At 51.7% G+C, this 69139-nt stretch overlaps 3 protein-coding genes across 9 annotated transcripts; 1 reads left to right on the top strand and 2 right to left on the bottom strand.

Annotated features, from left to right (window-relative positions):
- The first annotated feature begins 11510 nt into the window (after window positions 1-11510).
- Window positions 11511-31655, top strand: COPZ1 (COPI coat complex subunit zeta 1). Its single transcript, XM_060165991.1, has 9 exons — window positions 11511-11565; window positions 22702-22770; window positions 24061-24142; window positions 24770-24861; window positions 26077-26132; window positions 27635-27712; window positions 27869-27920; window positions 29384-29422; window positions 30239-31655. The coding sequence occupies exons 1-9, from the start codon at window positions 11548-11550 to the stop codon at window positions 30284-30286; spliced, it is 534 nt and encodes a 177-aa protein (XP_060021974.1). The 5' UTR covers window positions 11511-11547; the 3' UTR covers window positions 30287-31655.
- A 10432-nt stretch (window positions 31656-42087) lies between these two features.
- GPR84 (G protein-coupled receptor 84) lies at window positions 42088-43421 on the bottom strand. The gene has a single exon (XM_060165552.1). The coding sequence runs from the start codon at window positions 43419-43421 to the stop codon at window positions 42231-42233; it is 1191 nt and encodes a 396-aa protein (XP_060021535.1). The 3' UTR covers window positions 42088-42230.
- A 4481-nt stretch (window positions 43422-47902) lies between these two features.
- ZNF385A (zinc finger protein 385A) lies at window positions 47903-68267 on the bottom strand. Of its 7 annotated transcripts, none has more exons than XM_060165985.1 (8): window positions 68146-68267; window positions 61619-61755; window positions 54203-54313; window positions 52377-52539; window positions 50223-50471; window positions 49687-49856; window positions 49383-49502; window positions 47903-49238 (listed from the first exon to the last, which is right to left on the bottom strand). In XM_060165985.1, the coding sequence occupies exons 1-8, from the start codon at window positions 68153-68155 to the stop codon at window positions 49008-49010; spliced, it is 1191 nt and encodes a 396-aa protein (XP_060021968.1). In that variant the 5' UTR covers window positions 68156-68267; the 3' UTR covers window positions 47903-49007. The 7 variants fall into 7 exon arrangements, with proteins under 7 accessions (XP_060021968.1, XP_060021971.1, XP_060021970.1 ...); XM_060165988.1 differs by lacking the exon at window positions 68146-68267 and adding an exon at window positions 66276-66538; XM_060165987.1 differs by lacking the exon at window positions 68146-68267 and adding an exon at window positions 62811-62902.
- Between the last annotated feature and the right edge of the window lie 872 nt (window positions 68268-69139).

Below are 69139 nucleotides of genomic sequence, written 5' to 3'. Positions count from 1 at the left end.
CGAGGCTCAGGGCCCACTCCCTGCCAGGAGTCTAGTTGCCTATCAAAGTTCTCAGATAGTCCTTTCCTTCCAAGGACCCTGGGGCAGGTTGGTCTGGCCCTCCCTGGGAAGACTCAGAGGGCTTTCCTGAGGTGCTTCCAGTCTCTTGGAGTGACCGTCTGGGCCAAACCAACAAGAAGGGAGCATCCTGGGATTGTCTTCACTGTGTGAGCCCGGGTCCCTTTGATTCCCCAAGTCTCATGTATGGTGATGGAGAGCCAGGATGAGGGTTGTCTAATTTGCTCAGTGTCTCTGGGCCACTTCCCAGATTCTCTGGTGTTGAAAGTTCTTCCCCTGAAGGCTGTCTCCACACCAGGGCCTCCCACTCTCCCTGGTTCTTGTCTGTGCTCTTTCTGGTTGCAGCTGAAACCACATTCCTAGCCTGGTTGCTGCTAACTCTGGCCTTGTTTTCCCCAAAGAGATCATTTGCCAGAGAATGAGATACCCATGGGGAGGAAGGTCAAGGGCTCCTGGGCCACATCATCCCCCAAATATCAGCTTCCCTTTTCCAGAATGGAGAGAGAGAAAAAGAGAGATCCATCTGAGGATTGGTGGAGAGCCAGCCTCTCAGTCGTCCAGACCGGAAATGAAAAGCAGACTTCATTGCCTCTCTCTCTCTGGTGGGAGGAGAGATGGAAAGAAGGAAGAAGGGAAAACCAAGGGTTGGAAAAGAAGAGTGAGCTGGAGCAATTCAATCCAGATAAAATCCTCTGAAACTGAAAGTACGTATTCCCTTGTGGTCCAGTGTTTAGGACTTGGCACTTTCACTGCCAGGGCCTGGGTTTGAACTAAGATCCTGCAAGCTGTGAGGCATGGCCAGAAAAACCCATTCTCTGTTTACCATCTGCCTTTCCTTCTCATACCCTAACACCCCTCCTCCCATCCTAATACCTTCCTGCCTCAAGGACCTCTAAACCATTTGTACTACTTTTAATTTTATTTTTAAAATAATCCATCCACTCCCCTTCATAGCCAGAACTACAAACTTGTAGACACTGTAAATTTCCTTGCCCCTCTCCGTCTCCACTGAACTTTCCTGGAAAGCAAAACAAAACCAAACAAAACATTTCTGGTTAAGTCTAACAATTCAGCTTCTCCACATCTATACCTGGGCAGCTAAATATTGATGGAGGAAATCTCAGAATCTTGCTGACTAGTATACTTCAAATTTATGCCCCCCAAACCCAACATTGCCAACTAATTCTATAGTTCCCTAGTAAACTCTTTTTTCTACTCTACTCAATAACTATTTCATACTTTCTCTCTTCTAAAATCTCCAGCACCCCCTCCACTTCCCTCTCAGCAGATGACCTTGCCCATATTTCATTGATAAAATAGATGCAATTAGATGAGACTGCCCTATCTTTCCAATACCAAATCTACCAGCTTACTTGCATCTACATGCTTGACCTTCTACCTTATTAAGATGAAAGAAGTATCCCTGTTCCTAGCCATACCCTCTCAGCTCTGTGAAGAGCTGAGAAAATTAGATTCCTCTGAGTGCACAGCTAACGTTCAATTCTGCACCACACCAAAGTGATGCCGACTGCATGGATTCGGTCATGAGGAAGAAGGATAAAATAATTCAGAGGTACGACTGAATCACAAGGTGGCAGTCTTAAGAGTTCATCCAGGTAGAACTCCCCACCCATTCCCTTGGATGAAAACAGCAGCTATATAATCCCAGGAAGCTTCCTCTTTACGTCTTAAGTTCCATCATAGCTGTATGTTGGGGAGACACTTCCTACACCTCTGAGACAAAGCCAGACTGTTATTAGGTCAGAAAGAAGCTACCTTCTTCTGTTTCCTTAAGACCTGCTTCACTGTCAGGGAGTGCCCCTCTGAGCACCCAACACTTGAGGGAGGTGTCCTCACCAGTCATCCTGTAGAGGGCATGTGCCCACACCTCCAGGCCATAAGCTGTAGCTGCCAACACTGCTGTCTGTGATTACCGCTGTTTGTGCTGTTTCCCATTCTGCAGTGGCTGGAGTAGGAGCAATCTATGATTGCTTTAGCAAGAGGCAGAGCAAGCCCTGGGCTAGGAGTTAGAGTGCTCAGCTAATAGAAATGCATTCATCTCCTTTGGCTTTTTGTTTTTGGCTGCAGGAGGCTTGAGAGATCTTAGTTCCCCAACCAGGGATTGACCCCGGGCCATGGCAGTGAAAGCGCCGAGTCCTAACCACTGGACCACCAGGGAATTCGCTTATTTATTTATTTAAAAAAATTTTAAATTTATTTATTTTTATTGAGTACAGTTCCCTGTGCTATACAGCAGGTCCTTGTTGGTTATCTATTTTATATAGAGTAGTGTGTATATGCTAATCCCAAGCTCCTAATTTATCCCTTCCCCCACTCCTTTCTGCTTTGGTAACCATAAGTTTGTTTTCTGTGTCTCTGAGTCCATTTCTGTTTTGTACATAAGTTCATTTGTATCATTTTCTTTTTTTAGATTCCACATATAAGCGATACCACATATTTGTCTTTCTTGGTCTGATTTACTCCACTTAGTATGATAATCTCTAGGTCCATCCATGTCGCTGAAATGGCATTATTTCATCCTTTTTTATGGCTGAGTAATATTGCATTGTATTTATATACCACATCTTTTATTATTATCATTATTGGCTGTGTTGGGTCGTTGTTGCTGCACGTGGGCTTTCTCTAGTTGCAGTGAGCGGGGTCTACTCTGTTGCGGTGCGTGGGCTTCTCATTGCAGTGGCTTCTCTTGTTGCGGAGCACGGGCTCTAGGCACACGGGCTTCAGTAGTTGTGGTGCACGGGCTTAATTGCTCCGCAGCATGTGGGATCTTCCCGGACCAGGGAACAAAGCCGTGTCCCCTGCATTGGCAGGCGTAGTCTTATCCACTGCGCCACCAGGGAAGCCCTATACCACATCTTTTTTATCCATTTATCTGTCGATGGACATTTAGGTTGCTTCCATGTCTTGGCTTTTACAAATAGTGCTTCAATGAACATTGGGGTGCATGTATCTTTTTTATTATTATATATTTATTAATTTTTGGCTGCGTTGGGTCTTAGTTGCAGCACTCGGGCTCTTCGTTGTGGTGCGTGGACTCCTCTCTAGTTGTGGCGCGTGGGCTCCAGAGCGTGTGGGTTCTGTAGTTGCGGTGCGCGGGCTTAGTTAACCTGTGGCATGTGGGATCTTAGTTCCTTGACCAGGGATTGAACCAGCATCCCCTTCATTGCAAGACGGATTCTTAACCACTGGACCACCAGGAAGTCCCTGTCTTTTTAATTAATTTATTTATTTTTTGCGGTACGCAGGCCTCTCACTGTTGTGGCCTCTCCTGTTGCGGAGCACAGGCTCTGGATGCGCTTGCTCAGCGGCCATGGCTCACGGGCCCAGCCGCTCCACGGCACGTGGGATATTCCCGGACTGGGGCATGAACCTGTGTCCCCTGCATCGGCAGGCGGACTCTCAACCACTGCACCACCAGGGAAGCCCCCATATCTTTTCGAATTATAGTTTTCTTTGGATATTTGCCCAGGAATAGGATTACAGGATTATATGGTAACTCAAGTTTTTAATTTTTTAAGTAACCTCCATACTGTTCTCCATAGTGGATGTACCAATTTACATTCCCACCAACAATGTAGGAGGGTTCCCTTTTCTCCACACCCTCTGCAGCATTTATTATTTGTAGACTTTTTGATGATAGCCACTCTGACTGGTGTGAGGTGATACCTCATTATAGTTTTGATTTGCGTTTCTCTAATAATTAGTGATTATTATTAGTTGAACATCTTTTCATGTGCCAAACAGAGAATCTTCTTTCCTAAACATCACTGGAGAAATATTGACAACTTTTTGTTGTTGTTGTTGAGGAGGGGAATTCTTTTTTTTTTTTAATTTATTTAATTTATTTATTTTTGGCTGCATTGGGGCTTCGTTGCTGCGCGCGGGCTTTCTCTAGTTGCAGCGAGTGGGAGCTACTCTTCGTTGGGGTGTGCAGGCTTCTCATTGCGGTGGCTTCTTTTGTTGTGGAGCACAGGCTCTAGGCGCACAGGCTTCAGTAGCTGTGACTCGCAGACTCAGTAGTTGTGGCTCGCGGGTTCTAGAGCGCAGGCACAGTAGTTGTGGCGCACGGGCTTAGTTGCTCCGCGGCATGTGGGATCTTCCCAGACCAGGGATCGAACCCGTGTCCCCTGCACTGGCAGGCGGATTCTTAATCACTGCACCACCAGGAAAGCCGAGGAGGGGAATTCTATGCAGACTATCTCCTTCTGTGAAGACAAAGTACAATTCAAATGATTAGGTTTCAGCTTCAGTCAATCTTGTGAACTGTGTATGGCCCTAGGCAATTTGAGTCACTTTTCTGAGTCTCTGGTTCCATTCTAGAACGGAAAAACAGAACAAAACTCCTCCCACTATCTCTCTCTGAGGACATGAAATGTGGTTCCTTCCACACTTAGGTTTATGTTAGAGTGGCAAGAGATAGAAACATAGTTGTTTTTTGTTTTTGTTTTTTTCTTTAAGAGGATCCGAACCTCAGCGTGAATTCCCAGAAGCTGATTTTGGTCAATTAATTCATCTTGGGAGAGCCCACTTATGATGACTAAACTTAAAAGAGCATGATATATAAGCCATACAGTTCATTTATATAGTTCGACATAAAACTTACAGTAGCCTAGGCAATTCTATTGACTGATCGAAATAGTTGGCAATTTTGGAAGTCAAATATTATAATCAGAAGGTTGTTTAGTGAACAAGTGATTCAAATTAGCTGGATAATTTTAATGTCTAATAGAACTGCATCCCTCACCTTTGTAAATATATAAGATATTCACTTGGCCAAACGGAATGCTCTTCCCTAAACATCGCAGGAGACATAGTGACAAAAAAAAATTTTTTTTTTTTTGGTTGGAGAGGGAGAATTCTATGCAGATTATCTCTCCCTTCCATGAAGACAAGGTACAATTCAATTGATTGGGTTTCAGCTCCAGCCAAGTTAATATAACTGATTCTGTTTATGTTCACTTCAGCCATTTTATTATAATTGATCAGGTTAGAGTCTGATTGTGTTAGGGCTTCAGTCATTTTACTTTAAGTGATTAGGCTTCTAGAGCTTTAGATATGTTGATAGAATTATGTTTTCCTGGGCTTCCCTAGTGGTGCAGTGGTTAAGAATCCACCTGCCAATGCAGGCAACACGGGTTCGAGCCCCGGTCCGGGAAGATCCCACATGCCGCGGAGCAGCTGGGCCCATGTGCCACAATTACTGAGGCCCAGGCACCTAGAGCCCATGCTCCGCAACAAGAGAAGCCACCACAATGAGAAGCTTGCGCACCACAACGAAGAGTAGCCCCTGCTCGCTGCAGCTAGAGAAAGCCTGATGCAGCAACGAAGACCCAAAGCAGCCAAAAATAAATAAATAAAATAAATTAAAAAAAAAAAAAAAAGGGCTTCCCTGGTGGCGCAGTGATTGAGAGTCCACCTGCCGATGCAGGGGACACGGGTTCGTGCCCCAGTCCGGGAAGATCCCACATGCCGTGGAGCGGCTGGGCCCGTGAGCCATGGCCGCTGAGCCTGCGTATCCGGAGCCTGTGCTCCGCAACGGGAGAGACCACAACAGTGAGAGGCCCGCGTACCGCAAAAAAAAAAAAAAAAAAAAAAAAAGAATTATGCTTTCCTGAAACTACACCAGGTTATTTGCTCCTTCTAAATATGGCTCTCATCCATTACACTTTGACTTTTCCTAATTTCACTTGTGGTACACAATCTTTTGGGGGCATTTTCCTACTGTTACTATTTTGCGTTCACTGCAAACTGAAGAAGTGCAATGACTTCCTAGTCGGTCTTACTGCCTTTCATTTCTCCTCCAATCTTTCCTGCACACAGAGTTGTCAAATTAATCATCTTGAAATCTGTTCCATACAACCTACAAAATAGGAGAAAATACTTGCAACTCATATATCTGATAAGGGTCTAGTGTCCAGTATATAAAGAACTCTTAGAGCTCACCAACAAAAAGAAAAACAATCCAATTAAAAAATGGGTAAAAGTCTTGAATAGATATTTCTCTAAAGGTTATCCAAATGGCCAACAAGCACATGAAAATATGCTCAAATCATTAGTCATTAGGAAAATGCAAATCAAAACCACAATGAAACACCACTTCATGGACTTCCCTGGCAGTCCAGAGGTTAAGATTTCCAGCTTCCATTTCAGGGAGCGTGGGTTAGATCCCTGGTGGGGGGAACTAAGATCCTTCAAGCCTCGCGGTGCTGGCTTCCCCTGCCCCCCAATAAATGGCCATAAAAAAAAGTGAGGGCGGGCTTCCCTGGTGGCGCAGTGGTTGAGAGTCCGCCTGCCGATGCAGGGGACACGGGTTCGTGCCCCGGTCCGGGAAGATCCCACATGCCGCAGAGCGGCTGGGCCTGTGAGCCATGGCCGCTGAGCCTGCGCGTCCGGAGCCTGTGCTCCGCAAGGGGAGAGGCCACAACAGTGAGAGGCCCGCATACCCCCCCCAAAAAAAGGGAGGGCACTTCTCCACAATGTGAGTGGTAGCACTCCAAATTGTGCAACATAGTGGAATTGCCCCCAGCCTCCTTTTCAGTTTTCATTTTCTCCATGACACTTATCACTACCTAACCTCCTATAGAGTTTACTTATTTCTTTGGTTATTTCCTGCTTCTGCTTCCCAACTAGAATGCAAGTTTCACGATACTTGTTTGTTTTGTATCCCAGAATGAAAGGCTGGCCCCCTGATGGCATTCAATAAATATTTGTTGAATGAGTGAATGAATAGAAAGAAATATTTACTCATGATTAGAGTCTTACTTTTTTAATGAATAAAATGGAATCATACCACATAAATTCCTCTGCAACTTTTCTTTTTCTTTTTTTTTTTTGACTCACTGCTAGGCATGTGGGATCCCCCAACCAGGGATTGAATCCGCGCCCCCCTGTAGTGGAAGGGCAGGGTCTTAACCACTGGACCACCAGGGAAGTTCCCCTCTGCAACTTATTTTTGTCATTTAACATGCCATTGCCATTTCTCCAGGTAAACGCAACAGCTCTAACATACAGTTTTTATAAACTGCATATTATTCTACAGTCCAGGTGTACAATAATTTATTCAGCTCTTCCCCTATTGATAGACAATAATTTTTTTTTACCATTATAAACAATGTTGCAATATGTGTTCTTATGTATGTGTCATTATGTGCGGGCTGTGTTTTTAATTCTCTAGGAGAGGATGTGTCCACGTTTAATTTTACAGGATATTGCCATAATACTTCCCAAGAGAGCGTAAAAGTTCCAACTCCCACAATCATCTGGTCCCACTACAGTAGCTACCTAAGTTTGCATTCAAGGTGTTTCACAATCTGGCTACCTTTCCAGTTTCCTCTCCGGCTTCTTTCCCATTTCTTTATTTGAATCCTCTGTCCCATGAAATCAACCCCTCAAAGATTTACACAACTGTGAAGACATTATATTAAGTGAAATAAGACGGACACACAAGGACAAATATTATATGATTTCACTTACGCAAGGTATTAGAATAGTCAAATTCGTAGAGACAGAAGTAGAATAGTGGTCACCAAAGGCTGGGGAGGGGGAGGGAGAATGAAGAGTCATTGCTTATGGGTTCAGAGCTTCAGTTTGTGATAATAAAAAGTTCTGGAGATGGAGAGTGGTGATGGTTGTGTAACAGTATGAATATACTTAATGCCACTGAACTTTACACTTAAAAATGGTTAAAATGGCAAATTTTATGTTATTAATACAAATAAATGAAAATATTTTAATTAATTTTACAATTTAAAAAGTGAAAAAAAAATTCTTACACATCCCAGCCTCTATCCCTTTGTTCATACCAAACCCTACCTATCATTCCATCAATGCATGAATGAATCAAGTCCTAACTCAATGCCTCCTTTTCTCCTGAACTTTGACATCTCCACCCCCAAATCCCCAGGGATCACTTCCTTCTCAATATCTGTGCCCCTTATCGGGCATTTAGTCCTAAACTCCCCTTTGATATTGCTCATTCTTCTTTATATTTTGCATTTTCACAAATATTCATTCCATTCAGTAAACACTGTTTGAGTATTTACAATTTGAGGGCTAGGTGCTAAGGAAATAAAATGAATGGGACAAAGCACTGCCCCAGATGGCAAGTCTGATGACTTAGATTGATGTATTACAACATGACTATGACCAGCGCCATGGATGGCAGCAAGGAAGAAGTATTCAACTCCACCTGGGGATATCATGGAAGGCCTCATGAGAGAGGATATTGATTGATTTTATCCTTTAAAAAAATAGCTTATTTTTCTCCTTTTCAAATAGCACCCACACATTTTTTTTTTTTTTTTTTTTTTGCGGTACGCGGGCCTCTCACTGTTGTGACCTCTCCCGTTGCAGGGCACAGGCTCCGGACGCACAGGCTCAGCGGCCATGGCTCACGGGCCCAGCCGCTCCGCGGCATGTGGGATTTTCCCAGACCGGGGCACGAACCCATGTCCCCTGCATCGGCAGGCAGACTCTCAACCACTGCGCCACCAGGGAAGCCCTACCCACACATTAAAAAAAATTTATTTATTTATGTATTTATTTTTGGCTGCATTGGATCTTCATTGCTGCGCGCGGGCTTTCTCTAGTTGCGCCGAGCGGGGGCTGCTCTTCATTGTGGTGGGAGGGCTTCCAGGGAATTCCCCAGCACCCACACATTTTAGGACACCTGTAAAACATGGAAACAGGCTTTCCTGGTGGCGCAGTGGTTAAGAATCTGCCTGCCAATGCAAGGGAGATGGGTTCGAGTCCTGGTCCGGGAAGATCTCACATGCCGCAGAGCGGCTAAGCCCGTGCACCACAACTACTGAGGCTGCGCTCTAGAGCCTGTGAGCCACAACTACTGAGCCCACGCGCCACAACTACTGAAGCCCGTGAGCCTAGACCCAGTGCTCCGCAACAAGAGAAGCCACCGAAATGAGAAGCCCGCGCACCGCAACGAAGAGTAGCCCTGCTTGTCGCAACTAGAGAAAGCCGCGCATGGCAATGAAGAAATAAATTAATTAATTAAAAAAAAGAAAATATGGAAGCATTGAAAAAAGTCCTAGCACTTCAAAACAGCCACTGGTTACATTTTGGTGTATTTACTTCCAGTCTTCTCCTCCACATATTTTTAATAAACTGCTTGTAGCCATATATACATGATTTTATCCTATGTGGGTATATAGAGAGAGTAGGGGGAGGGCAACACGCATTTTCCATTTGATTGGTTCTTAAAAGATTTTCCAGGTGAAGAAGAGAGGGAACCAGGAACAGCAATGACTGTAGAGCTTTAACACTAGTTAGGACCCGAGAGTTTGTTAGGACCCGAAAAAACTCTCGTCTGGGGCTTCCCTGGTGGCGCAGCGGTTGAGAGTCCGCCTGCCGATGCAGGGGACACAGCTTTGTGTCCCGGTCTGGGAAGATCCCACATGCCGCGGAGCGGCTGGGCCCGTGAGCCATGGCCACTGAGCACGCGCGTCCAGAGCCTGTGCTCCACAACGGGAGAGGCCACAACAGTGAGAGGCCCGCGTACCGCAAAAAAAAAAAACACACACACAAAAAACAACTCTGGTCTGAGCCTCCCCATTTTCCAAAAGTGGCAGCTGTAGTCCAGAGAGGGTACAAGGACTTTATTAAGGCGAAGTCACAACAAGAACTAATGTCTCCTATCCAGCCAGTTGTCTTCCCTCCACAGCACATTTACTCAAGAGGCTCGAGAGCTAAGAATCAGCCATCTTCTGGAACAATGTCTGACTGTTAAAATTTCTCAGTTACTCCACAAAGAAAGAGGAGCCAACCCCCTCCCCCAAACCAACCACATCACATATTTTTCCTCCTCGTGGTCCCTATAGAACATCTGGCACTGGTATAGGGTACTTCAGGTAGGACTGGGATACAGGGAGCCTGTATCACAGGTCAGAGGAGTGGATTGTGGGTTAGAGCATGGTTTTAGAACCAGACCTCCTATGCCCAAATGTATAGCTGTCAATTAATAGTTGTATGGCCTAAGTAAATTATTTAACTGCTCTGAGCTCCACTTTTCTCATTTGTAAAATGGGAGTAATAACCATCTACCTCATAAGTTTTTAAAAGAATATATTAAATAATGTATTCAAAGATTTAGCATGTGCCTGGTACATAGTAAGTGGTCAATAAATGTTAGTATTATCATTAAACTGCCAAGCCAAGGACTATCTTGTGATTCCAGGCACAATGCTAAGTGTTTGAAGGACTCCTCATGGGAATAGATAAAGGATATACCCTTGCTGTTTCCAGATTTGGGGCTTGTCACCTGGGACTTTACCAGAAAATCATATATCTTCCTTCATAGCATATGTTAGCTCTGTAGTTTGTTTTGTATTGTTCTATACTTTTCTCTTAGGCACTCTGACTCTGCTCTGAAATTATTAGAAAGACTCCTGGGTTTGGATGCTCTTCTTGGAGAGTTCCTAAAGACATAATTTTTAGAGATGGAAGAAAAAAAACCCCACAAAAACCTTTGGGGGACAATATAACGCAATAGAAGGTGTCACTGACCTAAGGGGGGGGGTCAGGGGCCAAGGAACTGAGGGGTGGGGAAAGCTAAACTTCATCAAAATTCTTCCCTATTGTGAAATCTCTGCATTCAGTAAACTTCTCTTTTCTCATTTTGCAACGGTTTGTCCCTACTGGAAAACCGCAGGCCTTGTTCCCTATACCCTTCCTTATCCTGGACTCTTTATCCCTTTGTCCTTCCTACTCTCCCCTCTCTAGTCTCCAAAGCTCAAACATCCCGTTTCACGTCCGGCCAAAGAAAATCTGCTTTTAGAAACTCCCTGGGTCAAGCAAAGTCTAGGACTCCACCTCAGGAAGATTGTTACTGTTAGCAATCAACCTCTAGAGGCCTTGGTTTATCTAAATAACACGCTGGACATCTTGTGCCTTTACTCTATGGCCGTGCAGACTTTCTGCGAGTATGCTGAAGGGATCTGAGCGAGTCTGAAGGAAGAGCTAGCAGTGTTTCCCAAAGCAACCGTGGACATCAGGGACCTAATGGAGGCTCTGGAATGCGGATTAGGGTAGGATTCCGTCGAGAGCTGCCTGTGTTAAGGGCTAAAGAGACACAGCGCTCCCTAGAGGGAGTGCGAATTAAAGTTGCTAAATCCGGCCGACGATATCATGTGCCCTCAGCCCGGCCAATTGAAAATTAATAATCGCTTCCTCTGTTCCCCATGGAAACAACCCCGCCCCACTGACCCTCCCGCCCCATTTATTAGTGAGGTTTTGTTATTTTATTGAGTGTTTAAACTGACAATCAAATATCTGCGCCTTCTGGCTGGACACCTTGCTTCCGCTAAGTAAGCTAGTACACTGATTGGTTAATACAGTAATAGCTGACACCTGGGAGCCCAATAACCCTCATTGTGGGCGGGATCTAATGAGGACTTAGGGCCAATCAGCGGCGGCGTTGTCTCTGCGGCTCCACGTCGGCACCAGCTGCGGGGCAAGATGGAGGCGCTGATTTTGGTAGGAGCTGGAGGGGCGGCCGAGATGCTGCGATGTCCAGAGGGGCCGGGAGTCGGGGTTCAGCCTGAGTGGGAGGGGGTAGAAAGAGGAGTTCCGGGTAATCCTCGGGGTCCGACCGTTCTGCCGGTCCCTGGAATAAGCGTGTGGCCTAGTGCAGGAGCTAAAGCCTCGGTTTAGAGTAGGAAGCTCTGCCGTGGAGAGGGCAGAGTCAGTGGAAAGTTGAAGGGAGCACATGGAGTCCTTAGGACACATAGGATCATGAGCGTACTGGATTGGGGTCCTTCAGATTCCCTCTGATTATGATCATTGTGGATGATATCCTGATTTGAGTTTCCCCAAAACTCCAAACTCGCCTCAGATTGTCAGAATAGAGTGCAGGTGTTTGTCATCACAGGCTCCTCCTGGTAGTTGTCACAGTGTGACTCTCCGTTGATAATTCCCTGTTATATTCCTTCAAAAAACACGATTTTCTTCTTCGGCTTCCTACTATGTAGATTTGGCATCATGAGGAATCAGTATTCCATCAGAGTTCTGGAATACCTGATAGAGTCAGCGTGGATTGTGGAATATTTTTCCTTATTCTCGACTCCTTATTCTGTTCTCCTTTCTCTCTTCATTTAAACTTTGGGAATTCTTATTGTAGGATCTGGGATGCCCCTTATTCCTCTAGTTATATAAGAATTTTGGTGGCTAAAGGGCGCCTTTTTGCTCCCCTGTCCATGTGATCCTTTTCTCTTGTTCAAAAAAATAAAATACTATTACCCTTTCTTTAGAACTGAACCAGAGCGTTTCTCTCAAAAATGCGCCCCCCCACTTTTTCAATTTGGGGATCTTAACATATATATATGTGGGTGTAGGAGTTTTGCTCCCAGCTCCTTCCTTAATTGAGTTGAACTCTAGGCCTTTTTTTTTTCCTTCAGCTCTTCACATGTACACACCCAGATCCTCATCAGGTAAAAGAGAATATAACAGGTTTCAATTCCCCTCTTTCAAAATGGCAAAGATAGGGATAATTCCTTCCCATCATATGGGTTGGTTAAGTCTAGGTAGAAAGCTTTAAAATCTTATTAAAGACATTTTCTGTACCAAGCGGTTAACCAGTATTCTTTTTTTTTTTTGCACATGAATATTTATAGCAGCTTTATCACAATAGCTAAACAGTGGAAACAACTCAAATGTCCATCTCCTTCTGAATGGATAAACAAAATGTGGCATATCCATACAATGGAATACAATTTGGCAATAAAAAGAAATAAAGCTCTGATACACGCTGCGACATGGATAACCTTGAAAACATATGCTAAGTGAAAGAAACCAGTTACAAAAGACCACATAGTATATGATTTCATTTATATCAAATGTCTAGAATAGGCAAATGTGTAGAGATAGAAAACAGATTAGTAATTGCCTAGTGCTAATGGGAGGAGAAGAGTGATGGGGAGTGATTGCTAGTGGGTATGGGGTTTCCTTGGGGTGATAAAAATGTTCTAAACTTAGATTATGGTGAGAGTTGCATAACTTTATGAATATACTAAATACAGTTGAATTGTACATTTTAAATGAGTAAATGGTATGTGAATTATATCTTTTTTTATATCTTTTTTTAATTTTTGAATTTAATTTGATTTACTTTTTTATACAGCAGGTGCTTATTAGTTATCTATTTCATACATATTAGTGTATATATGTCAATCCCAGTCTCCCAATTCATCCCACCACCCCCCACACCCCCCTCCCCCGCCATTAACCAGTATTCTTAACCAGTTAACAGACTGGGATAAATTCTAGGGAATTAGTTTCTTTGGAAGTTTAAGAAATTTTTAGACTGCCCCCTAGATCTGTTTAGAAGGGAGCCTGCCTAGAGGTAAAGGAGTGAGGGCGATATTACTTGAGGAGCCCTTTTAACAAGGGATTTGTGTGTAGTGCTGAACTGAGGGAGTTACATGTGAAAGTCTCTCTCACATTTTCTCTTACCTCAATTCTTGTCTCTGCTTCCTCAGCGAAGTCTGTTTCAACCTGCTTCTTCCTTATATCCATTTTAATCTATACCTAAGATGCTGCATTTACAGATCCTTGCTGACCTGGTCAGGTACCTCTGAAGTTTGCTCTAGAAACCTTACTGATTCTTTGTCATGAGGAACCTGTTCGATGGGGTAAGGGGAAACGAAGGTTTAGGGCAAAGGGCTTCCTCAAGGAAGCACAATCAAGACTAGGATTAGTTTTCGACTCCTAAGCCTCCCAGACCAAGTGTCTTTCTGATGTTATCTCATCATGGGCTTTCCACGTCTTCAATATGCCAAATTGTACTTTCAACTATCAGTTTTATAAAGCTTTTGTTGGGGACAAAGTACCAATAGGTGTCATTTCTTGTGCTGGTCACCAGAGTTCTTAGGATATTAAATTAGTATTTTCCTTCCTCTGTGTCAGCCCTTCCCAACATGTGTGTGTGTGTGTGTGTGTGTGTATGTATGTGTGTGTGTGTGTGTATGTATGTGTGTGTGTGTGTGTGTGTGTGTGTGCTGTTTACTATTTTCAATATATTTTGGGCCCCCAATTAAGAATTTATGTACCTTTCTCACCATTCCAGCCCTTCTCAACTGGAGTTCCTGGGGAGAATTAAGCCCTAATGCCCTAAGGCATCATTGTATGTAATGGATCAGCTTCTCTGTTTACACAGTGACACTAGTTTTGTACTATCCTTGGGAGAAGTGACAAAATAGTATTTGAATAATTTTCAGTATTCAGTGGTTCAGATGAGGAACCGTGGTTGAGAATCAGGTGGTATTTCCTAAATTTTTATTTCTCTTCTCACTACCCTCACCTACTGGCCCACGAAATTTATCTCCATCTGGTTCACCATCACCCTTCCTTACTGTTCCTTTTTATCTCATCTGCTCTGTGTACTCAGCGGCATCCCCTAATTCCTAGGTCACCATCTTTGTTATGAAAAGTATAACGAATTCCCTGGATTTTACCTTAGCTCTCCGCTGAGCTAAAGAGTTTACTGTGCCTGGATAGTATTTAACAAAACACTCCTTAGAGTGGGCAGATACCTTCTAAAGTTCCTTTAGGCTTCCTCCTCTCACATTTCTGTTTCCTGGTTTGGCTGGCCCTCTGGGGAAACCTGATCAAAGCATATTCTTGTCTCCTCACCTCTACAAGACCCATAGCCACAGGATGTTTAGAAGAAGGGAAGAGTAAGCTAGAGGGGGGCAAGAAGAACCATCATTTGAAATTTGATCTGATTATGGGAATTTCTAAATGCCAATAGGTTCCCTTCATTTAGGTACTTCACAGTGGGTGGCGTTTCTTTCTTGAATTAGGTAATCCAGCCCTACCTTTCAAGCAGATTTGTCTGATCTTTCTCGGGTCTCTTTTCATCTCCTTCCATTCCCAGTGCTTGATAATGATGCCCCCAGCCCGCATCTTTGGACTCAGCTTCCTCCTTTCCTGCTGTCTTCTGCTGGTACTCTCTTAGTTGTGAATAGAGAGGGATCTCTGCAGGTCACCATTCGCCATTAATAACCTATGGAATCTTAAAGATAATGACTTATCCCCTTCCTCCTTCCCCTCTTTACCCTTTTTTTCCTCAAAACTGAATTACTCTAGCAGTCTAGATCCTTACATCTTTCCTCATAGGTTTCATTTTTCCTAATCCTCTCTGGATTCACTTTCTGAGTGCTTTTCCAGTGCTTTTTGAACTAGACTTCTTAATTTTATTCTTACTCTCCCCTTAATAAATTTCTATCCTAAAACAATGACCAGATCCTGAATTCTAAGCCTCATTCAAAAATCAGGGCATCCAGAGTGCACGAGAGCATGTGTATGTGTGGAGGAAGAAACTGCAGAATACATCAGTGACTCTTAAAGGTTCATATTGCTCCGTGGCCTTTGCTTCCTGAATCATCTTAATGGGGCTTTTGTTAAATTCTTTTGGCACTAACAGTAGAGGTACTTGGCCTAAATGCCCCCTCCCCCTGCTCTGGGCAAAGGTATCAATTACATTAAGCCCCCAAAGCACTCCCATCTCGTTCCTGGCAGTCCCCTGTGCCCCTCTCCCAGCTGCGTCCTTGCCGGTGCCTGGCCCGTCCATTTCGTTAGGAGAAGCAATCTCCTCGTTCCTGCACTGTGGAGATATATTTCTCAGCTAGGGCGCGAGCAGTGCCTGCACTGCCCCCGGTGAGGTCCCTGGCAACCATAAAAATTTTTATTGTGATTATGTTGGTGTCGGGGTGTCCATCTGGGTTATTGCACACCTAGTTTAATTGATTGAAGTTTAATTTATTGACACTTCAAATTAAATGATCAGAATAAACTGTGCTGTTACTCTGGCCGGCTTGTTTTAATGGTTGATTGCTGGAAGCAGACCTCGGCTTGAACTAAAACCCCTAAAGAGCAATTGACGCTGTTTCTAACTCTCCCCATGTCCTGCCCTCCAAGAAGACCTCGTTATAGATTTCCGACGTATTTATATGTATTTTTTCCCTCTCCTTCACAGTGGTGGGAAAGAGTTGGTCCCCGGCAAGGTATAAATTATATCAGAGGTCTGGGGGAGCTGTCACACAGTCAAAAGAGGAGGAGGGGGCCTCCATGTGAAGAAAGCCAGACCCTTGAGAAGCCAGGTCTTCCCTGGGAGGCAGAGGATGAATGCAATTATCCAGATATTTGAGGGAGCCTAGTGGCAGATTTAGGGTCTTTTTCAGCTAGATACTTGCTACTGTTTTGTTTTTTTTTTTTTGCATTACGCGGGCCTCTCACCGCTGTGGCCTCTCCCGTTGCGGAGCACAGGCTCTGGACACGCAGGCTCAGCGGCCATGGCTCACGGGCCCAGCCGCTCCGCGGCATGTGGGATCCTCCCGGACCGAGGCATGAAGCCGTGTCCCCTGCATTGGCAGGCGGACTCTCAACCACTGCGCCACCAGGGAAGCCCTACTGTTTTTTACTTTAGTCCATCACTGTGACTTGGTTAGAGTCAGGTTACTGACAAGAAAACCGGTTATGGAAAGGGGAGCTAGAGAAGCAAATAAAGGATGGAATGGGTAAAGAATTAGTGCCTACCTACCCACTTCTGCTAGAGTAATTAGGAACATAGAAGGCAGAGTGCCCATGGGCATCTGATGAAGCTGGATGAGGAGGTTGGGGCCATGCACATTATAAGAGATCCGTACTGGCAAGGGCCCTCTCACATTCTGCCTCAGCTGATTCTGCACAGAATAGGCTTTTCCTCAGATCAGATTATTAGAGGAGTTCTCCTGTCCTTAGATTCCCTGGCCTGTGTCACCTCTTCCGGTGTTTGACTACCCTCACCTCTTCAGGAAGTCTTTCCTGTTGTGTAACCTAAGTTTTACATGCTGCAGATGAAGCCTACATCTCCTGTTTTGGCTTTTTAATATTCCCACTATTAAGGCAGATATCCCCATCCACAGCCAGTTGGCCTGGACAGCCCTGTCCACCAATTTTCTCCAACTCCTTTTCTACTATTTGTGTAGTTTTTAGAGGGAGGCTGAAACTAGGGGAGAGGAGGGCAGTTCTGTCTCGGGGGTTGGTTTGGGGGAGCAAGTAGACTGAAAGATGAACACAGAGGCTGTCAATTCAGTCTTTCAGAGACTACCTTTTTGTTTTCAGAAGCAGATGGAGGGTGGGGTGGGGAGTAAATTATGATACCGATCATGAGCAAGGACTCATCAGAAATAGATCTAGCCCCATTTGATTTTTCCCTTTGCTGCATGATATTTAAATGAGAGCTCTTGGATTATCAAACTGGGCAGGCAGGAAGTTCTAATGTTGCTCTCAGGCCTCAGGTGTGGAGTACTGTGATTTCTGCTTGTTCAGTTCATGTCTTCCCAGCAGTGCTCCTCGCTTTGTCCCCTCATTTCTGTAATTCTCTCATTTCCAGAATAGTTGAAGAATTAGGGACTGTGTGACCCCCTGGGCAAAAAATTCTCTAGCAGACAAGCTTTTGGAATTTTAAGAAAGGACCTGAGACTTTGCATTCCTGAAGAGCTTGGGGCCTGGTTATCTTTGTCCTGCCTGTCCCACGGCTGCGAAATTTAATACTGAAAGCTGGAGGGGTGTGGTGCTGACCTTAGCTCCCCCTGCTGGCTGTGTTAGTTTTCTCAATCATTTATTAATTTATGAAGGCCACACACATACTTCTTGAAGTCATTATTTGGTGCCTGGCAGAGGACAGGGGGTGATTTACAAAAGTATCACGCATTTCCCCCTTTTTTCCTCCCCTCCCTGCACTGTGTTTTTGTCTTCAGAGAGAATCTCATTTAATTCTAAACCTAGGTCTATGAACTCCTTGAAATCATAAAAATTTGTGAATGTGTATTTTTTCTGGTAACAAGGTCCATAGATTTCGTCAGCTTATCAAAGGGGGTCTGCTGTAACTCAGAAAAGTTATTAACTGATCTAGCTCAGGCCTCTCATTTCACTGATGAGAAAGCTGAGTCCCAGAGAAAGGTGGAACTTGAGTTAATGGCTGATGCAGACTATAACAAAGGAGTTTAGAGACATTTTTTCCTGTAGTGGCAGACTTCTGGTGACCGTGCTTTCATGGTTTGTATCTGTGTCAGATAGGAAGATTCTTTCTAGGTGGCTCTTCCTGCCAACAGTTCTTCCTTCCTAAGACTTGTGTTCAGTTTCCTCTTAACCAATATTTGGTCTCAGGTCAGATGGGTAATGTTCTGTGGTACCTGTGGCTTCTATTCTTTCCTGAGCTGTGCTGCCTGAATCTCAGCAAACCCCTGGGTAGTATGTGAAAACTGTCCTTCTCTGGCAAAACCTTTGCCTAATTCTTCTTTTCTTTTCATCTGAAGTCCCCAGGCTTGTGGCTGGCAAATTGGAGCCCTCAATCCCAGAGGAGCTTTTCATTTTAAAGAAATTGGCACGGAATCAGGGAGCAAAATACCTGCTTAGCCATGTGGGGCTGGGAGTGGTGTCTAGAAATTTCTCTTGGTTTTGGTTTTGTCTTGGTTTTACTTTATAAATCGGGTTGAGGGAAGAGCATCTTGTTTCTAGTTGATGGAGACCCATTGCCAAGCCAGGGTACTACTTTTTGGCATGGCCATAAAGATTTCTTTACAAGTGGGGAATGAACTTTCTAGGAATCTCAACCAGATTCTTACTTGTGTCCTTTCAGCTTTGTGGATAGCATCCTCTAACTCCACAAAGACTTCTTGGCTCCCTCCCTCCTCCTCCTCCATCCCCCACAAAGGATCAAATAAAATAATTAATCATAGGCCTCAAATATCCTGTCTACCTGCTCCAAACACTACCCTAGTCCTCTTCTGGTGGCGTATCATGATCTTACCCCAGAGTGTCCTCTTACTATATACATTGTGGATAGACTTAATTCAGTGCTTCTTCAGGGCCCATCTCTCCTAGACTGACTTACAAGACACACAAATAGAGAGCTTTTCTCCAGAGTTGCCTTTTTAATGTTTTTGCTAATGACTATAATCCTGAGGAAGCTGCAGGTCATCCGAAGGCCCACAGGGGGCAGCACGAGGAATGACTCTTCCCTTCTAGTCCTCTGTGTGCTGGGGTAGGGGATGCTGGGAGATGTTGATGTTTTTCACCAGGCTTCAGAAGCCCGTGATTGAGATAAGACTTGTTTGCAGCAGGCTCGTTGCTCATTCGGTGTTGTTTCAGCTCTCCTGAGGAGTCCAGTCTAGTTTTCTTGATAATAAAAATGGACATGAAAATCTATCCGAGCCACCCACCGTCCCAAACACCAGTCTGCCTGCACATCATTTCCAGGCACCATTAGCATTTGAGGTGAAGTTCTGTTATACACTCAGGCTGTGGCTCTCTGAAAGTCAGTGCATCACAGAACTTTGTCTCGAAAGCTTTCTAGCAGCTACCCATTTGGGAATGGGAGGGAAGAATAGACCTTTTAAATCCTTTGAACATGGTCCTAAGCTTGTAGTGTCTTTCTCAATTATCAGCGTTTAATGTGTTACAAGGTCAAGCCTAGTCCATTGTCCAGGAAGCCCATTTCTCAAGAGCTGGGAGTTATTTATAAACTTGCCCTTTGTGAAAAACTTAAAATGAAATTACATTATCAGTAATGGCTTCTGGGCCCTTTAAACTGGCTGGTTATGATATGAGAGGAACTCCAGGCCCTCCCCACTCCTGAGAGGTAAAGGTCCCAGGCTGAAGTGGAACCAGCTGCAGTCAGGAGGTGGCAGGAGAAGTAAAGGAGAAGCTGCCAGTTCTGGCTGTAGCAGAGTGGAGAATTAAAGCAGCATTTAAGCTCTTGCCTAAGTTCTCAGCTGTATTTAGTGTGGTCATTTCTTTGGAAGTTTGAAATGACCAGTCTTTTCTCTAGTGCCATCTTACCCTTTTCATACTTACGGTCCCTTCTGGTCTTCTCGTTGCCTGCCTTTGCCTGTATTTTATCCTTCCCAGGAAGATCCAGGTTTCTATTTTGGGGGTTTCCTTGATTGCGTCTTCTAGGAAGCCAGTGAAAAGAGCCAGGAGCAGGACCTAGGAATCTGTCTCTCTCTTTGCTGGCTGTTTTAGGCACTCTCTCACCCTGTTGGCCACAGAGGGCTGTCTGACTGTCCTAGTTGGCTGGTGGCCATAAGGTTTTTTTTTTTTTTTTAATTTTTTGGCTGTGTTGGGTCTTCATTGCTGTGCGCGGGCTTTCTCTAGTTGCAGTGAGCAGGGGCTACTCTTCGTTGCAGTATGCGTGCTTCTCATTGCGGTGGCTTCTCTTGTTGCAGAGCATGGGCTCTGGGCGCACGGGCTTCAGCAGTTGTGGCACACGGGCTCAGTAGTTGTGGCTCGCGGGCTCTGGAGCACAGGCTCAGTAGTTGTGGCGCACAGGCTTAGTTGCTCCGTGGCATGTGGGATCTTCCTGGACCAGGGCTCGAACCCATGTCCCCTGCATTGGCAGGTGGATTCTTAACCACTGCACCACCAGGGAAGTCCTGCCGTAAGGGTTTTTCTTTGCTTTGGGATCCCATCCTTTCTAGAGATGCCAGACTTTGTGGCTGCAGGCACGAGTTACCTGCGCCAGATCAATGCCCGGCTTCAACCATTGGGAAGCTCTCTAAGGTTGCTGTGAATGCGGATAGCGAAACAGAGCCAAAGATTTCCAGGGAAAATGTTGTGGGAAAAATGATTTCTTATAAATTTCCTTCCTTATGGACTGCTTTTCCTCTGTTAAGAAAATTCATTCCCATGACTGTCTCCCTGTTGGTGAATTGAGGATCCAAGTTGCTATAGGACTGAGCTTGCTTTATGGGAAGATCTTTCTGTGGGGAATTAGGAGTTAGGAAAGCTGCTTTATCTGTGACTTTTTAGATGAGACTCTAGAGGACGTCCTTCTGCTAGACAGAGTCCCTTAGTTTGAGAGAGTGTTCCATAGAGTAATATGTGTAGCGTGGGCAGCTTTAAGGAATGTCTGTCAGAGGAGGATGACTTGGTAGTAATATCACCCAAAATGGCCACACCAAAAGATCTACCTGTACGTGGATGTCTAATTATAAGAGAATCCCCTAGATGCTTACTGCATCAATAAATTTCTACTTTACTCTCAAACTTCATTTATTCTCATAATCATTCAATAAATATTGAGAGTTTAGTATATGTCAGGCATTGTTCTGGACACTTGTAATAAATCAGTGAAAGAAACAAAAATTTCTGTCCTCAAGAATCCAAGTGGGGAAAGCTTACCTTCTTTATCACCCTGTTCTCAAAAGACTGGGTTCCCTTTACTCTCATTCTTAACTCCTTGAGCTAAGGTTGGTTCTTTGCATGGAACCATAAACCTCCTGGAGCCTTATGGGATAGTTTACCTTTGTAGAGGCTGCAGATCCTTGGCAGTGAATCTTTCCTGATCACCTTTGGGTCTTCGTTAAACATACGCTTGGAGAATATGTTTGGCCCTGTGAAGGCTGTGGGTTTCCTAAGTAGGGCCAGGAAACGGAGGTAGCAAAGCAACACTCTTGTCTCAAAGCACGGGAGAAGGATATCCACGGTAAGTAACGCTGATGAGAAAGTCAAGGAATGTGAGCCTGCAGACACCTTCCGTACACATCCCACGGGCTCCCTTCCCTTCCTCTTCTTCCTTTCCTGTTAGCTGGTTCCCTGGAAGTTGCCGGAGTGAAGGAGCTTTTGCAAAGTGATATGCTTTGAGTTTTAGTGTAACTGTTAAGGCTGAGACTCTGATTTCTTTTTCTTTTCTTTTTCTTTTTTTTGTGGCTATGCCACACAGCATGCAGAGTCTTAGTTCCCCGACCAAGGATCAAACCCGTGCCCCCTGCAGTGGAGGCACGGAGTCTTAACCACTGGACCACCAGGGAAGCCCCTGATTTCTTTATGGAGCCAGTTTCCTCAAAGGTTGCTTTTTGGTTGTGAAAGAACACTCCACCCCTGCTCCTTGTCTCCAGGCTCCAGAGTGTTTCTTAGACGGAGCCTCTTCTTACTGCTTCTTAACTACCACAAATTCAGATTGCTTTTTGTCTTGGCAAGTTACGTGGTGGTCGTCAGGGTATAGTAGAGGAGTTGAGCTCCTAGGGGAAGTCTTGGAAGATGGATGTCTCTCTGGGCTGCATTCAGAACTGGTGTGTCTGTGTGTGAGTGTGTGCGTGCACGCGTGCTTGTTTCCATCTGCTCAGTGTGTGGGTGGTTTAGGTAGGGAAGGCTTTCTTTATACCTCTGCATTGCTACTGCATCGGGACTGCAGGAACTTCCAAGTACACTAGGGCAGTCAATGCTATTTTCAAAAAGCCTCGTGCAGTGCCTATTAATTAATCTGGTTACATTCCACATTCCATACCCACCTGTGCCTGGGAGACCAGGGAGGGAGAGTAATTTGGAAAATAACTGTAGCATAATATTTGGAAATAACAAATATTAAGCCCTCTGTGAGTCTGGCTCATAGAAATTGTTTCTCTGGTGCTGCTTTGGGTCCTTTGTTGAAATGTCTCGTCCCTCAATTCAGTTCATTTACCACTTGGTCATTCTCAGTGGGAAATGTCAAACTCTAACCAGGTTGGGATAGGGGACCTACAGAGGCACCTCTGTATCCCCTTGCAGCCCCAGTGGGGCCAGGGGAAGGTATCTGGTTTGCTAATGGTGGCAAGAGCCTTCAGGACTGAAGGTATGTTCATATCTCTTCAGGAACCCTCCCTGTATACTGTCAAAGCCATCCTGATTCTGGACAATGACGGAGATCGACTTTTTGCCAAGGTGAGATTCCCTTTCAGATTAGTTTAGGAGCAAAGACAGACTTTTTCTGAGCTTTGGATCTTGGGACTGGCCCTATTAACTCATATTCACCCACACATAATTTTGAGAATTCTTCCATCTACCTCTGACTACTCCAGATAAAACCTAAACTGCTCCTGTCTCTTAGTTGCCCTGCTTCCCTACTTGCCATCCTTAGACTTTGTCATCAACATCAGAACAGAAAAAAACTTTGGAACCTTGGTTTCTGAACAAAGCAGTGTCTAGATGTGAGAAGCAGCCTGCCCATGCCCATCACTCCTGTCTCTTTCTCTTCTACCTCATCATCCTGCCTGGGTTTTTCCAGGGAATTCTCTTGCAGCTCCAGGGTTCCAGTCCTAGGTCTCCAGTCACCACCAAGCTTGTTACCTGCTGAGTTCCCCAGTGGGATGTTCCTAACTTTGGATCTATTGAAAGAGAGGAGAAAGGACACCCGTCTCCTCTCCCTCCGTATTCTCCCCCTCCTGGAGAAATTTTTTCTGTCCCTGGTGGATTAACTCCGGGCGAGCATAGCATAAATCAATCAGCAGGTAGAGATTAGTTCAGAATTCACCAGCTGTTCCTCCCTGTAATTGGATGTAACTATGCAGGACACCTTTTGAAACAGTTATCCAGTTACTAAATGCCAGGCCTGTTATAGGTCTTCAGCTGACTGCAGCGGATTAGCCCCTAAAGAGCAGAGCGATTTAGCAGCCTGCATCTCCACCCCCTTGCCAGGGAGAGCTTGCGAGTGGGCTCCACAGTGTGTTAGCTTGCCTCCCACTTCTTCCAGTTTACTGGAAAGGAAGCTAAGATACAGGAGATCAGAGAGCACAGGCAGGGCTTGCCCTTCTTTAGAGGAGGTTTTTGCAGCCCTTCCCCATTCCTCAGCTCCGCACAGTGAGGGCCTGGTGCCTTTTGTGTTCTCTAGCAGTGCTCCCTGACCTGGGGTGGCGCCTGGGAATGGCCTCAGGGTTGCTGCCCTAGAATGTAGATGGGGCAGAGCCTCATCACAGGGCTTCCAGGCCTCTTGCCCTTACGGTCTGAGAACCATGAGGCGGGGTGGCTTGTAGCATGGTCCTTAAAAACCTTGTTTTGTATCCGATTACTCGCGGCCCATTCCCTGCCTCTGTAGTTCTCCCTTCTTCGTGTCAGTATTTCTCCCTCACCCCACGCCTTGAAGGAGAGAAATCCAAGATCCAGGGCAAAACAGTTGCTAGTCATTCTGGGCTCCCAGCTCTAATGACCCAACCCATCTCCTTTCCCTCTGACCAGTACTATGACGACACCTACCCCAGTGTCAAGGAGCAAAAGGCCTTTGAGAAGAACATTTTCAACAAGACCCACCGGACTGACAGTAGGTCGTCTTCCTTTCACTACTCCCTGCAGTGGGAGAGCCACAGCGGGAAGGGGGCGGCGGCGGGCGGCGGAGGAAGGGCGAAATGACTCTGCCTCTTCCTTCTCTTTCTTCCTCCTCCCCTCATGTAATAAACTCTTCAGCAATGTAATGGGGAGGTGAGCGTACCCCACGCGGGAATACCGCGCTAGAAGGCTGGCTGTTAGCTCCCTGTCTAGCCCCCGGATTTATGGGCCTCACTTGACAAGTTTAACTGCAGCTCTGCTTGTTGTACCGCGTCCATTAGGGCAGGGAAATGGAAGTCTGTAAAGGTGACCGCTCTGCATTTCCACCTCCGAAGGATTGACTAGTATCCTGTCTCGTACACAACGAGGGAAATAAGGCTACTGGTGGCTGGGGGGCAGGAGCAGTTAGAGGAGAAGATACTTAGACTCCCCCAAGTGTACACTTGCCGCCCTCTGCTGCCACCCAAAAAGAAAAAGCAGGTCCGCTTCAGTCTTTGGGGGTCATTAAGACCTGCCTCACCTCAGCCCCACACAGCTGGATACCTGGAGTTCATGGTAACTCCCTCTTTCCTACTTCTTTGCCTCAGGCCACCCACCGTTTCCACCTTTGTCCCCCCCACAGGTGAAATTGCCCTCTTGGAAGGCCTGACAGTGGTATACAAAAGCAGCATCGATCTCTATTTCTATGTGATCGGCAGCTCCTATGAAAATGAGGTGAGAATCCCCACCCCTCTTTGCTGTCTCTGCTCTCCCTTCCTGAACCTCCGGCAGGACCTCCTGACTGGTTCTGGGCCCTAGGACTGCCGCGTCCCTGTGTCCCTCTGGCGTCGACTGGCTAACGCAGTTGTCGGAGATCCCTGTCAGCCTCACAGACACGGCTGAGCACCTGAATCAACCTAGAGTGGAAGCTTTCCCAGATTCCTGTGTCCATGTAGGACACACCGTCTGTGTTTTGATCCATACTATCTATGTTTTGATCCGTACTAACGTATAATGTCAATGGCCTTCCCCGGATGGTGTTTTTGAGATGGATTTCTGAGGTGTGGTCAGGGTTCAGGGGATGCTTGCTCCTGCTGTGAAGGGTCCACACCTGACTGAGTTTGGGTCAGTTAGGCAACATTGTGGGTCACGTCAAAGCCATACGTTCTGAGTGGCTCTCTGAAGACTGTGGGTGTAGTCCTAACCTGCTTCCTAAACTCAGGAAAAGCTATTTACCTCAGGTCACAACTTCTAGGAGAGCAGATAGGTAAAAATAAGCCCCTCCTTAATTTGAGGCAAAAGTCAAAGTTGGAGAGAACCAACTTTTCCTGAGTTCTTCTTGCTGTAAGTGCTTTGTAGAATACATTGTTATTTAACCTTACAGCACTTCTATGAGTTTTGGGTATTAGTGCCCCTGTTTTATAGGTGAGGAAACTAAACCTTGAGGAACCATATGAAATTACTTACATTTGACCACTGTTGGACCACAAAAGTGGCAGTTTCATGTGGTTCAAACTGACAACTTTCCCAGGGTCACACATCTAGAAATGGCTCGGCTGGGATTTAAGCCCAGATCTGCCTGACTCCAAAGTCCATTCTCTTTTGACAGCAGTCTGACCTCAGCTATTGCTTGGTTAATGATTTTTCTACCGAAGACATAGGGTAACACACATACGGTTGGTAAAGACATGAAGAAGACTGTGACAGGAAAGTTCTGTTTGAACAGTCTGGTCAAAGAGAGACCTAAAATTATGGAGTCATGAAGCAGAATTTATTTCTGTGGGAAGCCACGGGTCGTCTTCCTGTTTTACTCTCACTTCCACCTTATGCTGTTGGTCGTTTGTGAAGGCCTGTGTCTTTTGATGCTTAATGAGTTAGAGGGCTTTGTTTTCAAATAGCAGCTTTCAGGGCCTTAAACCTTATCCTCCTGCTTCTTCTGTCTCCAAACAGCTGATGCTCATGGCTGTTCTGAATTGCCTCTTCGACTCACTGAGCCAGATGCTGAGGTGAGCAGGCCATTCTTGACATCTGTTTGCGAGAGACAGTTACTGTTCTTCAGGTCCAGGGATTTGTGGGGGATGAGCAGAGGCTCTGGGGAGTTGATTTACCTTGAGAAGTCGGGCTTATTATTTCAGAGTAATTTGCACTGATGGGGAGGACTGGATGGGAGAGTGTGTTACTCCTGTGGAATAGTTCTCCTGAGAAAAGGGACTGGGAGGGAGCAGAATCTTTGCCTCTGTGTCTACTCTCGCATCCCCCAGTGGCTCTGTCAGAGTTCCAAGCACGCTCAAGGTGCCTTCCCGGGCTTCATTCTTTACAAGCATTGGGAAATGTCCCAGATGCAACACCAGCACCCTGGGAACGGAGGCAGCACTCACAGTTTTTCACGTCTGGCCCTTAGTTTTTCCTTCTAGAGAGCAGGAAGAATGTGCCTTTTACCGTCTCCTCCCCATCCACCTCCCCTCCAGCCCTCTGTTCCCCATGCAGGTGGGCAATAGAAGAGAGACGAGATACTTTTCCTGAAAACATCCAGGGCTCCCAAGTGAACCCAGTACAGACAGCCATCCGGACAGAGCGGAACAGCAGGCACTCTCAGCCCCACAGAATCAGCAGGGTGAATGGCTCAGATTTCCTCAGGAAGGGGATGATTTATTTCTTAGCCAGGTGATGGAATAGACTTCATTTCGGTGATCTAGTGAAAGAGTCAAACTGACGGATGTGACTGGCCATATGCACCAACCACCAGATCTGAGGCTGGTGGAGGCCGGGCCCTGGCAGTTCCCAGCTCCCTAGCTGGGCTTCTTTTCAAGGCCTGAGCAGAGCTGGGGGAGCTGGTGGTAGGAGCAGAGAGAAGCTTGGAAGGCTTATCAGAGCTTGAGTGCAAACAGAGTTTGCACTCAGCCCCTCCTCACCTCCCGCCACCTCCAGATTGAGTTTTAGCTCTGTGTGTTCCCTCTTTTCCACCCACTGATGTCAGTGTTCATGAGCAATGTTGTGAGCAGCATCCTGGCAGGTAGGAAAGAAACAATAGCTCTGGAAATCAGCCCTTGAATAGTCAGAAGTTGACTGTATGTATATTTTGAATCTCTTTCCTGGCATCCCTGATCGTTACTCAGCAAATGAGAGTAGGAAGGGGGGCCTTCCCTGGGGGCGCAGTGGTTGAGAGTCCGCCTGCCGATGCAGGGGACACGGGTTCATGCCCCGGTCCGGGAAGATCCCACATGCCGCGGAGCGGCTGGGCCCGTGAGCCGTGGCCGTTGAGCCTGCGTGTCCGGAGCCTGTGCTCCGCAACGGGAGAGGCCACAACAGTGAGAGGCCCGCATACCGCAAAAAAAAAAAAAAAAAGAGTAGGAAGGGAGTTAGAATGGGTTAGTCAGAAAGTGCTTATTTACTTCTTTGTGTGGTTCGTGGAGACACATATTGGTCTAGTTTAGGCTCCCCAGCTCAGACAATGTCCTAGGATCCCTTTCACACTCAGGCTGGGTTTTCTCTTCTCTCGGGGACTCAGGAAAAACGTAGAAAAGCGAGCTCTGCTGGAGAACATGGAGGGGCTCTTCCTGGCTGTGGATGAAATCGTAGACGGAGGGTGAGTGCTCTGACCTCCCTGGACCTCCCTGGATCTGGGATGAGGGGTGGGGCCACTGCCCCTGTCCGAAGGCAAGTGGGCCGAGTGACCAGTTTCCCCACACTAAGTTGGTTCTTCAGGACAGAGTGAACAATGGTCTCTTCTTTGTCTTTTCAGGGTGATCCTGGAGAGCGATCCCCAGCAAGTGGTACACCGAGTGGCGTTAAGGGTAAGCAGGACTGTCTCCCCCCTACATCCCCCATCTACTCACCCTCCAGGGCCAGACCTGCTAAATGATCTAAGGGTTGGGGCTTGTAGAATACATACTTGTGGAATACTGTCTCCTTCCCTTTCAAATTCTCATTGTCTCAAAGAAGGGAAGCAGGAGGAATATATTTCTGCCCCTCACCTGGTACCTAGCATCTCATACAGTCTGCACAGAGTGGACATTTAATACATACTTATTAAATCAAAGATGAAATAAAGGGAACTTCAATATTGATGGTTCTGAAACGATAAAGGAATTTGAGGTTGGCTTCTTCTTCCTGTGGGGATGAATCCCAATTACCTGAGGCAGAGGAATGTCTTCCTTGTCTTTTAAAGTCTTTTAGGACTGAGAACAGTACCTCTCCGTCAGGAAGTACTTATTTGCCAGAACCTCTGTCCTCTTTGGTGCTAGTGGTAGCAGAAAGAGGCCACTGAGTTAACCAGGGAAAGCTCCGAGTCAGCTGGGTGCAGAGAGAGCCTGCCAGCAAATTGTAGGGGTGCAGAGATGCCTGAGCAAAGCCAGTCTCTCCATTCACAGAATGTCTCGGCTCTGACCTCCACAGAGTGAAGGCTGACAGTGCCGGGTAATGGGAAATCTTCTCCCTTAACTGCCGTGGGCTCCATTTGCATAGTTTAATCTTCTCCTCTAACATATGTCTCTATGTGGCAAGAGAGAAGGTCCCCCCCCACCCCCACCCCACCGCCTTCACCAACTCCCTCCTTCCCCTTCTCAGGCTGCTGTTGCAGCAGTTTATTTCTTCAAATTAACATGCTGTCGTTACCCATCAGGCCTTGCGGGATCCATTAAACTACCCTGGGCTCCCCCTTATCCTCTCCCTAGCGATATTGATATTCGGGGAAGGTCTTCTCTGACTAGGGAATCTGGTCTCCCATCCCCAAGTTGAGGATCAGACAACCTGCTGATTACCTGGAATGGAATAAATCTTTTAAGAAGTCCTCCTGCCTTAAAACAGAAGATGGATGAAATGACCCTTTTTTGCTCAACAGTCCCTCTGGCCAAGTAAAACTGTGGCTGTACTAACTAGTCCCTAGGAGGGACTGAGAAGGTTAGGGCATGTGCCCTTTGCTTCAGTTTAAAGGACCACCTCTGGACTTCCCTGGTGGCACAGTGGTTGAGAGTCCACCTGCCAATGCAGGGGATGTGGGTTCGCGCCCCGGTCTGGGAAGATCCCACATGCCGCGAAGCGGCTGGGCCCGTGAGCCATGGCCGCTGAGCCTGCGCGTCCGGAGCCTGTGCTCTGCAATGGGAGAGGCCACAACAGTGACAGGCCTGCATACCGCAAAAAATACATAAATAAATAAAATGACATTAAAGGACCACCTTTTCCTTCTCCATTGTCCCACCTCAGTCAGGTCTTACTCCAGCTTTCTTCCACGCTGAATGCTTGTCTCTCTGTGCCGTAGGGAGAAGATGTCCCCCTTACGGAGCAGACCGTGTCTCAGGTATGACTTTCTTCCTTTGTCCTCTCCAGATGGACTGGGTCACTAAAGAGGCTAGCGTAGTATTCCACCCCAACCCACCAAGCCTGAATTCAGGAGACTAGAGACTGAAGACATATCTTCTTGGGCTCCCTCCTAGTCCAGAAAACTGGGGCTCATATAGCCCGCCGCTCCCTACCCCACTCCAACTCCTATCCGTTTCCTATGAGCAGTAGGCTGTCAGCCTTGCTGTGTACCCTTCAAACCCTCCCTGCCTGATGCCTCATTCAGTGATTTATTCCCCAGCAGAGGCTTGCCTTAAGCAGACGATCTGTGTGCGTGCACACACACACACTCTCTGTCTTTCTCTTATTATTCAAATGAGGGCTAAGCTGGAAGTGCACATTCTAGAATATGCAGGTTTTGCAGATCGATCTTGCTACTTTGCAGAGAGATTGTCTACCTGATGCGGAGGGGGGCCAGGGAGGGATTCTGTTTTCTACCCACTTGGAATTCTTACCAAGAGGTCCATCTGGATGTGGTAAAACTCTCCCCCTACCACCCCGCTTCAGCATATGTCCGGTAACCCCCAGTTTTTTTTCTTTCCTCCCAGGTATACCTCTTCTCTCTTCATCCCCCCAGTGGACTTGAATTTTTTTGGAATTTCCCAAACTGATAGTCCTCTAGGGCCTTAGAGAGCTTCTTCCCATCCCTCTACCCTTGGGGATTTTCTATTTGCCAGTCTTCTAAGGACAGGGAAGGCAAGTGAGGGGAAGGAGAGCCCCGTCCCCCCACCCCCACCCCCCAGCAAGCCCCTCAATGCCACCCTTGTCCCTGCAGGTGCTGCAGTCAGCCAAAGAACAGATCAAGTGGTCACTCCTTCGGTGAAGACCCCACTGTTCCTGGCTCCTCACCCCCTCAAAAAATCCACATGTCTGCTGTGACTTCTCATCCAGCCCCCCAGCTGATGCTCTCAGGGTCATCTCGGGGATAACAGGGATCCTTTAATCTCCATCCTGTCTGTGGTTGCCCCCTCGCAAACCCGTATGCGCTTCCCGTTCCTTCTCACTCCTTTTTGCAGTCCTGGGAGTAAAGCTCTCAGCAGATTTGGACACAGGGCAGGGGGAGCACCCTCTTCCTTGCTCGACTGGATTATGCTCCCATGCTCTCCTATCCCCCATATTTTCTCCTCCGCTTCTGTGCCCTTTGCTGCAGCTACACTTCAGATCAAAGCAGGAGAAAGAATGTTCTGAGTGTTTTCCTCCCTTTGCCTTTACCCGGCCTTCATCCCAACAGTCCATATGTCCAGCAAGGGGAGAGAGAGAGAATTCTTTTCTATAGAAGGAGTGCGGGTGGGGAGAGGCAGATGAAGTCTCAGCCACAGCCCCGCTTGCTGGACTCGGTATTTTCTCCCATTCCTTCTTACTGCCCAGGCCCCCAGCCTTGGAAAAAAGATTGGGAACAGCTCATAGTCAGGGGACAGAGTGGAAGGAGCAGTGATTAAATTTTATTGGACAGGGCGTATAAAATTCTGTATTTCAGACACAGCTGCATTTTTTACCCTGATCCTGGCTTATAGCTTCAAAACTGCTATGGTCTGTGAGTGTTCGGCGTGGGAGTGTCTGTCTCTCAGTTTGATACCTTAACTTTCCACCTTCACTACCCATGTGAGCTCTGCCTGGCTTGCCCTGTCTGTGCTCTGGAGCAAAGCCAGTCCGTGATCTAAAACTCCATTCCAGTCTTGGGAAGAAGAGTTTCTGCTCAGAACTGGGGACAGGGTGGAATTTATGACTTGGGCCTCTGGGCTCTCGCAGTCCCCTTCTCTCTCCCACATGCACCTCACTCCTCTGCCCTGGGTCTGCGATCTCTGCTGCTTAACCCTGTCCTCTCTCTGCCTCAGCCTTACATCCGGGCAGTAGGTCTGGGCGCCTCCCTTCCCTAGGTCGCTGAGAGAGGTGCCTTTCTTCAGAAGACCTTTGGGATTTGGATTTCCCCAGGAAGACGGAGGATGGGACACCCACTGTTGGGTCATCTCTCCCCTTGACCCAAAACTTCCCACAAAAATGTCTCAGGAAACCTTCCTGAGACTTAGCGTCCTGCCCGCACCCACTAACTGCCGGTTCTCCAAGGGGGCGGGTAACTGGGCATCCTGGACCTGGAGGGGGCATTTTTGTGGAAGAGACGTGCGGAGTCAGCATGATAGCCACCTTCATATACTGCTCTGCGCAGAGAGGAATAAAACATTTCTTTTTCCAAACTGCCTTTGTGTGATGTTTCCATTCCTCTTCCTCTCTTCTCGGCAGCTGCTCCTATTCCTCTAAACAGCCCCCCCACGCCCGCTCCCCCTCTTGTAATATTCCTTCCCTCCCACCTCAGAGAATCCCCAGCATTCTGCCCCCCCCCGCCCCATCCCTAATTTACGGGGCTCTTTGCCTCCTTGGCATCTCCCCGGCCACTCGCCTGGAAATCGGCGCCAGGGGTGGGGTAGGGATGGTATTTTCTCAGTGGGAGTCCCAGGGAACTGAGTGCTACCCCACCACCCCCGAAGCCAGCTGCCTGCGCCCGCCTCAGCCATTAGTAACCTGGAGACGCGCACCTGCGTGGGGGCCGCCTGCAGCCCCGGCGCCCTCCCTGCACCTCCCTCTCCCGCTCCGAAATGGCGCTGAGCAGGTTATTTATCGGAGCCAGTGGTGCTCCAGAAGGTCAGGACAGTGGTGTAAATAACCTCTCCTCGCCATTTCCCCGTCCTTCCAGAGCCTGCTCCCCTCCCCCTCCTCCACCTTTCTTCGCACAAATGAATGTGGCTGGGCTGGCGCGGAGCCTGGCCCTGCATCTTAATGGGGCGGTGAGCTCACAAGATGGATTTAGCTGGGGGTTTTATGGTTGCCGCGGCGACAGGAGAATGCTTTGGTTTTCTTTACCCCTTCCCCTGCAGGATTTGAAGCAGAGGGGGAGCGTGGGGAGCCCTTCTCTGCACTGCAATCTGAAGGGTCTCTGTCACCTCTACTGCTTGTGAGGTAGGCCTGTTAATTCTGGGGTTAGGCAAGAGGGACTGCATTAGGACCTTAGATAGGAAAGGATGAGGGAAGAAAGGCAACCAGAGGGGGAAGGCTCTCCAGCATCAAGGCATGAAACCTACAGTTGTCCAGTCTCGCCTGCTGTTTGAGAACCTAGCAATTCAGTTCAGCAGCTGCGGGGCAACTGGGCCCAGGGTCACCCTCAGCAGCTAGAAAAATGCTTGGGTATAGCACCCTGCAGTGCTGCATTGAGAGTTAGGGTACAGGGGGCTGGATGAGGGCTAGGGATTTTTGTCTTTGCCTCCCTGAGGTGGGGGGAGAGCAGTGTTCAGTAATTAAGGTCGCTGTCCTAGCCTTCCTACTCATCACCCAGCATTGGCCCTGCTGGGGGGTGGGCCGTGTCAGTTTGAGAGGTGAGGGCTGCTGATCAGTGACGGGTGTGGAGAATGGTGTTCTATCCAGTTCTCAGACTTGGAATTCTCTGAGCTTGTTTCCCCAGCCTGGCCTGGTTTGAACTTTTCCTGCCTTCTCCGTTTCCCACTAGGAATGGAACTCTAGTTCCCTGGCCTACCCAGTCCTCTGGCCAACAATTTCCTTTCAGGACTGTGAGCAAAACCATTCCCAGCCCTGTCTGAAGCAGAGACTGGGGAGTAGGGTCGGACTGTCTCCCTCCTTTGGTCTCTTTCTGTCTGATTCTGGGCCTCTGTCTCTGTTTGTGAGCCTTTCCCTCTTCCCCAGGGGATCCTGGGAACCCCTCCTCCCCCATCCCCGTCCCTCCCCTTTGGCTGGGAAAGTGACTACAGCCTGAATAGTGCCAGACACCTGCCTGCCAGATGTGGCGATTTCCCATTCTTCTCTCCCTCCTCCCCAAACGTCTATCCTCTCCCCACCCCACTGAGCAGAGGGAGCCCCCTCAACAGAGTGATTTAGTGCTGCAGCCCCTCTTCCTCAGTACCCCTCTCCAGTTCCTCTCCCTCCCCCTGGTGCCCATGCCCCCCTCCTCCCACCCCGGGGTGCTGGCTTGTGTAAGCCCCAGCTCCTGGACTGGAGAATGAATGGGTGGGGCAGAGGTGATTGGCCTCTGTTTCACCCATGGGAGAGTACATCAGCAGGGCAGAGGACAGTGGCAGCCAGAGCTCATGTCATTCCCACTGGTGGGGCAGGGAGCGGGTAGGCGAGGAGGAGGTGAGTGGAGAGGGAACTGGCTCTCCAGGACTATCTGCAGAGGAGAAGGAGGTCTGTGAGACCTTCCCAGGTAGGTGGGAGAGCTCGAATTGTTCGGCTGCCTGGTGGACATGGCATCTGTGTTCCTCTGGCTGGGTCTCCAGATCTTGTCTCTGGATCTGTGTCTCAGTATGACTCAGTAGATGCCCCTCGGCTCCTACCCTTCAGACTGACCCAAAACACACACTTACAGGGAACCCTTAGTCCTTACCCGTCTCTCTTTAGTGTTTGCCCTTCTGTGTCTTCTCTGTATCGATCTCTCTTCCCTCCCATTTCACCCTCCTCAATTTGTCGAACTTGTCTCGCAGTCACCTGGCCTCCCCCACCTCCATCCATCGCATGTCCTAACACAGTATGATCCCAGACCTCCCATCAAAGCAGAGACTCTGATTCAGAGTCACTCATTTCTCCTTGCCATCCCTCTTTGCAATCTGACTGTCCCCCCGGGCCAGACAGAGGGCTCTGGGGTGGCAGTGGGCTAGAGGATGGCTGGGCTGAAGAGCCGCAGTGGCTGGACAGGCCGATGGAGAGTTCAAGGAAGTAGGAGAGGTGGGAGGAGCGGGACAGGAAGATGGAAAGAAAAAGTGACTGAGAGACAAAGAGGGCAGGGGCTGAGGGTTAGCAGAAAGCCAGCATAGCAAACTGGAAGAGTGAGTGAAACCCACACAAAGAGAGCAAGGCTGGGAGCAGAGAGAAAGAATGGAGGTGGAGACAGGAAAGTCAAAGCAAGAGAAGGCAGGGAGGGGGGCCGGGCAAGGGGCAGGCTGGCCCTCCTGGGCGCCCTCACGCTGCTGGGCCAGAAATCTTGCGTGTATGCGCATGTATGTGTGTCAGTCTGTCCGTCTATGCACGTGCATGCAGGGCACAGGCGTGGAGGGGTGTCTGGTGGGGATAGAGATGATCCCCACAATATTCTCATTCTCCCATTTCTTTCAGCAGCCTCCTTCCTTGAGGCACCCCATACCAACCCCCCCACCCCAGTATTCCTGATGCTCCAGGGGCCACCCCCAAGGTATTTCCAGGATTCCAAGGAATCCTGGCTTTTTCACTTGGAATGCAGGCCTGCTGGAATGTGCAGTCAGGATCTGCAGCATCAAGAGGCCCCATCCCCTCACTGCCCACCCCCATGCCTGCTCACCAGCTGCTCTTGTCCGTCTTCTCCTCCCACTCTCCTTGTATCTCTCCCTCCTCCACACTGACCCCTCCCCCAGCCTCTGACCCCCAGCCGCCTGGGGCCTGGGTTGGAGGGAAGACAAAGACAGGATTTATCACCAGGATTGAGAAGCATCCCCGAGACTAGGGCTGAGGGCAATGGCTGACCTCCCTGGATGGGAGGGAGTGCTTGGCCAGATGCTGGGAGGCAGGAAGCCTGGGTTCCAATGGCTCCTGCTCACAACCCTCACCCCCCGCCCCTTCCCACTATAACCTTGCTCTCTTCTTTGTCCCTGAAGACTGAGGAAACAGAGACGATGGCCTCGACGTGGCTTTAGGCCTCTGAAGGAAAACCTGGGCGGAGGGAAGAGATGAGATTAGTGTTTTAGGGTCGTTCTGGATACTGGGGAGGATTTGGAAACCAGGTAGAATCAGGTGCCAGTTATTTCCAAGACTAGAAAGGAGTTCAGGTTTAGCCCTGCAACAGGCGAAACGAGATGAACTTCCCCTAATCTAGAAGGACTTCTCCAGAACAGGCCCTGATTGCCAATAAAGAGGGAGATAAAGGTGATTATGGGTCCTGAAAGATGGAAGATACCGTCTCACCTGGAAGCGGAGAAGGAAATGGAATTCCCCAAGAGTTACTAGCTCCAGGCCCCGTGAGAAGGCCTTCCTCGGGCTTCCCTGGTGGCGAAGTGGTTAAGAATCCGCCTGCCAACGGGGGAGACCCGGGTTCGAGCCCTGGTCTAGGAAGATCCCACATGCCGCGAAGCAACTAAGCCCGTGTGCCACAACTAGTGAGCCTGCGCTCTAGAGCCCACAAGCCACAACTACGGAGCCCAAGTGCCACAAATACTGAAGCCTGTGCGCCTATAGCCCGTGCTCCGCAACAAGAGAAGCCACGACAATGAGAAGCCTGCGCACAGCGATGAAAAGTGGCCCCCGCTCATCACAACTAGAGAAAGCCTGCACACAGCAACGAAGACCTAACAGAGCCATAAATAAATAAATACATTTATTTATTTTTTTTTTTAAAAAAGGGCTTCCCTGGTGGCGCAGTGGTTGGGAGTCCGCCTGCCGATGCAGGGGACGCGGGTTCGTGCCCCGGTCTGGAAAGATCCCACATGCCGTGGAGCGGCTGGGCCCATGAGCCATGGCCGCTGAGCATGCAGATCCGGAGCCTGTGCTCCGCAACGGGAGAGGCCACAACAGTGAGAGGCCCGCGTACCGCAAAAAACAAAAACCAAAACAAAAAAAACCTTCAGATTGGATTTTAAAAAAAAAAGTAGGTCTTCCTCCCTGGGACCTCCAACTGCCTCCTGAGAAGATGAGGAGCAGCTGGACCCTGCCTTTACAGTAAATAGATTATTGGCCCGAAATTGTCTCTACTCAGCAGGCAGGGTGTGTGCTCAAGGAGAGGGAACGGTATGATCCAGGAGTTTCCGAGAAACCAGACCATATATCTTTCAGTGGACAGCTCCTGCAGCTTCCCGAGCCACCCCTGGAGGCCCACTAGCCCCTCCAGAATCTCAGTGTGTCAGGGGCCTCCGCAAACCCAACTCTGAAGCTGCACCACTTCCAGCTCCTGGCACCCAACATCCTGCTTGCCGCCTTCACCCTACTGTCCCAGGAGAAGGCTGCTCAAGTTATCTCCAAGTGAAAAGAGGATGGAGGGAAGAGAAACCGAGGCAAGTGGGAGCTTCCCGTCTATCAGCCTCTCACCACAATCCCACCAACCCATTCCCACCCAGGGGCTGATGAGGGAGACCTTCTCGTGGTTTCTTTTTAGGCTCTTCTGCAAGCTGAAACCATTCCCTCAATTCTTGATGGAAAGCCAAAAATTGGAAATTTCAGTGGGAAGCATTCACGGGTTGGGAGGAGAGACTGGGAGAGGACAAAAGAACTGGGGGTGGGGTGGGGATTTGCACAGGGTGAGGAAAAAAACAGGAAAAGGGAGAAGTGAGCATCTCGTTTTTCCTCGCTCCCTCTTCCCCCAATTGAGAAGGCAGATTTACAGCACTGGTTTGGGGAGGGGGGTGAGCATGAGGAAGACAGATCTGCAGTTCTGCCCTCTGCGTGTCTGGGTACTTAGCTTTAACTCCCCCATTAGCATCAATCCCCATCTTGCTGCCCATCTGTCTTCTGACATCAGCTCCTTCCCCTCTCTGTAGCCCAGGCTCTCTGACCCTAAGTGGCTCTTAAAGGGCCAGTCTAGACCTTTCTCTCCCTCCCTTCTCCCACTCCGGGCAGCACAGTCCGGCGTGTGTGCTGTGGTGTGTGTGCTGTGGCCATCGTTGCTGAGGCCACAGTGGATGGGAGGCACAGTGTGCGTGTGGACGGAGGGGGCAGCTCTTCCCCACCTCCCTCTGTTCTCTTTAGGTCCCCCTATATCATGGACCCCCTCTTTGTTCACTACCTCCCCAAGCCAGAGCAAGCCCTCTGGTTGGGCTGGGAGTCACAGACACGGCTCCTGGAGCTGAGGGCTGGAGAAGTCATGTGGACTCACAGGACAGATCCTCTTTCCCTCCCTCATTTCCTGGAGGCCCAGGGGTATTGTGAACTACTGGCTGTTTTTAATTCCCAGCCAGCAGTGGGGGTGGACAGGTTGGGGGCTTAGACTCCTAGGAGATGCCCTGAGCCCTGCATTCCCAGCCTCCTTTCCCAGGGACCCAGGCTGTGGTCTGTGGGGCGGTGGAGGATTTCAAATCTTCCTCTCCCAGTGAGCAAGGTGACAAGCCAGAGAAAGCTGCCTCTGAATTTCCTGGCTCCTCTCCCTTATTCCTTAGCAACTGAGTTTAGGGGGGCAGAGGGGAAACTGGCTTCTCCCCATTTCTCTCCGCCTTCTGCAGAAATGCTGTAACTGCACTCAAGGAGGGGTGATAAGAATGCCAGGATGACTGGAGAGTTCCTCCCCCATCTGCCTTCAATCCTTTCTGCTGCAAAGCTCTGCAGTCCTGAGGGGCTCTCCTGGGTAGTCAAAGGCCCTTTCTGATATCTGAGAGCCATTCGCCACCTCACTCAGTGCTCCTTTCTCTGGCTCAGAATGAGAGGGAACTGGTGGGTGGGGGCCTTGGGAAAGCGTCCATGCTAAAAATAGGAGCCCAGCGCTGCAGCCCCTCCATGGCCCCTTATTTATATCACCTTCCAAACCTCACTCTCAAAGCAGCATAAATATTCCTAATTCCTGAAGGCCAGCCCTGAACTCATAAATTTAAGCGGGAGGAGTGAGGTGTAGGAAGGGGAGCCTACTGCAGCCTTGAGGAAGTAGAACATCTCCTGGGGGTGGTGTCTGACTTGTCCCCGGGCAGACGCCTATGGGTCTTCACTGAGAGGAGGAGTTGTGGCTCTCAATCGTTCCTCTAGGGATTAGCCTTTTCTCACGCCCCCAAATAAAAACCAAACTTAGTTCTGTCTTCTCCATTAGTTTCCATCCTTCTCCCTCTCTCTTTTCTTGCTATTACCTTCTAGTTCTTTCCTGCGCCCCTCTCCCCTCTCTGCTGCGCTTTTCTCTACGTGTTTGCTCCTCCAAGTCTCCCCCTTTTCAGAACCGTTGTCTGAAGAGGAAATTTCCATCTCATTCGGTCTGGTTAGTGAGGTTTGAAAAGAAAAGTCTCTCTCCGTGCCCGGAGCTCCCCGCTTCTGCCCATTTGCCCCCCTCATACACGCCCTTTCTTTTCAGTCTCTCCCGTCTTCTCCTCAGAGCCCCCCACCCTTTCTCTCCCTCAGTCTTCCTTTTCTCCTCAGCCTTCCTATTCCTTGGTCACCCCCTTCGCCCCCTCAGTTTCCCCTTCGCTCTTCAGCTCAGGATTCTCTCTCCCTCTCCAGTCTCCTCTTCTCTCCCTACTCTACCCCATCCTACCCCTCAGATTCCTCAGCTCCTGTTTACCCCTTCAGACCTCCTCGTCTGCTTCAGTTCCTACCACCACCACGCCCCATTTTCCCCTCCCAATGGATGAAAGAGGAGGAGAGGTCTTGAGGAACAGGTAGAGGGAGTGCGGTTCCTTGAGGGGAGGGAGAGCAAGGGGAGAAAAAGCAGGGGATAGGAAGACGGAAGCGGTGCAGAGGGGAGGGGCAACCTCATTCCCCAGCGGCGCCCCCCCTCTCCTCCGCCACCGAGCCATAAATCAGGGCCAAGGCGTTTTGGCCAATGACAGAGTGACTCGTAAATCGGCCTGTCAAGCTCAGCCAATGAGAGGCAGCGTTAAATCAAGTCCTGTCAGCGCTTGGCCAATGAAAGGCCCTGGGCTGACCATAAATCTGCCTGTAAGAGACAGCGAAAGAGAGAGAGTGTGCGGACGAGCGACAGCGGGGTGAGGGACCGGGGAGGGGGCGCGGGGAGAGCGGGCGGGGGGCAGGCGGGAGAGAACAAGCTCGGGAGAAAAAAGGCGATAACGGAGGTACAAACGATGAAGACAACCTACAGGAGAGACGGACAGATGGAGAGAGACAAAGAGAAGCCTCGAGAGATAGCGTCAGAAAGTCCGCGATAGAGCCCGAGACTGACAGAGATAAAGAGAAAAGAGAGACAGACACTGACACCCTCAGGAGGGCCCCCGTGACCCACTTCCCCAAGACAAATGCATACACTTCCCCGAGACACGCGTGAGCTCCGCACCACGAGGGACACGCGCGCAGTGCACACCCGCAAGAGAGAAAAAGCCTGAGAGATCATCTTCCTCTTCTTTAACCTCACTCAGCGCCTATCGAGATTAGGGGTGGGGTATGGGTGTGTGGGCTGTGGAGGGTGAGAGAGGAGGGCGTATCTTTCTCGCTAGGATCTGTCCTCTCTGGTCTCAGACTCCAGGGTTTCCTTCCGTGTTCCCTGAGTCATTTTTTCCCAGCGACTGATGATTGGGAAGTCCCTCCTGAGGTCTAACCTCAATCCCTATTGCTGCTCCTTTCTACTTGCCAAAGCTTTTGAATCGCCTTCAAGGAATATGAAAAGTGAAGCTTTTTACGACCCTTCAGAGAACTCTCAACTTTCAGAATCTTAGGTCTGAGCAGGAAGGATTTTTAGGGATCATCTGGTCACTTGATTCTAGTTATAAAAAGGCTGCTGTGGGCTTCCCTGGTGGCGCAGTGGTTGAGAGTCCGCCTGCCGATGCAGGGGACACGGGTTCGTGCCCCGGTCCGTGAAGATCCCACATGCCGCGGAGCGGCTGGGCCCGTGAGCCATGGCCGCTGAGCCTGCACATACGGAGCCGCAACGGGAGAGGCCACAACAGTGAGAGGCCCGCGTACCGCAAAAAAAAAGGCTGCTGTCCTATAGTGGTTAGACATGTGGGCTGGTACTAAAGTCAGACTTTCGGCCCTCAAATCATGATCATATCACTTACTAGCTCTTGGACTTCAGACAAATTGCTTACCCTATTTGTGCTTCAGTTTTTTCATTTGTAAGCAAGAGATTATAATAGATACTTTTTGGTAAATTTTGTAAGGATTACACAGAATAATATATTTATAGGATTTAGGACAGCACAAGGCACATGATAAGGGTGCACCCCACCCCCATCTTTGTACAGATTCTAGAACCTGAGGTCCAGAATGATCCAGGGTCCTGCTCAGGTTCACAGAACTAATTATCAGAGAGCCTTGTTTGGAGCCCTGGTCCCTACACTCCCAGGCTGATGTTCTTTATCGGTCTGCTGTTCACCCCACCTGTCTGGACCCCTGCCTTAGCCACCTGAATTTGACTCAGTATAGGCTGCTGTGATTTTTGCGGGAGGAGGACACGCCGAAGGACACGTTCCTCATTAGGAGGCAGGATTCCTGGGCCCTGGAAGTGTGTTGAATGTGAGGGTATCAATCTGTCCACCCTGACTATGGTTCTTTCTGCCCTTGTCTTAATCTCTCTGGACTTTGTTCGCTCAAACCATGGACTTGGGGGCAGGGAAGGGACGGCACGCAGCCACAGCAGTGTCACCATCAACATGACTCTCACATTCTATCCCCAGTGCCCACCCTGCTCCCCCCAGCCCAACCAGGTAGACAATAAATATCTCATGAAAAATAAGTGTCTAATTCTTCACTTTTCTTCCTAAGCTTTGGGGAAAAGGGAGGGGTGCGGACTCCTGGGTCTCCACCCCTGCTGGCCATGAGGGTGGTGTATCTCTGGACTCCCAGTCTTGCTGACACCTTCTGTCCTCAACAGGGAAGCCAGAAAGGAAACACAGAGAACCAGCGTCACCTGGTGGCCACAGGTGCTTTAAATTCGTGCATGTGCATTCGCGAGCACACGGGTGACAGGATGTCAGTTACACTGGAGGAAGGGAATGATATGCTCTCCCCTCAGCTTGGCTCCTGAGCCTTCTTTTTTTAAAAAAAATTTATTTATTATTTATTTTTGGCTGCATTGGGTCTTCGTTGCAGCACGCAGCTTTCTCTAGTTGCAGTGAGTGGGGGCTATTCTTTGTTGCGGTGAACGGGCTTCTTATTGAGGTGGCTTCTCTTGCTGTGGAGCACGAGCTCTAGGCGTACGAGCTTCAGTAGTTGTGGCACATGGGCTCAGTAGTTGTGGCTCACGGGCTCTAGAGCGCAGGCTCAGTAGTTGTGGCACACGGGCTTAGTTGCTCCGCAGCATGTGGAATCTTCCCGGACCAGGGATCGAACCCATGTCCCTTGCATTGGCAGGCACATTCTTAACCACTGAACCACCAGGGAAGCCCCCTGAGCCCTCTTAACTAGAGTCTCTGTTCGGCTTTCGTAATCCAGGATGACAAGAGCAAGTCTGGGGGAAGGGAGGGGCCAGGACCCAGGTGAATTAGCTCCAACAAGTGTGACCTTGCTAGGGCGGCTAGAACACCCTTCTGCCATTGCCTCAGCTAAGCTCAGCTCCATTTCCACAGAGCGAGGAGTTCTTCCCCGTGACCATTCTCTTTGGATAGGGCAAGGGCCAGGAGGCTGGACTCCCTGGAGGGCCTATCAAAGCTGGATTTCAAAACATTTTTGAGCTGAAAAAACCTGTTTGCAGTGATGGGGGATCCTGGCAGCAGTAGTTAGAGGTGGGGGCCATTTCTGGGAAGTTAAGCAAAAGGCAGACCAATCCTCTTAAACCAACTCACATGTTTTATACCTGAAAACCCCTCAGCTGAAGGCTGTGTCCCAGGTCTTCTGCTTCCTGCCCCTCCCTGCTCTGACCTAGGTCCCCCCAAACCCTTAACTATTAAGTTCCAGCTGCAAACCAACCCTGGCCTATTTCCTTCTTCCCCAAAGATCACACCCAAATGTGAAAAGGACAGATTTTGTTTATTAATAATTGATAATGCACCTTGAGCAGCCTAGGGCTGAAATGTTGAGCGAGGGGTGGAGAGGCCTGGTTTGGGGCTTGGGGAGAGGTTGTCTGTGGAAATTCCCGAAGGTCTTTCATCTCCTCTCATACCAGCTGACCACCTTAGTTCTGGAGGAGACATCTCCAGATTCTGGTGACTGGGGACATAGTTCTAATGGAACCTACGAAAATTCTGGGGCCCTCGTTTTAGGAGGGAGCCATAGGCTTGGCGGAATTGGCGGTTCATGGCTGCATAGAGCACAGGGTTGATACAACCGTTGAGCCAGGTGAGGTTGGCAGCAAGCATGTGGACAACCCGGGGAGCCCGGACCTTGGCATCCAGGATGTTGAGCAGCAGGAAAGGGATGTAGCTCAGGGAGAAGCAGAGGAACACAGCAAAACACATCCGAGTCACCTTCCCAAACTCTGATGGAGAGTCCTGAGCTCTCTGGGCTCTTTTAGTTGTCCTGGCTTTGGCAGGCTCTCCTGGAGGACTTTTCTCTGCCATTTGCTTAGCTGCCTTGCTGTTGCTCTTGTCCCCCACTGCTGATGAGTCCCCTTCCAGGGTCTGGGTGGTGGCAGCACTGACTGGCTCAGATGAAATCCCCTCGCTGTGCCCTCCTGATGCCAGCCCACTGTCCAGCTCCCGGAAACGACCAGGCGTGGCCTCACCTGTCCCAGCCACGTTGTTGGAGTGGATGCTCGCCTGGCGCAGCTTGTACTGATCCAGCGCCTGTGCTGCTCGCTTCACCTGGCGGTGGATGAGGCAATAGAAGACGCCGACACTGCTGAGCCCAACCACAAAGTAGATGCCCATGAGGATGGTGGTATAGGGCCGGCCTCGAATGCGATCAAAGCTGCAGGTGCAGACTACGGGCACCAAGACATAGATTGGCCAGAGGGGAGCAAAGCTGGCCACACCCACCACCCAGGTGCTCACCAGGGCGAGCACGATGCCCTTGGCACTGAAAATATGGGGAAAGAGATTCGGGTGGGCAATGAGGAGGTAGCGTCCCAGGGCGATGAGGCAGAGGGTGAGGATGGAGACAGAGTTGGACGCAAAAAGGAGGAGCCCAAAGACCCTGCAGAAGGTGGCACCAGTGCGCCAGTGCAGGTGGAGGTAGGTGTCCACAGAGAAGGGCTGGAGAAGGGTGCAGTAGAGCAGATCGGCCACTGTGAGGTTGGCGATGAGCAGGTTGAAGCGGGTACGGAGACTGGGCTGGATGGCCAAGGCCAGCAGGGTGAGCACGTTGCCCACAGTGCCTGTCACGGCCACCACCACGCCCCAGCTAACTGCCACATAACGATAGCCCAGCACCGACTCATGGTAGCAGGAGAAGTTGGCATCAGAGGTGTTCCACATGATGGAGGCTGAAAGGGGTGGGGTGGGGGGAAGAGGGAGTCAGAACCTGACCTTGAACTTAGATCGTTCTCTTTCTTGAACGAAATTTTATTTATTTATTTATTTGGCTGCTCTGGGTCTTAGCTGCAGCACGCAGGAAACTTTGTTGTGGCGTGTGGGATCTTTAGTTGCGGCCTGCGAAATCTTAGTCTCAGCATGTGGGATCTAGTTCCCTGACCAGGGATTGAACCCGGGCCCGCTGCATTGGGAGCGTGGAGTCTTAGCCACTGGACCACCAAGGAAGTCCCTAGATCCCTTGAATAACTCTGGGCTCCTGAACATCTGAACCACTCCAGGATCTTACCAGCCTCCTGAGCCATTCACAGGCCTCTTCATCCCAAGATCCCCAACCCCTTCCTTTCCCATTTTCAAAGATTTTCCCAAAGTTTTATCTAACTTTAATTTCTGTCCACTCCGAGCTCCCAACCTTTTCAATATCCATCCAGATACTCTCAGTAACCCCAGCACCCTCCGACCTTTCTAACTCTTCCCCTGTCCCTTAAGACCACCCAGGAGTCCCCTCTCCTCTGTATTCAGGAGAATAGTACCCTCTGTCTGTAGTCCCAGGCCTCAGGTTTTTTTTTGTTTTTTTTTTTTTTTGCAGTACGCGGGCCTCTCACCATTGCGGTCTCTCTCGCCGCGGAGCACAGGATCTGGACGCGCAGCCCCAGCGGCCACGGCTCATGGGCCCAGCTGCTCCGCGGCATGCGGGATCTCTCTGGACCGGGGCACGAACCCGTGTCCCCCGCATCAGCAGGCGGACTCCCAACCACTGCGCCACCGGGGAAGCCCCCAGGCCTCAGTTTTTTTCTGTTTTTACCACCTGGGAGATGAGGAGACAGAGAACGTAAAAGTACACCCACCACCAAAGTACTCACCTGAGTCTCCCAGCCTTCAAATCGCTCTCCGGTGGAAGATGTCCAACTCATTCAAAGAGCAGTCCTTTCTGGTGGGCAGTCAGGCTTCAGACAGGAGGTGCTCTGCTCTCCTGTCTCCTATTATACTAGACAGAGAGAACAAGTAACTCCCCAGTTACACAACCTCAGCCACTTCCTCCCTTGCTTCCTTCCTTGCCTCTCTGGTCCTACTCAGTTTGCCTTAGCTAGTGAAATCTGGGCTTTTCTGTTGAAATTTCCCTGTTACTCACCCCAAAGCCTTATCACTCCTTCAGTTCTCCTTCCTGAAACCCAAGCTCTGTTTCCTTCCTCTCTTTGCACGGCAGGACACCTATAAGATCATTGCTGAGAATTGCTGGGACAGGGAGACAGAGCATCAGAGTATCTGGGCCACTTCTCAAGGGGCCAAAGGACAAGACCAAGTTCTAGGAGCAACTCTAGGCACCCCAGAAGTCTTGAGTTTGTTTTGGGAGAACACTGCCTTCCCTCTCTCCAGAACTTGGAGATAGTTCACATCTGAAAAAGGATTCAGACGAAGAAAGGTGGGAAACGGAGCATCTAGGATGCTGGCTTCCCGCTCCACAGGGCCTCAGGCTCCCAATCATTGGTTCATTCATCCATTCACTCACCAAAAACGTATCGAGTGTCTACTATGCATTGGACTCTGAGCTAGACCCTGGGATGGTGCATGGCCTTGTGAGTAGTCTAGGGGAGGAGACAGATAAGTAAATATATAAAGGCCTAATTGGTCCTCTGAAGCAGCTGTCAGCAAAGTTTGGCCTTTGGGCTAAATCTGGCCCACTATCTATTTTCATATGGGCCATGGGCCAAGAATGTTTTCTTTCATTTTAAAATGGTTACCCGGGGCTTCCCTGGTGGCGCAGTGGTTGGGAGTCTGCCTGCCGATGCAGGGGACAAGGGTTCGTGCCTTGGACCGGGAAGATCCCACATGCCGCGGAACAGCTGGGCCCGTGAGCCATGGCCGCTGAGCCTGCGTGTCTGGAGCCTGTGTTCCGCAACAGGAGAGGCCACAACAGTGAGAGGCCTGCGTACTGCAAAAAAAAAAAAAAAAAAAAGGTTACCTATGTAGGTACCTACATAATACCCTCAATTTTACCTCTTGGCCAATACAACCTGAAATATTTGCTATCTGGCCCTTTAAGAAAAAGTTTGCCGACCCTCTGTGAAGTACATCAGAGACTTGGAGAAAAGGAGCCAACTGCCAAGGAGGGGATCAGGAAACGGTTCACAGAGAGACACCTGAACTGGATTGTGAGTGATGAACAGGAGTTTTTTGGGCGGATAAGTAGAAGGACGTTCTAGATAAAGGGAACAGGATGCACAGAGTCACGGAGGTTTAGGTAGAGGTGAACAAAGGATGTGAAGGAGGGACCAAGAGGGAAGATCCTGGAGAGGTGAGTGGGGTCAGAATCAAGGAAGGCCTTGTGCGCCATGCTGAGGAGCTGGGGTTATATCCTGGAGGAGATTTACACTTGGAGAGCTGTGAGTAAGGAGTGAAAGCCTGCAGGCCAAAGGGAGAGAGACCAGTAAGGAGGCACCAGTTCAAACAAGGGGTGGGCAGGGCCTGAGTTAGGGCCAGGGCTGGTTTGGTGGGCATGCTACCTGCGCGTGTAATCGCACAGGGCCTTGTGCTGAGAAGGGTCCAGTGCTTGAGTTAATGCTCTGCAGTCAGCCTTGAGATTGTTTTTGAACACTTTGCTTTTTCATTTTGCACTGGGCCCCACAAATGATGTAGCCGGTGCTGGTTAGAGCGGCGGTTGTGGGAATAGAGAACAATGATCGGGATCCGTAGGTCCTTAAGAGGTCAAATAGGGTTTATTATTATTATTATTTTTTTTGTGGTACGCGGGCCTCTCACTGTCGTGGCCTCTCCCGTTGCGGAGCACAGGCTCCAGACGCGCAGGCTCAGCGGCCATGGCTCACGGGCCCAGCCGCTCCGCGGCATGTGGGATCCTCCCAGACCGGGGCACGAACCCGCGTCCCCTGCATCGGCAGGCGGACTCTCAACCACTGCGCCACCAGGGAAGCCCAAATAGGATTTATTTAATGACTCATTAGATAAAGGGTTAGGAAGAGGGAAGGCTAGGAAGACTCCCAGTTTTCCAGGTGGATGGTGGTTCTCTTAATCAATGAGATAGGGAATGTGGGAAGCATAGCAGGCTTAGGGAAGGAGGTAAATAATGAATTCAGTTTTATACCAGATTTGAAGTACCTGTGGGACATGCTAATATCTCAGCCCCTCTAACCCCGATTTCTTCCAGCCCCCCCCTTCCCACATGTGATCGAGCCCCGGCTTTTCTCATTCCACTCTCCTATTCAGCCACTCCTGCCCCTCAGACTTCTAGATCTCCAGTCTCTTTTTTGAGCTAGATCGACCTGAAACAAAACAAAACGCACACACACAAAAACCCCCCAAACTCCTTGTTGCGTTCCATTTCTGAGCCTACAGCAAACTCCCCCCAACAACTTCATAATTGACTAGCTCAGGAGGCCCCTCTTCCCCCTCTCCTTCCTCTTTGACAGTCGTCATGTCATCCCATCTTCCCTCCCCCTTTCTTCAGCAAGACTGAGAAGTGGGTAGAGAGGTGGAAATGAGCAAAGAGAATGCAACTCAGGATGGGCCCATGTAGAGACTGGGTTCTGGTCTGGCCTTTCTTGTTGACCTTCTGCTGCCCAGCTGGACTAGAGCAAGGGGGGGTCACAGAATCACTGGCTGCTCTTGTGAGTGTGTGGTCGAGTCGAATTCTGAAGACAGAGAAGAGACCCCTTCCCCCAGCATCACGTGGGAGGCAGTGAGCGATGTGTGCTCTCTTGTCCCATAGACCATTTAGGGAACCAGTTGAGAAGGCACTCTAGCATATCTGTAAATGGCACGGTCCCAACACTTTAGTCATGGATCCATGAAGTCTCAATGAACTTTTAAGAGACCCAAACCTGCTTATTTTGCAGATGGGGAAGTTGAGGTCTCGAGAGGGTACGGACTAACCCTAAGGTCACTGTTTACATTGGGGCCGAGCAGAGCCTACAGCTCAGATTCCCAAGTCCCTGCCCCTACTTATTCCCATGCCTTGAGTGTTGCTGGCGTGCGTTTCCCACCAGAGGTACAAAAACCTGGATTCTTCCTTTGTCTGAGACCGTGTCTAGACCTGTCTGCCTAGAATCTAGAGACACGCACTGGAGCCTAGCGGTCTCCTTTTCCATGTCGTTGGCGCCGCCTGGTGGAGTTGCGGCGAATTCTCAACAGCCGTGGCTGCAATCCGAGACCTGGACTCGAAATGATTCCCCAGGGCCAAGTTGACACTTGAGCTGGGCCGGAGTAGGCGTGAGTGGGATGGGGAGCTCTGCTCACTTTGCGCAAGCCTCGGATCTTGCCTCCTCCCAGCCCCGTTTTCCCGTCCCCCTCCTTCTTCTGGCCCTCTTTCCTGTGTGCCCGCCCCCCCCCCCCCGCCCCCCGTCACCATACACATACACTTCTGATGGAATTGCTCCCATCTCAGCGGGCAAAGATAGAGTCTGAGTCTGGGGGACGGAGGGCAACGAATCCAGATTTTATTGTCAGGGAGGGGGAAAAGGGAAAGACGTGGGCTGGGGGCCGGGATTGCTACATCGTCAAGCATTAAGAGTTGATGGGGAGGGGAAGGCCAGTGGGGGCCTGTCCCCCTCCCGGGTCTGTGCTGGAAGGACTGACGATACGGAAACCACAAGGTGGGGTGGGGAGGTCACGACCCCGCCCGAGTTGTGCAGTGGAGGTGTCTGGTGGGAGGGGACAGCCATGAGGTCTAGGAGCTGGAATGGGGTAGGCTACAGACTGCAAATCCTGCGGAAAGGGGCGGGGCGGGGGCGAGGCTTCTATTGCTTTTTGCTCACAGTTTTGCGGAAGGCGAGGCGGGGGTGGGCTTGGACTGGACACCCCTTGCCCCCCTTGGTACCCCTTGGGCGATGGGTGCTGGTGAAAAGAATGGAATCCGGACTGGGAAGGAAGAAGGTGAGGGAAGGGTCTATAGGGGCATCTACTTGGTCCCACCCAAGTGCCAGAGATGCCACCAAGTGCTGCCCGTGGGCCCGGCTAGACCTGGGCTGGGGCGTGATGCGGGGCGGGCACAGTGAGGTTGCAGGCGGTAAAACCAAAGTGCTTATGAGGGACCCAGGATCCCGCCTGCTCCCCTCCCCCTGCGGAGGACGGGGGTGTTCACGGAAGCGCTTCAGTTTGGGGGTAGGGGGCCGGAGTCCCAGAGTCCGCTTATTGCCAAGAAAATCCATTTCTGCCCCCTGGACCCCGATCATGGCTTGTGAACCCCGTTTTGTGCTAGGTTTGGGGGGAAGGGCTGGATGCACATGGCTTTTGGGAGGGGGTGTCTCCAAGGGGGCCCGGGGGTGAGACAGCCCCCCCTTTTCTAGGGGAGAGGGAAGGGCAGGGGGCGGGGTTCCCTGAGATCTGGGGTGTTCCCCCCCTTCTGAAGCCCCCCTCCCCCGCTACCCCTCCCCTTTCCTGGAACCCCGTACCTCGGGGTAGGGGGGAAGGAGAGAGATCATTCAGGGAGTGCCGGGAGGAGGGACGGACTGGGAGCCCGGAGGCCTGGGTCCCGGCTGGAGGTGGGGGGTTTGAATGGGAGGGGGTTCAGGGTTCAGGTCAGTAGGGGGAGAAGAGGATGGGTCCGTGCGCAGTTCGGATGGGCCCGGGGGCCGGGTGGAGCAGGGGGTGGGTGATCGGCGGTCCCTGGAGAAGAGGTGCGGCGGGAGCCGGGCGCAGAGACAGCGGGGAGCCTGCTGCCGCTGCCATCACCGCAGCCACCGCGAGGGGGCTGGGGAGCAGGCCTCCGGCCAAGGACTTGGGCAGCTCCTTGGAGAAAGTCAGAGTGCCCTGCAGGGGGGAGAGGGGCGGGGAGAGGGAAAAGTCCTTCTGTGGCCCCGCAAACTCCACCTCTCCCAGGGCCGGCCGGCATCCCCTCTCCTCCCCGCTCCGGTCCCCGCCCCTAGGACGAATTCTCCATCGCCCAGGCCTCACCGCCAGCTCCCCGGCGCCCCTGGGCTTCTTGTGACGGCTCAGTAGGGGGTTGGGCTTCCCGGCCACGCCATCTCGGTGCCGCCGGCTGGAAATGTGCTGCAGGGACCAGTGGGTGGGGGGCTGTGAACCACGGGGAAAGGAGCAACCGCCAGGGAGCGGAGTGATCGCACCTCAGCACCTGGCCCCGCCCCTTCTGTGGCACCACAGGACGAGCCTGAAGAAGAGCCTCACCCAAGCTCCCTGTCCCCCCTCCTCCCTCAGCAGGTGCGCTCTCCAGAGTCCTCGGAAAGGGCCTTGGACCCACCTGTTTCAGTTGGACCTCCGAGTTGACCTTGACATTGCAGATCTCACAGTGGAAGGTTCGGTCCTGGGCAGGGGCCTCTGGTTCCCCGGGAGTGGGAGGCCCCAGCCGAGGGTAAGCTTTGATGGGGCCCAGTCCACTTCGGGCCTCCAGAATCGTCTTGTGCTTAGTACCTGGAGCCCCCAGAGGGCGGGAGGTAAGAGGTGGAAAAAAATTCTCCAGGCTTACTACGCCTCAAATACCCACATTTCCAATTACTATATTGGGGGGGGGCATCAAACGTGGGGGCTTTCCAAGGCCCTTGGGACCCTTCCAGACACAAGGTGGGTCAGGGGAGAGTCACAGTTACCAGAAATAGGGCGGGGGCGGGGAGGGAACTGAGAAAGTCAGGGGCTAAGGAATGAGGGAGATGATTAGGGAGGGAGATAGGCTGGTGAGTCTTCGAGGGTCCAGGGATGCTGGAAGCCAGGAGGGTTAGGACATAGCGAGCAGCGGGGGATGGGGACAGGGGAGTGGGCGTGGGGGAGGGGAGCCCATACCTTTGTTATGTGCCTCAAGCTGGGACAGGGAGTTCACTGCCACCTTGCACAGAGCACAGTAGAGCAGCCGCTTGGCCTTCTCCTCCTCTTCCTTGCTTCCCCCAGGCAGGGAAGCTGGGGCTGGAGTCCCCCCTTCACCCTTGGTCACACCCTGACCAGTCTCCGGAACACTGGGAGGGGATGGGGAGCCAGGCTGTTTCTCTGGGGATCCTGGGGCTGGACCCAGTCCATTTTCCATGGAAACTGTCACTGGGGGAGAAACATAGGGATCATCCCAGATGGCTTTCGGAGAAGATTCTTTATGTGGAGGAGACCTAGCCCCGTTTCCCGGAGGGCAAGGGCCCAGGAGTCCCCACCCTGTGACAACACGCATGCTCTCATGCCCTGGGCCAGAGCCAGATGTGGTCCAGCTGCCGCAGGCTGGGTGTGAGACTCCAGTGCCTGGCTCATTCTCCATAAGCTGGGAATGGCTGAGGGGTCCAGCCCCACCAGCCTCCCCTTCAGCCAGGGTGAAGCTGGCAGCCAGCCTGGTGAGGGGGAGAGGGGCACGGAACAAGGAACCTCCCCTCCGAGGCCTGCCAGCCAGCCTGGGCTTCCCGCCCGGCCAGCCCCTTCTCAAGAGGCCTGCCCAGTCCCCAGGGAGGCATGCCAAAGAACTCTAGGAAGGGGCAGAAGCGAGGTGAGGAGAGGTTGGGAGAGACAGGCACAGACATGGCAAAAGGGAAACAGAAACAGCAGAACCAGAGAGGGAAGAAACAGGGATGTGGGCTGCTCTATAATTCATGGCTTGATTAAAGATGCACAGGCCCCAGGCCTCAGCGCTGGGTTCTGGCCTCTGCACAGGGGAAACTCTAGCGCTCCCATTCTTGCTCCAGCAGCTGATCCAGTTTCCGGGTCAGGGGGAGGCCGGGGGTGGGGCTGGGGAGCTGGTGGGAGGGGACCTCCTGAGCCCTGCCAGTGTCCATTTTGCTGGTCCATCCTGTGATCTTTCCTTTTCTTTTCTCTTCCTCATTCCTGACATCATTTATCTCCATCCCAATCCAGACAGCACACTCACATCTCTATCTGGACAGAAGCTTCTGGCTTCCAAAAGCAGGGCAGGTCTCCTTACCTCCTTAGGGAGATACCCTAGGAACTAAGTGAGGTAATATGTATCGAGCACCTATAACAGGGCTAGACAGAAAACGCTAGCTACACCGCCACCATCATCATCCCCCTTTGACAGAGACATTACCAAGTTAACCTGAGGTGTTCAGGCTGAGAAGCAGCCAGAACACAGTTAGAACTCAGCTCACCCACTCGCCCTGTCTGTGCATCCCCGAGGGACGGTGTGTGTGTTTGTGTGTGTATGTGTGGTGAGAGTGGGGCCTGCTTCCCAAGCTGGTGGTGCAGCTCCTTGGTTTTCATTCTCCTTAGGGTAGGGCAGGAAGGACAGGCAAGGACAAGGAGGACATGGGGAAGTCAGGTCTCTCTGGAGTTGCCATGACTGACATCTGATGTAATCCCAGGATGGGGGTGGCTCGGATCGTCCGTCTTGATGTTCCTTCTTTCCAGTTTCTTGGCTGGGAGTTAAGGTTGAGGATGGCCACCAGCCACGAGGGAGAAAGAATCTCAGAGTTGCTTTCTGTAAACCCGGAAAAGACCTCACAGATCTTCAAGTCTCACTCCCTCATTTCCGAGGGACAAAAAACTCTGGCCCAGAGAGGTCGAAAGATCTACCCAAGATCACCCAGGGAGTTGCCTGGGTTTCCTGGGCCCAGTCCTCCCTGGGGGGAGCCCCCATGGGCAGGCCCTCAGATATCCTGATTCTCTCCCCTGCCCCTCTCCCCAAGATGAAATGGTCTCTCCCTGGATTTGGTGGTTCCCTCTTTCTTGAGGAAGTTTGCCAGGTAGCCTCACCCTAGCCCCTGTCTGAGTCACTGGGAGGTGGGGAGGACAGACAGTGGGGACTCTGCTGAGAGGAGCTGGGGCAGCAGTGGGGGTGACAGGATGGAAATTTTGCGTCACTGGCTTTGGCTGCAGGACTCACCTTGGGTGGGGCTGGGGTGGGAGCTGAGGAAGAGAGAGATGAAAGCAGAGGAGAGTTCTGGGAACTGGGGATAGAATGGAGGAGGCAAGTTCAGTTGAAGGATGCTGGGGGGGAGTCAGACATACCTGGACGGGGGGCTACACCCTCTCCACTTGGGGGCGTGCCGCCTGGGGGAGCTGGATCTCCTGCTTCCCGGACGCTGGGCTCCCTGCCTCGAGTCTTGGCAGCCTCGATGCCTTTGACTCTTCGGGCATGGCGATTACCCTTGTAGTGGGCCTCAGCCTGGCTCTATAGGGAGGGAGGAAGAAAAGGGAATCTGAGATCGTCTTTCATCTGAACGTTCTCCCCATGGAGCTCCTTCAGGTGCTGGGGTGGCCTCAGCAGGCTGCACTTAACCTCTCCCTACACCAGGGAGAGGTAAAACCCCATGTCGAGGACCCTGGTTACTCAGTCGCTGGGAACCTGGATCCCCACCTAGCCCAGGCTCTACCCCACCACCACACCCAGGGCCTGCCTGCTGACTCAGGCTTCCCACCTTGTCCAGGGGTGAGGGAAGGGGACCCCACAACTATAGGAGAACCCTAAATGGGAGGGGCCGAGCAATCTAGCCAGTCCGCATCCTCTTCGACCCCCGGCCTTCTATGCCTGTGTCCCCTGGCCCCAGGATACAGCCTTTGCTGCTCCTGGGACTCCCACCCTCACGCTGGGAGTCCCAGGAGCTCTGCAGCCTGGGCTGTACCCTGACTACTCCCCTCTGGGTCTCATTTTCCCTGAAGCCTCTGCGGACACCCTGGAGGACCCTGGCCCCAAGCCCAGCTCTGGAGACAGAGAGAGCAGCAGAGACAGCTGTCAAAACAGAGGCGCTTGGTGGGGGGGGGGGGAGGGGAGGGGAGGGCAAAAAGAGGAGAGGGCTGTTTACTATTGGCCCCTGGCCCCTCCAGTCTCCCACCCTCCAGCAGTGAGCAGAGCCAGGGTTGGGAAAGGGGATGCCTGGGGTCGAGGTCAAGGGGAGGTCTAAATCTGGGTTGGTCCTGGCTCCACCCCACACTGTGTGCACCCCCTGCTAAGAACACACAATCCTGGAACCACAAGGTCACCCAGACAGGCAGTAAAGTAGAAATAAAAGGTGTGGATAGGCAGGAAAAGACTGACAGCCCAGGGGTGGGCCAGGGGTGTGCAGAGCCTGGAGGCGTGGTGTGGCACGTGTGTGTGTGTGTGTGTGTGTGTGTGTGTGTGTGTGTGTACTGGGTAGAGAAACAGAACATGCTTTCTTTTTCCTACTCAGCAGAATGAGACTCTGCTGTTTTTCTCCAAAACTTCTCAGAACCTGCACGCCACAAAGCCCCCTCTAGACCCACACAAAAGTTCCAAGGGAGCCTCCGAGGGAGAAAATCTGGGAGGCCAGACACCAAGGTTCTGAGTTTGGGGTGGCTTCTCCCATGGGAGAGGCTTTCCCTTGGGAGAGCAGTGGGGGCCAGGCCTTGTGTGTAATTTGGAGGGAGGATGGTGGAGAGAGGAGGAAGCCAGGAGGTTAGAGGGAAATGGGTGAGCTGGGGAGGAGTTTAGCAGAGGCCAAGGAGGGCACAGGCTCTGCAGGGAGCCAATGACGTAACTCAGCCATGTACCCAAGACCAGAGGACCAGAGGCCACACTCCCACCCAGACACAGATGGCCACCTGTGTTCCAAGAAGTTCTGAGCCAGGGATGCCTCAGTCCCCAAGGGAGGGAGGGGTCAGCCTTAGAGGACTGGGCTATATACTTCATGTCAAAATATACAGCCATCTCTTGTCCCTCCCGAGTGCTTTCCATCAGTCCTGCCTCTCCTGCAGTATCCCCTCATATCCCCTTAATCCCTGCCCCTCACCCAGAGCTCCCAGACCCTGCCCTCCCCTAAGATCCCCTGGTCGTCCCTGCCCCAGCCAGTGGATGGGTGAGCAGCTGGGTTTCTTACCTGAGAATTGAAGCGGATCTGACAGACATTACAGGAAATGATGGGCCGCTTGGTCTTGAGTAAGGGTCCCCCAAAAGTGTGGGACAGTACAGCCTTCTGCACAGGGTCCATCTGTGGAGGCAGGCTGGGGTGAGCCAGGAACCCCAGCAAAAGCTCATGTCCATCACAACCCCACTGGCAGCAGCTGGGTTGAACCAAAGTCCCCAGAGCCTCCTCCCAATCCCCCAGCATGCCAGAGGGCTCTGAGCCTCAGCTCCCTGATTCCCTCCCAGCCCAATCTTCATAGCACTGGGAGGGACCTGAGAGATCCCCTGGCCCAGTGCTCCCATTTGACAGAAAGTAGAAGTGGTTTGCCCAAGGTCAGAGCATGACTTAATAGCAGAGCTGGGACTCGAACCTGGACTCGTCTCCATCCGTTATACCATGAAGATCAAGCTCTGTCACCTTGACCTTTCTCCGGGGCTGATCCACCAGAGGCCCACTCAGGAAGTCTCAATGCATCCCAGACCCTAGGGCTCTCAGCTGAAGCCTTCTTCGGCCTCCTCTCTGGGGCAAGACCATCAACCGAGCCAAGCTTCTGGTCCCAGGAGGCAGATGTTCCTAGCTGCCCACCTCTGCGCCCCAGGTTGCCCTGACACACTCATTCCCTGGACCTCTTAAAGCAGCAGCTTCTAGAGGGAGCAAAAGAGCCCAGGAGAGAGTAGGTGGCTCCAGTGGAGTCAGTCGGAGACCGTAAGAAGCTGGGCTGGCCTGAGGCAGCCCGGGACCTTCTGAACTCCCTCCCCTTGGTCACAGGGCTACGGGGCTGGGAGGGATCAGGAACGGCCTCTGCCCCCACCCTGGGTCAGCAGATGTCTTTGCAGTCTCCTGCCAAGAGTTCACATGAGGCGGGAAGAGGATGGGAGTTTCTGTCTGAGGCTTTCTGCGGTGAGGATAAAGCCAGGGGCCGAGAGGCATGAAGACTGCCTCCCTGCCCCGTCCTCCTCCCTTCTGGCCCCCAGGCGGCCAGGGAGAGGCGAGCCTGGAATGCAGCTGAGGCTGAGAAGAACTGGGTGGTGGCTGGGATCTCTCATAAGCATGGAACCAGATTAGAGCTGAAACCTTATCTTCTAGGTGGAAGGATCAAGTGAAAAAAAAGTTGCTGGGGGCACCCAGCTCCTCAGCTGAGGCCCTCCCTGCGCCCAGGTCTTCATGACTCCCCAGGAGACACTAGTGAGAGACAGGAACACGGAGCAGGGGGAAGAAGGTGGTCTGGAAAGGGGCTTTAGCATCCCTGTGAAATGCGCCATCCCATTTGGCAGTGACAGAGGCAGGAGCCAGGTTCAGATAACCAGGCTGACAGACCAGTGTCAATTTCCTGGCCTGCCGTTGGCTGGAAGCAGCCCCTCTCAGTGGCTTACTCTTCACCTCCTGGAAGCCCAGGTCCTTTTCAGGGAAAAGCCAAACAGGGGAAGGCTGGGTGTGTCTGTGTGTGTCTAGGCAGTCTATGATCAATCTGTGCAGGGGTGGAGTGTGAAGGCGTGTCACGTGCTGTGTGTACATCATTTCTGTATCAACAGTTCTGTGTCAGGGGCTCTGCCGAAGCCATGAATGGTCAGGTTGTGCAATCTTCAGCTGTGTGTTTATCGGTGTGAATGTATGATGTGTCTGGCAGGAAGACAGACCGAGTTGGAGACAGGCTTTAATCAGAAAGGGGAGACAGAGGTTGCACTCAGCTCCCAGCCTCCGGGCGACAGTCCTCCCTAACCAGGGACCCCCCCCAACTCTGCCCCAGGGTTCTCCATAGCCCCTGGATGTCCTCACATGCTGGGTGGGGAATGGAATTCAGCCCAAACAGAAACCCAATCTGGGCCAGGAAACCTAAGTCGATGAAAATGGTAGGGAGACAGGAGTGGGATGGAGAGGGGAAAGCAGAGGTCCCTGGCTCTGTCTGTGCCCCACCCCAGGACCCCAGCCTGCTCCCCAGAGTGGCTGAGGACCCAGTGCCCTGAGGATGACCTGTGAGCTGACTGTCCCCACATCCATCCCCTGCAAATTGGTCCCTGTCCCGCTTGGGTCCTTCCTCCAGGTGAGAGCCTTTTCCTTTGCACAGCCCTCTCCTCAGGCTTAAGTCCATAAACACCAACTAGGGGTGGGAGGTGGGCAGAGAGGAGGGCGGCAACCCAGTCAGGTAGGTCCTTCCCACCCTCTCCTCCGGGAACTGAGGAGACACCAGGCTGAAGGTGAGGGTTCCTGGGCCCAATCCCTGCGCAGGTGGAATATGAGCCACTGAAGTGCTGCTCCAGGCCAAGGTCAAGAGGCCCTGGTGACCTAGATGAGGGCTCTCTGGGGAGGGGTGAAGGCCAGCATCTCCCAGAGCCCTCTCACTCCAGAGCCCCTTCCCTAGGATTTTGGCCTAGACACTGTCTGGAAAGGTCCACAAAACAGTCTCCTCCCACCTGCCCTCCAATAGCAGACATGAAAGGGAATCGCTCTCCTAAGCTGGGGCAAAATGAATCAGGAAGGGCAAGGGGGAGGGAAGGGGGAAACCAGATCAGGAACACCAGGAGGGGCTATGATTATATTTCCTTCCATTGCCCTTTATCTGATGGCTCCGCTGCCCCTGTCTGACCACCACACCACCTCCCCGCCCCAAATAAAGGCAAAAAGGGAAGGGGGATGGAATCTCAGGGATGGGAAGACCTGAGGGACAGGAAGGATTGAAACAGGAAAGAGAGGGAGCTAGAGGGTGTCTAAAGAGCAGGTGGAAGCTGGTGGGGGAGGGATGCTAGGAAGGGGACTAAGGCTGAGATGGGGTCAGGGCTGCATAAGGGATCTGACCGGCGGCGTGGCAATTTGAGGGTAGGTGCAGGACCTGATGGGAAGTCTGAAAATTTGGGGGACTTCAAGGATCTGAGAAGCAGAGGCCGGGGTATCCAGTATGGTGGCAGCAGTCTGGGGGGCGCCAGATGGGATCCGGAGATTGGTTGGGGCCGCGCCGGTCGTGGGGGATGGGCCGGATAACCCGAGGACCAGGCGAAGGGAGAGGTAGGGAGCCGGGCAGGGGCGGGCGGGGATGGGGTGGGGGGGCGCTGCGGCAGCGGCGGGAGCCAGGGAGAGAGGAGGGGCCGGGTGGCTTACCCTGCGGGACCCCGGGGGACGCGGTTCCATGGCCCGGGGTGGCGGACCCGGGAGGGGAGGCCGAGCCTGGCCGGGCCGGGCAGGCCGGGGACGCGGCGCTCGTTGCCCGGGTGGCTCGGGGCTGTGCGGCCGGGCCGGCCCGGAGAAGGGGAGGCGGCGCCGGCCCGGCCCGGAGCCCGCCCCAGAGGCGGGGCCGAGGACGGGGGCGGGGATAGGGAGCTCGGGAGGCTTGAAGGGGCGCTAGGGCGAAAAGAAGAGAGGACGGGGTGTCCATGTCCAGACACTGGTTCCAGAAAGACCTGGTCCTGGCGAAGGGCCCCTCGGCCTGGCGACGGGGCATTGACCAGATGCTCCACTGGGCTTCCTCCAATGGGGACCCTTGCTGGGTCCAGTATCCCTACCAGTGGCCGACCCTGTTTCTCTAGCTTGGACCTTTCTCCTTTCTTTCACCCCTTCCACCCTCGCTCTTCTGCTGACAGCTTCTCTTTCGAGTCCGCAGACGACCCTTTCCCTGCTCCCTCTGCACACGACCCCTGTGCCCCTTATACATGTTACTTCCCCTACTAGGGATGCAAGACCGAGCCCAGGTACCCAGGTGTCAGGCACTGCTCTCTTAGTGACTCCTCTGAACGGTGGAGCTGGGGTCGCCCAGGGCAGAAGCGACCTCAAACTGGGGACATCATCCCTAACCTCTTCCCACCTCCTCCTCTCGCCCGCCACCTGCTGGAGAACCAGGTTCCCGAAGGGCTTATGCTTCGTGCACTTGCTGCCCTCTGGCGGTAGAGTGGGGGCAGCACTGGGGGACGAGGGACAGGAGGGCAGAACAGCCCACTGCCCCAGACACTTCCTTATCCTCTCTGGATAGGTCCTAGGATTCCGGCTCTCTCATCTCCGGATCTCATCCCCTCCGTTCCACCTAGGGCCGAGAGATGAGCGAAGCAGGGGCCTGGATGTAGAGAGAGGCTGTCTTTGGGAGACAGTGAGGGATGTCCAAGGGCAGAGGGACGCATAGTTCAGGGAGGGGTCTAAGGGGTAGGAATTACCCGAGTAGGAGACATCTGGAAGTATTAGTGCAGGGAAGGAGAGACTCTTCCGTGGATAATAATACCATCACCACCACCTAATGCTGACTGAGCCCTTGGAATGTGCCAGCGTCTGGACTGAGCTCTTTGCGTGGATTATCTAATTTAACCTTTACAACCACTATTATAATAGTAAATACTATTATTATCTTCATTTTATAGATGAGGGAACTGAGGTTTAGAGAGGCTAAATAATTTGTCCAAGGTCATAAGCTAGTAAGTGGCTGAACTGGGATTTGAATTTAAACCCGGGCGTTCTGACTCCAAAGCCCTGTACTTAACTGCTGCACAGTACTGCCAGGGCATGTCTGCAGCTTTTCTGCAGTCCTCATTCCCCTGCAGAATTTGGCACTATTGATGCAGCCTGCCACACTCTCTCCCTTGGCTTCTCCAACTCTATAGGAACTTGGTTCTGTCCCCACCCCGTCCTGTGGCTCCTTCATTTCCTTTGCAGGGGCCTGCCTCCTCCTGTTCCTACTGCCTAATTCTGCTTATTACCCAAGGCTTGGGCCTTGGAAACTACCTTTCTCTCTCTGATCCTCTATTAAATAAAAACAATGAAATAACGTAATAATCACAGCAGCTTACACTGATTGAAAACTTACTTTGTGCTAGGTGCTAGGCATTATGATTATGTAATACGATTCTCACAACAACCTTGCGAGTTGCTATTACTGTCTTCTTTTACAGCTGATAAAACTGAGGTTCAGAGTGGTTAAGTAATTTGCCTAAAGTCACACAGCCAGTACTTTTGGAAAATCAATTCAAATCCTGCCAGTCTGATGCCAAAGCTGGTATCACTCAACACCTGGCCACACTCTCTCCAAGCTTATCCACTCTCATGGCTTTAAATAGCTCCTCCCCACTAGAGGCCGTGGAGCCATGAACCTGGGGAGTCAGAAACTTGGGATTATCCACGTGAATCAACTAAGTAGCTTTGTGATCTTGGGAAAGTCACTTAACCTCTCTGGGTCAGTGTTTCCTCATCTATAAAATGGGGACAAAGATAGGAGACCCAAGGTTAAGTGTAAATCAGATATGTAGACTGGGGGGAAACTATTCCCAGCACCTTCTGCTCCAGTCACACCCAGTCAACTGCAGTTTCTCAAGTGCTCTTTTTTAGCCCTTGTTTCAGTCTGCAGTGTTCTCTGAAATCCCTTTTAAAATCCTACTAATAGTTCTTCAAAGCCCAAATCATAACGTCATCTGCTCCAGCTTCAATCCCTTTTTCCTCTGCCGTTTCTTTTTTTTTTCCTGCTCAGCTCTGGTTGGTCCCCCACCACACGCAGTAAGTCTTTCCTGACACCCCCTTGGGCTCCCCTACAAGCTACCTGCCTCCAGCACAGCTCTTCTCACACTATAGGGTAAATGCTAACTTACTGTCTTTCCTACTACACCGTGAGCTCTCCAAGCACAGACTCAGTCCTGTGTCCCTGACACCAGTGCCTAGCACATAGTAGGTGCTCAAAATTTTTTTTGTTCAATTGAATTTTTGTTAGTGTCTCTGTCACAATATTTATAACCCTTCCTCTGTTTTGCATTGTAGATCACTGCATACACATCTATACTTCTTTCCTGAATATAGCGCCTTTAGCATGGGAGCATGTCATATTTACCCTCATGTCTCCCTTTTATCTAGGACAGTGCCTTCCTGATCGTCATTACTCAATTTTCTCGTCTGTAAAACGAGGATAAAATGACAGCTACCCCATAGAGTTGCTATAAAAACTGAGATATGAAAAATGCTTCGTAAACCTCAAAGCGCATTGCAAATGTTGGTTTGGATTCTCTGGGAGGAGTTTGGAGGAAGCAGCAGGTATAAAGAGAACTGTATTTGGAGTCAGATGCTCTGGGTTCAAATCATACCTTAGGCACGTACTGCGTCCACTTAGATAAATCCCTAAACCCTCTGGGCTTTAGTTTCTGTCTTCCAGTATGTCAAACTGGAATAATAATGTCTACTTTGTTGGGTTGTGGTGAGGATTAAATGAGATCAAGTATAGAAACATCTACTGCAGGGAATTCCCTGGCAGTCCAGTGATTAGGACCCCACATTTTCACTGCTGAGGGTCTAGGTTCAATTTCCTGGTTGGGGAACTAAGATCCCACAAGTCACACAGTGTAGGCAAACAAACAAACAAACAAAAACCACACACACACACAAAAACACATCTGCTGCAGTGCCTGGTGCGTAGTTGATGCTCAGTACGTGTTTGTAACTGAATATGGTTTGATGGTGGGTTACTTGAATTGAATAAAGCTGACTTCCCCCAAACCTTTAGCTCCAGCCCACTCTCCAGGACCCAGATTCCAACTGTCTGCTGGACATTTTTGGCTCAACGTCCCACTGGCCCACCAACTCGCCATGTCCTAAAGTGCGTTCAGCAGCCTCACCCCAGGCCAGCCTCCTCCTCTAACCCCCTGTCCCTGGCAAGGTGAGTTCTTTCTCCCGGTCACAGAGGCCTGAACCCCGGAGTCATCCTTGACTCATCTTCTCTCCCCTACCCCCAAATCCTGGTTGGTCACCGTGGCCTGTCAAGATTTCCTTGGAAAAACCTCACCCACCCCGCTTCTTCACGCACTCTTCCGATGCCGCGGGCCCAGTCTGGCTCTCCAGGTTCCCCTGCAGGCCCTTATTGCTGGGACAGCCTCCTAACTGGCCACCATCCTCCAGTCTCTGCTCCCTTCCATCCAGATGCCCCACTCACCTGCCTCAAACACTGCCCCTTCCCACTCACTCTCCTGCTCAAGAATGGATAATGCCTCCCTACTTCATAGTGATTAAATCTAGACGACTTTGCCAGCCCTCCAAGCCCTACCCCACTGACCCTACCCTATCCACCCAACGGTGGGCTCCAGAGAGCTGCAGCTTACAAACAGCCTGCTTGTGCCCTTGAAGAGTCTCTCTTTCCACCTCCCTGTACTCACTACCACCAGTCTAGGTCTTGTGACTTCTCTCGATGGTGGACTGAATGAGATGATTCATATAAAACACCTAGCACAGTGTCTGGCCCATAGCCGGATTTCAGCAAATATTAGTTGTTATTGTTGTCAACAGTATACCAGAGAGCCAACAACACTTGTAACTGACTAGAAGTAAAGGAGATGGGGCCCTAAGAAGACATAAGGAATTAGATACAAGAGGAGAAGAGGGCAGGGACGGAAGCAGCGGGGGTGGCGGAAGGGTGGGGAAGGCAGGCAGGCTGCTACTCACAGTGCTGTAGTTGCTGAAGAGGCCCAGGGTGGGTGCCGGCTCCAGTGGGAAGGGCAGGATCTGCTTGAGGTCCAGTGGGGGCTGCATGATGGGGGGCTGCCGTAGCAGAGGGAGGGGCCCTGCCCGGCTCAAGCTGCCTAAAGACCAGAGAAAACATCATGTGGGGCAGGAAGGCTGAAGCTCAGGAGCCCAACCCAAGCCTGGCAGTCCCACTTCCCAGCTGGGGGCCCACACTCAGAAGTGTGACCCCCACCACACACACTTCCCCTGCTGGCTGGCTCCGGAGCAATGGAGCACGGTGCCCTGTGGGCCTGGGGGAGGGCGCAGACCTGTTGTTCTTCCCTTCTGGGTGATTTTCACTTCCCCCTTCTCCAGCCTCCCTCCCCCAAGACCTTTAGGCATTTTACAGACCCAGGAAAATCACAGGCCTTCTCTGCAGGCCGCCTGCTGGACCACAAGGACTCCGGAGTCCCACGCTCCTGGCTACTCCCTTCTGGTTTTGCTTTCCCCCAGGGAATCCCAGAGGCTAAGTCTTACCCCAGGGAGAACTGTCAGGTGAGTGATTCATCCCACTGCTTAGAGAGGAATATTGAGGCCTGCATTTGGAGGAGGGCTGCTGGATCTCTCAGGCTCCCCAAAGTTATGATTTTGTCCCAGTCGTAATTCTTAATTAACTGTCGATGTCTCGGGGTAGGAAAGTGGCATTCGATCTGGGAGGTGGACTGCCTGTGGCCATTCTCAGAGCCCCTTCTCCCCACCTTCCTGTCCTCCCCAGGTCCCTCTGTCAGCCGCGGGAATGTTCAGCTCAGGCTCTGCGGGAGGAACTGCGACCAGTCCCTGGGAGGGGAATGCCTGGGTCTGACCCCAAGGGGAACTGAAAGTCCACTACCGTCCCTGAAAGCTTCTCCTCCTGCCCCAGAGCCGTGGGAGGAGCCCTGCCAGGCTCCGCACGGCTGGCCCCTCTGGGCTTCTGCTGGCCCAGCTCCCTTCTGCGACTTCTCTGTCTACCAGTCAGGGAACTCTGGCTGCCCTTCATGGCTCTGGCAAACCCCTGCCAGCAACAGGGGTCCCCAGGAACAAAGGCAAACCCAGGAGGCTGCAAGCTTAGCCCCGTCCTCCCATGACCTTACTGGGGCAGAGGGTCCCCCTGGGATCCTTTCCTACTCCCTCCAGAGACGGCCCCTTTTCATACCTTCAGTGTCTGGTGCCTGCTGCCCCCAGGCAGTGGCCTGGCCCTGGCCCCCCAGGGGCCTGGGCCTGACAGCGTCCCCTTCCCTTGGTTCTGCCCCCTGCCCCCTCCCTTGCCAGCCTCCCCCCCAGTCCAGTCAGTAGAATCAGCCAATCAGAGTCCTGGAAAAGTGGGGCAGAGGGGAGGGCGGGGGAGCAGGGATTAGGGGAATCGGATGCGAGAGGGTGGGGGTGGGGAGGGCTCAGGCACAGCTGGGGGCAGGGAGCTGGTCCAGGAAGGTCTGGAGGGGTCTGTCTTTTCCACCCACTGCTCCGACTGGGCAGCTAGGGTGCCTGAGGCAGAGAGGGGTCAGGGCTGCTGGGAGCTTGGGCTGCAGACATCTAAGCGTTGAAGGAGAAGGCCAGGATGCTTGGCTTTGGCCCTTGGACAGCTGGGGGTCTGTGTGTCATGTCCCTTCCCTCCTCTGCCACCTCGGGGTTGAGATGGGGTAGGGGGAGAGGAGAGAGAGAGACAGACAGACAAAAGTGAGTGAGATAGAATGGGAAAGACTGACAGAAGCAGGAACAGGCGACTGAGAAAAGGGACATAGACACTGAGAGAGAAGAGGACAGGGGACGATGGAGAGATGAAGAGAGTGAAATGAGAGAGAAACAGAGACACCGCTGAGAAGCTGGACACAGAGCTAGAGACGAGGGCAGAAAGACCAGAGAACAGAGAGAACGAGAGAGGGAGAGAGGAGAGAGAGGGACCGACAGACTGACGGGGCAGGGCGACCATCTCCCCTTCCCCTCTGTCCACCCATGGCTTCTCCCCTCTGTGCCCGCCTCCTCCCGCCTGGCACACAAGGCCAGGGCAGCCTTAACGAGCCCCAGGCGGCATCAGGAATGGTGAGAGAAACCTGAGCAGTCCCAGAGCCCCAGGCACCCAGCACCCACCCCAGGCAGCTGGCCCGGGGCTCGCGCTTGCTCCGGCCCCAGAGAGGGAGGCAGCTCAGCTCCTTGACCCTTTCCTGGCTCTGAACTCTCCAGGCCCCCACCCCTCAAACAACCACCTCAGAGGAGAGAGGTGAGTTCCACAAAAGGCAACAGAAGAAAACAATGTTTTCAGGCAAAGCACCTTGAGTAGTAGCACATTTAATCTCTGAGGTAACTATTCTATGGGGTAGCTGCTGCTGGTTTTTAACCATCTGACACTTGAAGAAACTGAGGCTCAGAGAACTGAAAAAGACTCGGCTGACGTTACACAGCCTGTAAGTATCAGAGCTGGGATTTCCATCGAGGTCTGCCACCCTCTTTCTCTGCTACGCAACCCCAAAGGGCTCCCATGTAACCCTGAATTCAGCAGAGATCTGAGAAAGGCTTCCATCTTGTCCAAGGAGAGGACGGGGAGAACAAGTTCCATGTACTTCCTGGGGTTGGAGGAAAACAGGTAGCAGCCCGTCAGTTCCCTCTAGCCAGCAACTCATCTTTTCCACTGACAGGAGCCCTGGGGTCGGGGGAGGGAAGGGGAAGTGGGAGGAAGGAAGGAAGGATGCAGTGAGGCAAGGAAGCAAAGTGGGCAACTGGAGATTCATGTGTCTCTTTCCCAGATTCCTGGGTCCACTCCACTGAGATCAGAGGTGGGAGGGGGCAGATGGCAACTTACGGGCCACGTGGGGAGAAACTGGGCCCTTGGTGTCAGGTAGCCCACGCCTCAGTCCCCTCTCGGCCATCCTGAGAATAATAAGGGCCCACTGTATGCCAGGCGCTTTACATATATGCCCCCCTGCGGACGGCTCTACTGCTCACTAGCTGGGTGACTAGCTCGTTTCCGAAGCCTCTCTGTCTCATTTCTCCTTTGTCAAATGAGAGCAACGGTACCTGCGTTGTGGAGTTGTTGAAAGGATTGAACAAATCCATGTAAAGTGCTGGCCTGCCACAAAGAAAGCTCAATAAATGTTTGCTAAATAAACGAATCCTCATCTTATAGATGACTGTCAGCTCAGAGAGGGGGAGTTAACTGAGCAAAGTCACACAGCTAGTGAGGGATTTGAACCTGTCTGGCTGGCTCCAGACAGGGCTTTCAGGCACCACACTTTCCTAGGGATGGAGGGGGAAAAAGGCAGGAATATAATAAGGGCTGTGAAGGAGGAAATCCAGGGCTTCATATGGCTGGTTAGGTGAGGGCTTCAGGTGGGTTTGGAGGAGGAGGTGGAGAGCAAACTGGAGTGTGTGTGTGTGAGTGTGTGTGTGCGTGCGTGCACGCACGCGTGCAGGTCTGCACACCATGTCAGGCATGACAGGGAGGAGCTGAGGCCTGGCTGGGACAGGCCACTCCAGAGGGAAGCTCATTAGCTCCAGCAGATAGAGCCCCACCCAGCTCTGTGGGGAGCTGCCAAATGCTTTATTAAAGACAGTTCCCAACCACTTTGCGGGGGGTGAAGTCTCAGTCCCTTGGATGGATGGCCGTCTGTTCATTTCTGCACCCCACCTGGACCTAGGCACTTTGATCCTGCTCCGGTATCCCCCCAGCACCAGGCCACAACCAAGCCAGGTCTGACTCCTTACTCCTTCCATCCCACTCAGAGCTCGTCTTTTCCTTCCTCTCTTCCCCAGAAATTCTGGCCAGGTGGGAGTCCCAGTCCCTTGGCTGTCTCCGGTCGGGCCTAGGGCCTGAAGCCCCTGTGGCAAAGAATGGGAGTGTCTGCCAGTGAGCTGGCTCTGGGAGCAGCAGCGTCAGGGTAGGAACAGGAGCCAGGAAGGATGTGAGGGTAAGGCTGCAGGTTAGCGTTCGTCTGGAGATTGGGCCGCGATGAGATTCAGATCCCAGAGAGGTATCGGGGATAAGGTTGCACGTAGCGTTAGGGCCCAAGGTGGTGAAAAACATGGGGTCAGCACTGGGTTAAAATGGGAATTACGCTCTGGGGCCAAAGGAGAAATGAGATTTGCGTCTGGACTGGAATCTCATCTCTAATCCATCCCCTTTTCACTTTAGGCCTTTTGGCCTCTTCTAACCCCAGAAATGCCTAAAACTGGGGGATTAAGGGGAGAGCCTGGAACCCCTAGATCTTGCCTTCTTGACCAAGTCTCAGGTATTTGAGGTATTTGTCCCCTTCTGCTGCAATTTCCCCCTTCTTGGCAGGAGGCCGGCTGAGTGCTGGAAAGGCTTTGAAGTCAAAGATGAAAGCAACAAGGGGATGATTATGAACAACTACTCAAAACATCATCCCTAATAACCCCGGGGGAGATGTGGGCGGGGGCAGGGCCTAAAGGGGGGAGGTGGCCAGGAAAGGCAGAAGGAGGACTCCTGGGGAATTTTCCCCGGCCTGATGGGAAAAGCCTCCCTCAATGCCCCCGCCCCACACACCACACCAAGGGCCCAGTTGGAGAGGAGGGTAAGCAAAGTTCAGAACGGTGAACCTGAGTCCAGAGCCACCACCTTAAACCTGGGCCCACAGTCTAGCTCTTGAGCAGGCAGGCTGGGCCTCACCTGCCGGGCAGAGCACCTGCACACAGACTCAGTGGACCTCAGTGTTCAGAACCTGAAAACCTTAGAATGGGCCTCAGGCCTGGCCAGCAGCTGCCTCCCTCTCGCCTTCCTTCGTCAAAGAGGGTTAAGGTATGTGGCCTGCCAGGCTTCCCACCCCTCTGTGGGCTGGGCACAAGGAGGGAGTTAATCGCAGTGTCCTCAGGGAGGTGTGGTGGGCGTCCAGTTGGTGGCCCCTGGCATTCCTCCTGTGGTGGGATCCTGGGCTGGTTCGAGCAGGTTCCCGAGGTCCTCTCCAAGGCCTACTGACCAGGAGAAGCACGACTCAAACTGGCCTGTCCTGGACAAGCGTGATGTTGCCTCTGGGGCCCGTGCCCAGGCTGGGGCCGGGGTGCAGGGATTGCACAGGTTGGAGGAATGTGGAGCCTGTGCTCTGGGAACCTGAGTCCAAGTGTGGTGGTGGGGGTCACGCCAGGGTCGGGACAGTCTTCATAGATGGGCCTGGAGTCTCCTTCCTGCTAGAGACACTCTTGGGAAGAAGGCAGGCAACCAGTCATTCGTGCCTCTGTTGGCTCATTCATTTAATGGATTTGATGGGGTGCCAGGTGGAGAGGGGCAGATGTAGAGGGGTGAGAGCAAGGAGCTACAGGAGTTGGGGGGTGAGAAAGGGGTGGAGGAAGGAGGGCAGAAGGGGGGAGAGCCACCTAGTGGGAGTCAATAGGGGTCAAAGGAAAGAAGAAAAGCAAGAGTCAAGGGGGCCCCAGCAGAGGGCTGAGGTGGGAGCCAGGCGAACCCTGGGGTGCCAGCATGCAGCCAGGTGTCCCTGGTGGGGGGCAGGGAGACCACAGGTGTCTGGGCCTGGGGGGGGTCTCCCACCACAAACAGGGCCCAGGAACCGGCCTAGCCAGGACAAAGGGCAGAGGGCAGAGGTCAGAGGACAGAGCAGGCCTGTGGACTATCGTGGAGGCGGGGCCTGGAGCCCGACTGATGAGGAGTCCTTTCCTCCCCCTCCCGGGGCTCCCTTCCCATGTAGGTCATGAGGCTGGGGTGGCTGTGGCTGAAGGGATGTCAGAGCCCCGCGGCAGTCTCCCTCCGCCATCCTTGTACTCCCCGGGGCCCCTTCCTCTGCTGGTGCCCCCGGCCCAAGGCAGGGGTGGGGGTGGGGTGGGGGAGGAAGGAAGAAGGCGGCAGCCGGGAAGGAAGGGCCCAGGCAGCCAGAGCACGGAGGCAGAGGGGCAGGTCCCGGCGTGTTGGGGCAGGATGGCTGCGGAGACAGGATCCGAGCCGCAGGGGCCCTGGGATGGACAGTTTCCCACCCCTTTTTCTCCCCAGACCCCTTATCTTCAGCCCTCAGGTTCCCACCTCCCACCACACACCTCGAAGCTACACCCACCATCTTCTCCCCCCGCCCGCCCCTCACTTCCTCCTTTCCCTCTTATCCTGGGCCCAGAAGGATGTCGGAGTGTTTGAGCTAAGGGTGGGGGAAGGCCCCGGGGCGGGGCGGGGGGGGGGAGGGGGGGACGGGTCAGAACCTTTCGCTCAACTCCGCCAGGCCAGGACCAGCCCCTCCCCCAGCCTCTCGTAGACTGTCATATAATATTCATGAGCCTCATGAATACGCAATGTTCTCATTACGGGGCGGGGGTCTTACTCGGCTCTGTGTCCCCCTTTACCACTCCCTGGATCACCGAGAGAAGAAGTGGCAGTTTGGGGAAGAGGGAAAGAGGGGGCCCCAGATGTGGAGCCAGATGAAGGGGGAGGGGGAACCGGTGGCTGACGGGCGGCCGCAGTCACCGCGGTGCGGGAGGTTGGGGGGTGACCTACTGAGAGGGACCCAGGAGCCTGGAGCCGCGGAGCCGCAGAGCCCACTCACCGAGGATCATGCTGGGGACCCAGGCGTCCGCGGTTCCGCGTCGCTCTGTCCCGGGGGCCGTTCTGGCCGGGCTGGGGGTACGGGGGGTGGAGTCGGGGGAGGAGCAGAGGCCGACCGAGGCGGAGCGGGGGCGGAGCCCGCAGCAGGTGAAGACGGGAGGAGGGGGGACCCGGGCACCCAGGGCTCCAGGAGAGGGCGTCCTGGCGGCTCCTTGTTTCCTCCCGCTTTCTCTTCTACTTGCTGCCCTGGGTCTTCTGGATTTACGGTGTCACTGCAGCCAGGGCTGGGGGAACAAGACATCTAGAGGACGGTGTGTGTTGATACAGGAAGCTGGAAACTAAGATGCCTGGGATCCCGGGAAGGGCTGAGTCTGAGGGCGGGAAGTCTGGTCACAGGCTGATATGGGGTGGGGAAATGCCTAAGTACTCTGGCGAGGGATGGGGCCTGGCTGGATGGGACACCTGAGTCCTCTCCAGAGTGATGGGCTGGGCAGGAGCAGAGGGTGGGGCAGAGAACGTTTAGGTACTAGTTTGTTTCCCTGGCTCTGGAGCAGGATGCCTGGGGGCTGGGTCTCAGAGGTGAAACGTGGGGTTGAAGATGGACCCCGGGTTGATCTCTGGCTGGGGTCCGAATGCCTAGGTCCTTAGGGAAGGTCTGAGGGAAGAGATTGCAATCAGTGGACCCAAAGAGGTGGAAATAGAAGCTTGCAACTGAGCTCATTAGGGCAACCAGAGATGACAGAAGATCAAGAACTGAGGCTCAGCCTGGTAGAGGTGACCTGGATTGGTGGGGATGGGAGCATCTATCCAGGGCATTCCCCATTAAGGTGAACTTGGACTGAAGAGGCCTGGTAGGGGGTCTTTGATGAGGTGGAGGGGAGGATGGAGGATAGGACAGAATGTATGGGCTGGGGAGAACGTCAGGGGAGAGGCGGAGTACAGGACACCGGATGTATTCTAAGGACCAACAGGATGTATTCCAAGGCAAGCAACTG

Source organism: Lagenorhynchus albirostris, chromosome 11 (genome assembly GCF_949774975.1).
Source record: "Lagenorhynchus albirostris chromosome 11, mLagAlb1.1, whole genome shotgun sequence".
Classification (NCBI taxonomy): Eukaryota; Metazoa; Chordata; class Mammalia; order Artiodactyla; family Delphinidae; genus Lagenorhynchus; species Lagenorhynchus albirostris.
This window is presented reverse-complemented; position numbering and strand designations above follow the sequence as displayed.

Excerpts from the sequence above, each read along its gene's own strand:
- GPR84 (XM_060165552.1), bottom strand. The coding sequence starts at position 43,421 with ATGTGGAACACCTCTGATGCCAACTTCTCCTGCTACCATGAGTCGGTG.
- COPZ1 (XM_060165991.1), top strand. Across the intron at positions 24,862-26,076 it reads GCAGCTCCTATGAAAATGAG|CTGATGCTCATGGCTGTTCT; the intron begins GTGAGAATCCCC and ends GTCTCCAAACAG. Across the intron at positions 27,713-27,868 it reads GATGAAATCGTAGACGGAGG|GGTGATCCTGGAGAGCGATC; the intron begins GTGAGTGCTCTG and ends TTGTCTTTTCAG.
- ZNF385A (XM_060165985.1), bottom strand. Across the intron at positions 52,540-54,202 it reads AGATCCGCTTCAATTCTCAG|AGCCAGGCTGAGGCCCACTA; the intron begins GTAAGAAACCCA and ends CCCTCCCTATAG. Across the intron at positions 49,857-50,222 it reads GCTTGAGGCACATAACAAAG|GTACTAAGCACAAGACGATT; the intron begins GTATGGGCTCCC and ends TGGGGGCTCCAG.